Source organism: Podarcis bocagei (genome assembly GCF_964188305.1).
Source record: "Podarcis bocagei genome assembly, chromosome: 7".
NCBI classification, from domain to species: Eukaryota; Metazoa; Chordata; class Lepidosauria; order Squamata; family Lacertidae; genus Podarcis; species Podarcis bocagei.
In genome coordinates this window covers 59,881,503-59,953,591 of record NC_138132.1, presented here as the reverse complement: position 1 = coordinate 59,953,591, position 72,089 = coordinate 59,881,503, and the positions used below count along the sequence as shown (strand labels likewise).

Below are 72,089 nucleotides of genomic sequence, written 5' to 3'. Positions count from 1 at the left end.
GTGAACAGAGAGAGAGAGAGAGAGAGAGAGAGAGAGAGAGAGAGAGAGAGAAGGAGAAGTCCACCTGCCCACACATATGTAGATTTAAAACACACACAAAAACCTTTTAAAGTCCTTTAATCTCACGTCCTTAAAAGCAACGATGTAAAAATAGCTGTTCTGGGGTGAATGTAGAAAAACACGGTAACTTTGTGTGTGTTGTGGGGAGGAGTGTTTTCCATCAGAGGTATATTTGCCATTAGCCCATCAAACTTGCTGGAGGGAGTTAGAGGTGCTGTTTGGAGGTGCCCACGCTGATCCAAGTTCATTTAGCATATCCAGAGGGAGGGGGGAGGCAGAAAGAGAACCAAGCGACGAAATTTATTGTGCACAAAGGCAGATATTCATTAATCTCTTTTCAAACTGCACGTTAAGGTTGTTTAAAGAACTGTGGCCCTCTTCCAGGAAGGTCTGTTGAATATGTGACAGAAAAGGGCGACTTGCATAAATGCAGTGGGAGTCTCAACGGGCTCTGACATTTCTTTGTCTCCTCAGGGAAGCCGGTGTTTTAGATTAGTTTTGTTAGCCCTGCAGTTGCTGCATGCTGATTTACTAAACTCTGATGCAAGTACACCTCCCCCCCTTCCAAAATAATTAGCTTATCAAAGATCACTTTCTCCCATTGGCTTCTCTACCCACTTTTTAGCATTATTATTAACTGGCTACATATACGTAGCCATCTTACAAAAGACAATATCTTCATGCTTTCGCTTGTATGCAGAACTTGCTGAATTTAGGGTTGTGTCTGTGTCTGTGTGTGTGTGTGTGTGTGTGTGTGTGCGTGTGTGCGCGCGCGTGTGCATGTGTATGCAATCCCCTTCTTTTTTAAAAAAGAAGAAAACAGACAAGATTTTTAAGTTTTTCAGTTGCACCCACTTTCACCGTAGTACTTCCAGGTGTTGATATGATGGCTCTCAAAGGGTGTGGCTCAGCACATTGGTGTGGCAGGAGAGGATGGCAAGTTTGCAATCAGAAACAGTATCTTCTCTCCAAGAGCATTGGCTGGCCTTCCACAGTTCTCCACGATATATTGTTGTGAACAGGGATTTTCACCTCTGACAAATATGAAGGATCAGAAAAGAGAAAGCCTTCTTTGTGCTGATGAGGAGATGAGCGTTTGCTTGACTCAGATGATACCTAATATAAATGAGATTACCTGCCAAATGCAAGCTCACAACTCTCATTGAGTTTGTAGTTAAGGTACATATGCAAGAGGCTCGTTTATAATTATATTTTGGGAATGATTCGTATTCTTACGTAGTTGCCTTGTTCTATCATTTCTGGATGCCCCATGATATAATAAAGTAGTTGCGTTCTATCTTATAAATCAAGCACTGTTGGGAGTTGTTGTCCAACCCCCAAAGTATGTCTTATCGATAAAAAATTCGGTGTGGTGTGATCAGTTTTTTAGTCTGAAAGTGTGGCCCAGAGAACCACTGTATTATCAGAAACATGTCTGTGCAATTATCTTCAGGCTGCTACAGTACGAGGTGAAAGGTGTGCCTAGCTAACATATCACTCCCTGTAATTTTCGCACCTCAAGTCCCACCATACAGTTTTCACCATTATAATAACATTAAGAAGAGCCCTGCTGGATCAGGCCAACGGACCATCTAATCCAGCATCCTGTTCTCACTGTGTCCAACCAGATGTCTGTGGGGAACACACAAGCGGGAACTGAGCGCCACAGCACCCTCCCCTCCTGTCATTCCCAGAAACTGGTATTCAGAAGCATTGCTGCCTCCAACTGCAGAGGCAGAGCACTGCCATCATGGCTGGTAGCCGCCAACAGCCTTTTCCTCCAGGAATCTGCCCAATGCATTTGTAAAGCCACCTAAGATGGCCGCCATCACTGCCTCCTTCAGGTGCAAGTTCCACTTTGAATTATGCACTGTGTGAAAAAAGGTTGTTTCTATGCGCTGGATCTTCAAACGTATCTACTGTGGATCAACAGGAGATCTACCCAATCTACCTTATGCCCACCTTCATCATACAGGGACACTCCCCAGTGATTGCCAGCTGTATTATGTATATATTTATAAATACAGTGGTGCCCCGCAAGACGAATGCCTCGCAAGACGGAAAACTCGCTAGACGAAAGAGTTTTCCGTTTTGGAGGTGCTTCGCAAAACGAATCTCCTATGGGCTTGCTTCGCAAGACGACAATGTCTTGCGAGTTCCTGCTGGGTTTTTTTTCCTCCCCCCCCCCTTTTTCTAAGCCGCTAAGCCGCTTATCAGCTGATCCGATCAGCAGATAAGCCGCTAAAAGCCTCTAAAAGCCGCTAATAGCGCTAATCCTTCAATGGGCTTGCTTCGCAAGACGAAAAAAACCGCTAGACGAAGAGAATCACAGAACGGATTCTTTTCGTCTTGCGAGGCACCACTGTAAATAAAAATGGACTCAGCATCTGTGTAACTACTACATGCCAGCTGTCCTGATAATAACAACATGAACACACAGCTCCATATCACCCAGAACAAGGAAATGCATCACATGTCCAAAGTAAATCAGCAGTGGGAGGAGTTTGTCATACATGTGGAACCTGTCCATAAAATACAACACCTGTGCAACTTTCCTATTTTATTTTTTCCATTTCTTTTAATCTCCCAAAAGCATATGGAAATGAGATTTATTTCTAGTCTGATGCTCATATGGAAGGCAGGTCAACCTGCTCTTACCTTGCCAATGACAGGAATATCAACAGAACCCCAGGTATCGGCTCCCTAGGTGAGCCATGCCTGGAGCAAAATCAGCTGTAATAAATCCCAGGAACTGGAAACAAATATTTAAAAAGCGACATTGGCAGAGGAAGCGGATCCAGCACAGCCCCGGAGTTGCATCAAGCATTTATGCTTTGTAGCTAACAGGTTTTAAATTTATTTGGAAGATGCAGGGCAGGTAAAAGGAAGTTCTTCACACAGCACGTGGTTAAACTATGGAACTCACTGCCACAGGAGGCAAGGATGGCCACAGGCTTGGAGAACTTAAATAGAGGATTAGACATATTCACGGAGGACAGGGCTAGCAATGGCTACTAGCCAGGAGATAGTGTGTGCCTCAGCCGTTGGAGGCAGCAATCCTTCTCTAAATACCAGTTGCCAGAAATCACAGGAGGAAAGAGTGCTGTTGTGGTCGAATCCTGCTTGTGGTTTTCCATTTGGAGCATTTGGTCAGCCACTGTGAGAACAGGATGGTGGACTAGATGTGCCATTGGCCTAATCCAGCAGGCTATTCTTACGGCCTTCTGTTCTCGTTTTTTAAAAACACAAAACATTCGCTAATATCCAATTTAATTTTGTGTCTTTTTAAAAAAAAGTATTTATATTTCTATACTGGCTGTCACATAATCATATCCAAACAGTGTCCATGAATGAAAAAAAATACAACCATAAAAATTATACAGTATGAGTAAAAAAAAAAAAGTGCAATACAGCATAATGAACAATGAAAATAATAAAGGCTGGTGCCCAAAACCTTAGCAGCTGGCATCAGGAAGGGCCAAGCAGCAAGGCAAACAAAAATGTTCTCAACATGCACCAATACCAGCCAAAATAACCATCACCAAACACGGGAAAATAATAGATAACACGCTTAATGGAGGACATGTTAACTACTATGTTTATTTTTGTTAACAGTACAATCATACCTCAGGTTGAATTAGCTTCGGGATGAGTATTTTTGGGTTGCGCTCCGCAGTGACCCGGAAGTAATGGAGCGCGTTACTTCTGGGTTTCACCGCTCGCACATGTGCAGACGGTCAAAATGACGTCACGTGCATGCACAGAAGTGGCGAGTCGCGCAGACGCACAGAGATGGGTTGCGTTCGCTTCAGGATGCGAACAGGGCTCCGGAACGGATCCTGTTCACATCCAGAGGTACCACTGTACTGACTTTTCACAACTAGATGGAATAGCAACATCTGCCAGTGTAATTGATAGGCTCTCTTTGCTCCGGCAACCAAATCAAGCGATAATGAAGGTTTCAAGCTTGTCTGAGACAGTTTAGCAGAAAAGAAGTTGGAGAATTGGGGGGAGGGGGGAGCGGGACCAAGCCAAGTTTCTTTTCCTTCCTTTCCTTTCCTTTTCTTCAATGGGGTTCCTACTTCCGGCTAACAGTTTCAGTAGTAACACGTCTCCATAAGATCGTTTGCCTTTCTAATGAAAAGCTACAGGTTGCATCTCAGCTGGCGAAAGATCTTTTGTCAAAGCACAATGTGTTACACAAACCGAACCAAAGCACTGAGAAGTAAACACTGCTGAGTTCATTGGAGCTTATTCCCAAGAAAAACAGAGCATAGGATTGTGGTCGTGCAGATCCTAATAAATTGAGTATCATGCTACATACTGCTCTGTGTGTGTGTGTGTAGCTAATTAATAATGGAACAACACAATTGCCTGTATTTTTGTTCAGGATGAGCTCCTGCACTTCAAAATCTACTAGTATGCGCTCTTCACATTGGGGTGGGGAATCAACGTTATATACAATAAGGGAGTAAATCAGCAGGTGCTGACTCTGAATGAATTGGAATCCAGAGAACTAGGATGGGGTTTCTTTTCCCCCTTTCAGAAAGATTTAAGGCTAGTTGGCTTACTTAACCTTAATAAAGGGGACAGTTCAGCATTCTTCTAGTATTTTAAAGCTGCATTCTTCCTTATCACTCATCCCCCCCCCCCCGGCTTCTGTGTGGCCTGTATAGTTCCATATCTCAATTGAAATGCCTTGCAGAAATGCCTTTTTTCTTCTTGCGACGTAAGACACTGCCATTGTGCTGAGAGACTTGCCTTTTCCAAGAGAGCAAAAATCTCCGGAGAGCGAAGTTTCCAGATCTGAATGCTTAATTTCCTATTCTCTCTCTCAATGGGGAAGAGCATTTGACAATATTGGATCTGGGAGTTTTCCCTCTCTCTTTTTGGCAAATCGCGCTCGTCGATCTTGTAGCAGGCACTGTTACAAGTCAGTTCAATATCTTTAACATCTTGGGGGGGGGAGGGCAGGGGCAGGGAGTCGCTCCATCAGAAGAAGAAAAAGACACATTTTACTACTGGCATTAATGTTGCATTGGCCTAGCGTGACGCCGACTCTCCTGGTTATAAATAGAGTGCATTTGCACCTGTACTCTCAAACAAGGGCTCATTTGGCTTCGGCAGTAACTTCAGCCGAAAACTCACTTCTATGCTGTCCACTTTACCAGCTTAACTCCTTACTGAGTTGGAAGGTCAACCAGTGCAGAGCTTAAGTCAGGGACTGGGAACTTCAGGTCTCTCTACCGAGCCCTTGGGACTTGCCCCAGGCCACACCTCCTCTCGCCAGAACAGCCCTGCTTGATACCCCCTCCTTGAGTGTTTTTGCCTAGCTGGAATATGTCCTTGAACTCTTGTTTGTCTGTCTGTCTGTTTGTCTGTCTGTCTGTCTGGATGCTAGAGAGGGTTGGGTGTGGGTGCAGAAAATAACCTATTGTAAAAAGGCAAATTTTTACATTTGTTACCCTTCTAGCAACGGGACTGTCAGGGACTGGCTGGATGAGGAAGAGTGGTGGGTGCCGCCTGCCCTAGAGCCCCCCAGGGATGACACAGAAGACGACTTAGACCCTGGATCATGGTGGTGGGACACTGGAGAGTAGCCTGGGGGAGCAAGGAGCTGGGAGATGCTAGAAGCAGGAGGCTTGAGCGATCAAAGCATGTCAGGAGAAGGAGGCCCTTCCACGGCAGGGCTAGAGGCAGAGAGTCACAGTGTGAGCACAGACTCAGGCAGAGAGGAGTCAGAGGTTGCCCTTGCTACCAAGCAGCAGGACAGTCCCAGTCCTGCTGGCTCTCCTCCTGAGCTGACACCCCGCTCAAGGAGAGTCCTGTATGTTGATGATGAATGGAGCAGACAGGCCCAGAGGAGGAGCCCATTCCCTCAATATAGCCTTTGTCTGCTTGGGAAGGATCCAGTGGGAGGCTAGAGGGGAAGGGGGGAGCAACATCTCCAGCTGAAGAAGTTGAGCCTGAGTACAGTCATACCTCGGGATAAATATGTTTCAGGATAAGTATTTTTGGGTTGCACTCCGCAGCGACCTAAAAGTAACGGAATGCATTACTTCTGGGTTTCGTCTCTCGCGCATGCGCAGACGGTCAAAATGATGTCACGCGCATGCGCAGGAGCGGCAAAACATGACCCGCGCATGCACAGATGCGCTGTCGCATCTTACGTTCTATTCAGGATGTGAACGGGGCTCCGAAACAGATCCCATTCGCATCCCGAGGTACCACTGTAACTGTGTTGCGTTGTTACTTTCTGTGAATAGAAGCAAATTGCATTTCGTGCCTCACGTTCTTCCTGCCCTTTGGATGACCTGCACTTGCCTGACGGCTCCTTGACCACCACAAGCACACGGAAACCTGCCTAAAAGGGAATGCAGCCGTCCGACTGAAAACAGCTGCCCCACCCTGAACGGATAGCAGAGCCCTATGCAAAACTAGAGGCTACATTTTGTCAGATGTATTGTGCACTACTTTTTGCAATGGATGAATTGGAAACATTTATGCAAGCCACTTTGGAACGTATAATCTATAAAGGTGTCCATATGACATAATTGCAAAATAAATTATTAAAAATGCAAAACGCCTTTCCTTAAAAGATATAACTTTTTGCATAGAGTTCTAAATCCCACAGTAATGGATGCAGAGGTTAAAGGAGACAGAGGCTTGAGAAGTGTCCAGTGGTACAGTCCCATTTATGCAGAAGTGAGCTCCCTTATTTTTGGCAGGGCTTCAGCCCAGGTTAAGTCTGCATAGGCGGCAGCTTAAATGTCCTTTCTTGGAGAAACCGGGAAGGATGGAGCCTTCTGAAATGAATAATGCATCCTTTGTCATGGAACAGCAAGCTACTAAAAGTGGGCCATCTTAATTTCCAGGAGCATGAAATTTATTGTCACTTGCAGGCCAGCTGGGAATAATTTATGCATCTTCTATTAAGAAAATATTTTTAATTTGAATTTGCATAATTTAGCCATTAAGACTAACCTTGGCAAAGTCCTTTTTGGAGCGTGCCAGGCCCACAGGTATATGTGTAAGAAGTATCCAGCGAACACAGACACATTACTAAGTGAGCAATTAAATTCCATTGTGTTTTTTCTCCCCCAGCATGCTACCATATGCACAACAACTGTCCCAAGGACCAACCCTATTGGCTGGTACCTGTCTTGGCAGCTCCCATTGGCTTTGACTTTCAGAGATAAGGTAGCCAGTTATACATCTCCCCCCAACCAGGAAATGCATCTGCAGGGCAAGAAGATGGAAGACATGATATTTGCATATGCCAATTGACTGCATAGATGCAAATTCAGAAGCAACGACTGTGATTTCCCTATGAGTAATGGTTGCAGCATTTGGGGCATTTTCATTTAGAGAAACGGTGGGTTGACATGAAAGACATTTAGAAAATTAGGCATGGCATGGAGAAAGTGGTTGTAGATAAAAGTTCCTTTTCTCCTCTCTCATAGACTAGAATTTGGGGACATCCAGTGAAGCTGAATGTTGGGAGACTCCAGACAGGACAAAGCCAAGTACTGGAATTTGCTCCCACGGCAGGTAGCAGTGGCCACAAACCTGAGTGGCTTTAAAAGAGGATTAGACAAGATCATGGGACACGAGTGGCACTGTGGGTTAAACCACAGAGCCTAGGACTTGCCGATCAGAAAGTCGGCGGTTTAAATCCCTGCGAAGGGGTGAGCTCCCGTTGCTCAGTCCCTGCTCCTGCCAACCTAGCAGTTCGAAAGCACGTCAAAGTGCAAGTAGATAAATAGGTACCACTCCAGCAGGAAGGTAAACAGTGTTTCCGTGCACTGCTCTGGTTCGCCAGAAGCGGCTTAGTCATGCTGGCCACATGACCCGGAATCTGTACGCCGGCTCCCTCAGCCAATAAAGCAACGCCAGAGTCGGTCACGACTGGACCTAATGGTCAGGGGCCCCTTTACCTTTACCTTTACCTTTACCTTTATGCATTACCTTTACCTTAGACAAGATCATGGAGGAGAAGGCTAGTAGTGGCCACAGCTGGAGGCATTGGCCATGCTAGCTGAAGCTAATGGGGGATGTAGCCTGAAATTTCTGGAGGAAACCAGGTTGGGGAAGTCAGGTCAAGTGGCAGCAGCTCTCCAGGGATTTCAGAGAAAGGTCTTTGTCCGCCTTACCTTGATATGCCGGGGATTTAACCTGAGATCTTACCATTGCAATATGACTTGATGCCACTGAGATAAACCCCTTCCTGATTTATATATGTGCAATAGACACAAGAGACATGCATCACCACTCAGAATGAAGACGCTTGCTTTCTACAGATCTGGGGTAGTAGGTTGTGCTATAATAATTTTAAGGTCATATATATATAAAATGAAATGTTCATAACTATATATATAAACCACATGTCTGAAACCCCATAGAAAAGGTCGTGATCAAATTTACCTCAAATATTTCTCTGCAAGGTCAAAGTGAGAAACCTCCCCATTGTCTCTTTCCTCACAAATCCTGTATTAAGAGCACATTCAAGATATAAACGGGGTGTGAGCCTGTAACCTGTGACCTAGATTCAGGAATTAAGTACAGTGGTACCTCAGGTTAAGAACTTAATTCGTTCTGGAGGTCCATTCTTAACCTGAAACTGTTCTTAACCTGAGATACCACTTTAGCTAATGGGGCCTCCTGCTGCCGCTGTGCCGCCACCACACAATTTCTGTTCTCATCCTGAAGCAAAGTTCTTAACCCAAGGTACAGTAGTACCTCTGGTTAAGAACTTAATTCATTCTGGAGGTCCATTCTTAACCTGAAATTGTTCTTAACCTGAGGTACCACTTTAGCTAATGGGGCCTGCTGCTGCTGCGCTGCTGCCGCGCAATTTCTGTTCTCATCCTGAAGCAAAGTTCTTAACCCGAGGTACTATTTCTGGGTTAGCGGAGTCTGTAACCTGAAGCATCTGTAACCTGAAGCATATGTAACCCGAGGTACCACTGTACCTGTAATAACAAAAGAGTGGCCAAAATGCAGATGATGCAATCAGGTAACTTGCCAAACAGGAGATAAACAACGCATTCAGATTTCTGTTGTAGACAGTCTTTTCTGTGATGTAGGTATGATGTATCTGGGGGTGGTCTTGGACTCCAGGGTGGGCAATTTAAAATGTCAATATAAGGGCAGGCACACCTTTGTTCTGGGTCCTCCTCCTCTCTCCTGCGTGTGGCAGAGCACCCTGTTGCAACAGTTAATAAAGATCAGGCTTACTAGCTGCTTTGCTTCTCAATATTCTCTGGTTGGTCTCTGTTGTTTTCTCCTATCGATAGAGAACCTACAAAAGGACTCTCTATGGGCTCTTGGGTACCCCAAAACGGAAAAGGAGCAGGTTTTTTTTCTTATATCAGTTGAAGAATAGTAAATCGGGACAAGATACAAACAAACTTTTGCCAGTGTGAGGTAAATAAGGATGGTCCTAATGAAGTGAGATAGCTGGCGTATATACCGAATAAGGATGCTTTGTCTGAGAAGAGCAACTTCAAATATCTGGTGTGGGTGTTTTTCCCTTTGCATTTTCTCAACCAAGTTAAACTTGCTTTTAAAAAAGACCAAAAGAAAGACAAAAGAAAGCTCATGCCAATGCATGAAGTTAAACCAAATCAATGAAAGTGCATTAACTTAGAAGCCAAAAAGAATCCTTCACAATTACAGCACATGGGGGTCAAAATGAAAAAGAAAATGGCTTTTCTCTCCCAGGCCGTATAACATTTCTAATAACCTCGTTTCTCCCTCCATCATCTCTCATTACGACAGAATATGAAAACAAGGGGGAAGCCTCAGGAAAACGCACCTCGCTTGTCCTGGGGCTTTTGATGACAGGAATGGCAATTTTGTCAAATCCTGAGATCTAGACAAACAGAATCGACATTTCCAGATCGCGCTTTTTTTTATTAAATTCACAGCTAAAGTCCACGTTTAAACGTTTGCACTTCGAAAGGCATTCCAAAAGCACCGAGGCTCGGAAAGGACTAATAAAGAAAATCCAATCCATTCACAGGGTTTGGCCTCTCTGGCCCTGAGAGGCAGCAGAAGGTCTTCCCTGCAGGGCAGAGATTGGGGGGGGGGCGCGCGGTATTTTGACACTGTTTGCATTTAAAGGTAAACCCACATCATTTGCACTTCTAGAAACAACACACAAATCAAAACATGCCCCTTCACAATTTGTGCTTCTCCTAATTTTGCAGTGCAGGCAACAAATGCATCTACTGGTGTACATACACATATTCATGAAAATAACAATAAAAATGCCTCATGTTAGGGAAAACGGCTTTGCGAAAATATGTATATTGGTCAAAATTGCATGAAAAATATTAGGGGGGGAATTGCACTAAAATGCTGATGGAATTTTCATGAGGACCTCTTTTTAAAAAAGAAGAAGAAGCAAGGAGCCTATCTCTTTCTGCCACCTCCTAAAACATAATTTTACCCAGGCATTTTCTGACCCACGTTTTAGCTATGTTTTATCTTACACTTTTCTTGTTGTTGTCGTATATTGCTTAGTTATTTTTTAAAAAAAGCGGCCTAGAAATCAAATCAAATCAAATAAAATCAATAAATATTTTGGGACAAATCTCCAAAAACAGCTCAGTGAGGATTGAATATCCTTGGTGGACCAAGTGGTGTTTGGTGTGTGTTTGTAAGGTATGTGTGTGTGAGAGAGAGAGAGAATGAGAGAGAGACAAACAGACATAGGAACTTGCCCTTTACAGAGTCAGACTATTGGTCCATCTACCTCAGTACTGCCCACACTGACTGGCAGCAGCTCTCCAGGGTTTCGAACATGGAGGTCTCTACTAGCCCTGCATAGAACTGCTAGGGATTGAACCTAGGCCTTCTGCATGCAAAACAAGAGCTTTACCACTGAGCTATGTCCCTTGTCTTGTAAAAACAGGAGTGCAGGACACTGCCTTGTACCTGCTCAAGCCACTGGTCCATCCAGCGCAGTATTGTCTACCCTGACCGGCAATGTCTCTGCAGGATTTCAGAGAGGGGTCTTCCCAAGCCCTTTTTGGAGATCTCAGGGACTGAACCCGGCACCTTCTGTGCAAAAAGCAAATGATCTTCCACTCAGCTATGTACCTTCTCCATTTCCCCTGGAATGGAACTTGGGGAGCCTGGAGTGAGGAATTTGTTTCTGTTTTATTGCATTTGTTATCCCACCTTTTCCTCCAAGGATCTCAGGGTGGCATACATAGTTGTCCTCCTCATTAAACCCCCAGAACAAACCAGTGAGGTGGGTTCAGTTGGGAGGCAATGACTGGCTCAAGGTCACCCAGGGAGCTTCATGGCTGAGTGGGGATTTGAACCCTGACCTCCCAAGTCCTAGTCCAACGCTCTAACCGCTACACCACACAGGCATCCCTGAGAGCAGAAGCACTTGGCGCTGCAGCGTTTTGTTCCCGAGTCACACTTGCCGTTCCCTCTAGGAACAGACTTTGTGGTCCTGGCAAGTTCAAACCACAGTTTAGCAGACCCTCTCTATGGCTTCCGTTCCTCACCTACTTCCCAACATGTAGGCTGAATTTCAGCATGAAAGCCTTCCATCTCTTTATGTCCCTTGGCCTAGACCTGTAGCCAAGTTTACAGACTTGGGTGGACAGCTCCAGCCTCAGGATGCAGAGTTCTCCATTTCAAGAAGCTGGAAGGAAGAAAAAAACAACAACCCTATGTTTTACCTAGAAGTAAAAGCCCACTCCTGCCAACCTAGCAGTTCAAAAGCACGTCAAAGTACAAGTACCGGTAGATAAATAGGTACCACTCCGGCGGGAAGGTAAACGGCGTTTCCGTGCACTGCTCTGGTTCACCAGAAGCGGCTTAATCATGCTGGCCACATAACCTGGAAGCTGTATGCTGGCTCCCTCGGCCAGTAAAGTGAGATGAGCGCCGCAACCCCAGAGTCAGTCATGACTGGACCTAATGGTGAGGGGTCCCTTTACCTTTACCTAAAAGCCCACTCAGAGGAGCTGCGCAGCCATGGTCTACCCCAGCCTTTGCTTATGCCCCAAAGCACCACATAGTGCCAGTGGCCGGGTAGGGAAAACAGTTGTGCGACCGCTTCTCCAATACCACAAAGATAACATAACAAAGGAAGAGAAGACTCCCTGGAAAAGACCCTGATGTTGGGAAAGATGGAGGGCACAAGGAGAAGGGGACGACAGAGGATGAGATGGTTGGACAGTGTTCTCAAAGCTACTAACACGAGTTTGACCAAACTGCGGGAGGCAGTGGAAGACAGGAGTGCCTGGCGTGCTCTGGTCCATGGGGTCACGAAGAGTCGGACACGACTAAATGACTAAACAACAACAACATAACAAAGCCTCTTCCCCATACCGATTCACCATAGTGAATTATGATAGCAAGTTAGCAGATAGCCTCATCTCTGTCCTGCGAGTTTCACAGGAACTGTATCAATGGCAAGCCGTATGTATTTATATATAATAGATAAAGCCAAATTGTTGCCATCCACTTCTTTGCACTTCAAGGGAAATTTTATGTTTGCCCAGCCATCACCGGCACTTGCTGCTGTTCCAGTGCTGCATTTATATTTGATACTATTAAAAGAGGGGATGAAAAAGACTTTTAGAAGTGCTAGTGAAATATTTATAGAAAAGCACAGAGAACCCGTGTCAAGGGGAAGAGAGGAGAATAAGGGGGAAGGCTTCCATGTGTGTGAGAGAGATATAAAGAAAGAGATCACACACATGGCTATTTTAAACTAGATATAGATCTAGTTTAGATCTAGTATAGTCAGTGTGGTATAGTGGTTAGAGCATCAGATTAGGACCTGGGAGACAGCCGGGGTCAAATCCCCACTCCGCCATGAAGCTCACAAGGGGGGACCTTGGAGACCAGTCACTCACTCTCAGCCTAACCTACCTCACTGGGTTGTTGTGGGAATGGAGGGGAAGAACAATGTACATTACCCTGAGCTCCTTGGAGAAAAAGGTAGGCTAGAAAAGCAAGCCACTTACCACATGAGTAGGGATGGGGAAATCTGCCAATTTTAGTTTCTCTCTGTTTCTACTTTTTCCACTTTTAAGTCCAGTTCTCTACACTTCCGTATCAGTTTGTGATTTTTAAAAAGTCGTCCTGAAAATTCACCAGCATTTTAGTGCAAATTTCTTCTAACGGGCACATTATTTTTTGCATGCAATTTTGCCTAATATGTACATTTTTGCAAAGCCGGTGGTGGTGCAGTGGTCAGAGTGTCGGTCTAGGAGCCAGGAGACCAGGGTTCAAATCTTCACTTGGCCATGAAACTCGCAGGGTGACCTTGGGAGGTCAGTTGCTAACCTTCCTCACTGGGTTGTTGTGGGGATTAAATGAGGAGGGGGAACCACGTCTGCTACCTTGAGCTCCTTTGAGAAACAGTGGGATAGAAATGCAAATAAATAATAAAAATAATAAGTTAATGCATTATTGTATATTGTTTTTACTAATAGATGCATTTTATCCACACTTAACCCCAGTACATATGCTGTTTGTTCCCACTACCTGGAGAACTGCAAAATTCAGAGATGTGTGCATTTCAAAGGAAGACTGTTTTCTGGTTCAGGAAAGCTTATTTTGTGTTCTTGGTGGTGTTGGTCACATTCCCAGTTGCTGCCAGACAAAGTTCTCCACCTTCAGGCTCCAGAGTTCTGGGTTGGGCCTAATTCTCAAATGACCTCAGATGTTGCATTGAGGCTAGGAGCGAAAATTATACTTGTACTGTAATTAATACATCCAATATGCCTCACTCTCCCTCAGACCTTCTCTCTCTCTCTTACACACAGAGAGAATCCCATTCCAGAACTGTTCTTGCCCTTTCCAGAAATTCATTTGCCACAGTGAGTGGATGAGAAGTGGAAAGACCCATTAATGAACAGTCTGGACCAAGTCAAATCTTCCAGAAATAAAACACTGAATCCTAATTTGACCTCCACTTCTTACACAGGGGGACGGTGCATCTTTGCTGGGGTGGTGTGGGGGGAGCATGCAGGGCACTGAATCTGATTATCTCAGAAGTAGAACTCATGCAGATTGGGACGTTAATCTGCTACGCACACATTCAGTAGCAATCCTTGAATTTTTGAGCATCTCAGTTTACAGCTGGGCCTCCTCAACCTGTGACCTGCCGAGCCTAAAGCAACACACTAGCCATGCACAGCAGCCCACCGGGGGCTCGTTAAACCTCCAGTTTTTGCCGCTTGCTCCCAGAATCGCAGAAATGTGGTTGGTAAGCACCAAGTGAGCCCCTGCGCATGACTGGTGAACCACAGCCTCCTGCAGGCCTTGCAGGGTTTCTCCTGCAAGTTCCAAAGATCTCAGAAACCACAGTAACTCAGAACAGGGCTTTCAGTGTGGCTGACCCTGTTCCATGCAACAGCAGACCCTCCAAGTGTCCCTAATTTCCAGGGATGTCCCTGATTTAGAGAAGTTGTCCCAGTTTCTGGTTTGATCCTGGAATCTCCTGCTTTTCCTGAGGATGTCCCTTTTTTTAGTGCAGAAATGTTGGAGGGTATGGAGTTATGCGACTCCCCGAGCCAAGGAGATAAGTAAATAGAGAACCTTTAGATGACATCTGAAGGCAGCCCTGTATAGGGAAGCTTTTTAAATGTTTAATGTTTTATTATGTTTCTATATATGTTGGAAGCCACCCAGAGTGGCTGGGGCAACCCAGTCAGATGAGCGGGCTATAAATAAAATTAATAACAATGATGATGATGATGATGATGATGATGATGATGAAGAATAGGACATCCCTATTTTTGTCGGAGGAACGTTGGAGGGTATGTGTTTTTGTTCCGACAGCTTTTCATAGCTGGATAAATGGGTTTTACCACAAGTGGCCGCTTGTTATGGTTTTAGTCAGTGCTTTTTTTCTGGAGGGATGCAGGGGTATGCATACCCCTAAACATTTTGTGAATTTAAGGGGAGAAGAAACTTTTTTTTTTAAGGTTCTTGTCTAACATGGTGAATCGTCAGTTCTGTTGCTACCCCCAATGGTGGCCTCATTTCCTGTCAAGGTGTTTCCTGAGTCTCAGGCAGAAGCGAGTGTTTAATGTGTGAAGCAGTGTGGAATTTGGATGTGTGGTGCTTTACTGATGAACGTTTGGCCTCATTGAGGGGCAGTATTTCAATATGAGTAATGCATGTTCTTTATACTTTTGTCCATTTATGGTACATATTTATTTATCCTGATTTGAACTATAAAATGGTGATTTTCTTGATTCAAAATGAGAGTACCCCTAAACATTTTTTAGAAGAAAAAAAAGCACTGGTTATGGTGTTATTTTAAATGTATTGGTTTGGTTTTGTGATTTTTAACTGTTTTTAATTATCTTGTGTGTAAAACAAGAGTCCTTCCTGGGGAATAGGAAAGACTTACATCTGTCTGTGAGCCTAGGGAGCTTCTACCAGAACAGAGAATCCTGGGCTACTTGGACAAATAGTGTGGCCTGGTGGGTTCTCTCTGCTGGAATGTGTCCTTCAACTCTTGCCTCTTGCCTGTCTGGATGGAGGACAGAGAAGAGCATGTATAGAAACTAGCCTATTGCACAAAAGTAAAATTTGCCTTCATTGCTCCACCCACTTTAGCCTCTGGCCCCGCCCACCACTGGCATCTATTCCCCCCAGCACCCCCCCAAAAAAGTTGTTCTTGGGCTGAAAAAGGTTCTCAACCCCTAACCACATTTAGCCCCACCATAGCATCCCACAGCTATAGATATACAGAGAAGAGCCAGAGTGGTGTAGTGAGTAGAGTATTGGACCAGGACTGGGGAGACTAGGGTTCAAATCCCTGCTCAGCCATGAAGCTCAGTGAGTGCCACTGAGTCACTCACTCACTTCCGGCCTACCTCACAGGGCTGTTGAGTGGATAAAATAGGAATAACAACTTTGTACGCCACCTTGAACAACTTGGAGGGAAGGTGGGCTGCAAATGCACTAAACAAACAAATAAAGCAACAACAGCAACCAGCAGCAGCAGGGCCATAGCTGGGGGGGCGAGGTGGGCCCCCGCCAGGGGCGCAGGTGTGGGGTGGGCACAAAATCAGCTAAAAATATGTCCATAAATAAAAATATTGATTATTGCCTCATAAGAAAAGGTTTCTAATAGAGGGTGAATTGAATGAGTGGAGAAGGGGGTTGGAGGAGAGGCAGAAAGAAGAGTTCATTTGTCCATGGCTAGGGGGTGCAATCTGGACGGTTCTGCCAGGGGCGCAAGATCACCTAGCTGTGGCTCTGACCACCAGAACAATAAAGATAAATAGGTATGGATTAAATCATCCATAAGGTGCTGCAGGCAGCTCTCTGCTGGCCCAACATACCCAAATGATCTATGTGTAGAGAAATTAACTGAGAAGGGGAAGTCCAGATACCTTCTGTCTCTCTCTACTGCTGATTTTCTCATCACACAAGTCGCTGGCCTAAATGCCGTTGGGACAAGCTTGAGATGGACGGGAAATCTGGAGTTTGAAAACATAAGCTCAGCTTCCTGCAGTCTAAAGAGTACAGCAAGCCTATTACATGCCCTGCCTGCAGACTCTTAGGCATGTGCATATAAATACATGCTTTTTTATGGCAGTCTTGGTACAGCTAGCTAGAGCCGGCCGGTATTAAATAAGTCACCTGCCACATCCAGCCAGCATTTGCTCCCCTGGATGATTAAAATACGAGCCTTCCTCACTGAAGGGCTTCCTTATTCGAGCAGCACCTTCACTCTCCAACTCCTTCCTGGCTTGTTTATTTTGCTTAATGGCTTACCTGAGGCCGTATATTTGTTCTTCAATGTTTTAAACATCCACGGTGCTTGAAAGCTAAAGACAGCTTGCTCAAGCAACGCAAAACCCGGGGCTCTGCCATATGGCCTGTTTGTTGATCATCCATCCAGATTTGCTTGCACAAAGATCACATGGAGGTGAGACAATATATGGTCCTTCCTGAGCATTTGTCGTGATTTATTTGCACAGAGGTCGTAAGGCAATGAGCCTTTGTACAGATGTCATTGTTTGGGTGGTGTTTCCATCTCTTCTCATTGGCTATTAGCCATGTGGGCTGTGTTCCGCCTCCCCTGTTGGAGGCAGCAGGCCTCTCAGTGACACTAGCTGAGCATCACACGTGGAGAGAGCGTGCTGTTGAGCTTGGATCCTGTTTGACCACTGTATTTTAATACTTTGTTGGAAGCTGCCCAGAGTGGCTGGGGAAACCCAGCCAGATGGGCGGGGTATAAATAATAAATCATCATCATCATCATCACAGGTATCTGGTCAATGGCTGTGAGAGCAGGATGCCTGCACTAGATGGCTCTTTGTTCTGACCCACCAGGGCTTTTCTTATGTTCTAAAGTGAAAAAGAATTGGCCACTCATCCTATTTCATCCAAACTCAAGACACAGTGATCAGGCTAACAAGTTTTCCTATCCATTCATGCCTTGGACACACTTGCCAGGTGCCCCTGTTTCAGTTGCAGAGGCTAAAAATGCTGGTTCAAATTGTTCGGCCACCCAATCTCAACAAAAATGGAACCAGGTGCTGAAATTGCCAGTTGTTTTGCTTATTCATCCCATGCCCGAATCGGAAATCACCCCAGCAAACATAACCTGTATTCTCTGTTGTTGTTCCTTGCAGTCTGCAAATGATACATGCTTCGTTACCATCCCACCCTGTACCATTTGTCTTGCTTTTCCTTTGTATTGAAATGAGCAGGGTGGAAGAACACATAACATGACACGACCGTGCGATGACTAACATCAGGGGAGTGGGAGTGCAAGACAAACTGCAGTGGAACAGAAAGGGTGCTTTGTGTAGTACAGAAAGGAAAAGAATGCCTTCTTCTAACTCTAAACCCTGGGGTGCCTTCTGTGGAACCATGAGGTTGCATCCTTACACAGCCATACTTCCTCAATAGCTTGTCAGCTTCACTCTCATTGTCCCACAACTGGGGCTTTCAGGCATTTCGAGTCCTGCATGGAGATGTCTGGCACCTTATGCCTGCAAAGCAGATGTTCTACACAGGGCCGGCCCACTCACGCAGCGAGATGTAGTAGCCACTTCAGGCGCTGGAAGCCCCTGAGGCACTACCACCTACACTGCCTGCATGGGTGCCAGTGGCGTAGCGTGGGTTGTCAGCACCCGGGGCAAGGCAAGTAATTTGCGCCCCCTAACCCATGGATTTGCGCCCCCTAACCCTAACCCCCAGATATTGCGCCAGGTACGGCCGACCCCCCCTGCACCCCCCACGCTACGCCACTGCTCCCATCCTCTCATAGCTGGAGGTGCCGGCGACTCAACCTGGGGGCCTTTTGCAAGGAAAGCAGTGCTCTCCCATGCAGCCACGAACTGTAGTAGACCGGCTCTTTTGAGAAGCAAGGCGGCCTCGGCTGAGGGACGTGGCTGGTCTCTGCAGGGAAAGGAAAGGAAGAGACCGCGGGGTCTTTTTCTTCCAGGCATCCGTCCAAGAAGGAGCGCCTGCCTCTGGTTTAAACCTCGCTCACCAGAAGAGTTGCAGATCCAGCTGGGGCCGCGCGCACTTTCCTGAGCGGGAAAGCAAATGCGGGGGAAAGTCTCCTGAGAAGCGCCCTCCCTGCTCTCAGAATGGCGGGATGATGAGAGGCGCCCTCTAAGGGACAAGAGACCCGGGAAATCCACCTCCCACTGAACTGAGCTGGGGTGGGGGGGGGACTTAATTGGAAAGAGGATTGCAGCTTCCTCGAAGGGAGCCTTTGACCTTGAAGCTTGCTGCTGGCAGGGTGGCTTTTTGCGGTCGCCCCAATTTGGGGCGCAAATACCTGGCGGCTTCGCCCCCCAACCCCCGCGAAGATGCGGCTTGGGGGGCGCGCGCGCGTTTCCACCTGACTCTCTCCCTCGCCCCCTCCCCGGAGCGTTGCAGTGAGAAAGGGAGAGTCTCCCGCTCGGCTGCCGCTGTTTCTCTCCACGTGTCCGCCGCCAGAGGCAGCAGCGTCGGCGGCGGGCGGCCGTGCCTGTGCGAGCAAGTCTGGCGGTGGAATGGTGGCGAGGTGCTGCGGCTGCCGCCGGGCCCTGGCGGTGGTGCCTCCCGGCGCGCTCTGCCTGGGCGCGGCGCTCAGCGGGCTCTTCAGCTTCGGCTTCTTGGCCGCAGCCCTGGTGCTACAGCCTGCGCCCGAGGCTCTTCGGAGACTCCGGAGGCGGCGAGCGCGCCCCCCCAGATGTTGCGCCCGGTGCGGCCGGCACCCCCTGCACCCCCACGCTACGCCACTGATGGGTGCCAATTTCTGGTAAGATCATATGAGATTGTTCCAAAATCTCACAAGATCTCACGGAATGCAGGAGGTCTTATGAGATCTCACCAGAATTCTGCACAGATGATGCCAACAGTGAAGGCATTGTGGCAGCAGCGGCAGCATAGGTGGGCATTGTGGCAGTGGTGGCAGTTGTGGGTGGCACAGTAGCGGTGCCAACAGCAGAGGTGTCAAGGTGGGCAGAGCAGCAGAGCAGCACTTCTCATGTTGCCTCAAGTGTTGAAATGGGGCACAATGCCCCTGGCTTTGTTGTTGTTTAGTCTTGTCTGACTCTTCATGACCCCATGGACCAGAGCACGCCAGGCACTCCTGTCTTCCACTGCCTCCCGCAGTTTGGTCAAACTCATGTTGGTAGCTTCGAGAACACTGTCCAACCATCTCGTCCTCTGTCGTCCCCTTCTCCCTGTGCCCTCCATCTTTCCCAACATCAGGGTCCTTTCCAGGGAGTCTTCTCTTCTCATGAGGTGGCCAAAGTATCGGAGCCTCAGCTTCAGGATCTGTCCTTCCAGTGAGCACTCAGGGCTGATTTCCTTAAGAATGGATAGGTTTGATCTTCTTGCAGTCCATGGGACTCTCAAGAGTCTCACTGAGCAATGACCCTCCCCTAAATTCCCAGGGTTCCCTGAGATGAGGTATCAATTGTTAACCATTCTGAAAATTGTAGCTCTGTGAAGGGAATAGGGTTCCCCTAAGAACTCTTGGCATGCTTAACAAACTACAGTTCCCAGGATTCTTTGGGGGAAACCATGACTTTTCCAAGTGGCATGATGCTGTTTTAAATGCATAATGCGGGTGCGACCTAAGATTGGGAGAAGGGCAGTAGCAGAGCATCTGCCTTGAATGCAGAAGATCTCAAGTTCAACCTCTGGCATCTCCAGGAAGGTATGGGAGATACCCCTGCCTAAAATCCTGGTGAGCAGTTGCCACTCAGTGTAAACAATACTAAAATAGACTCGGGATAAGGCAGCTTCCTGTGTTCCTATGGTTAAGGCTCAATCCTAAGCATGGAAGTAAGTATGATAGTGGGAATATTTCTCCAAGAGATTGGAACATTTTGCATCTGCACTTACTCTTTTTAATAGAGAGAGGGAGAGAATGTGGGTTTGGAATGATGCTTTTTTTGTCTCTCTTCCCTTGATCTGCATTTTCAAAAAGGGTTGCAGTCAGAGCCTAAATCCTTTCAGCCATATGTTTTAAGTGGGGATGCTGAGACATAAGGGACGTGATTTAGGGAGGGAAATTACTTAGAAAACCACCAAACCCTAGCTGTGAAATAGATCTGAATCACACTGACCACAAGCTATCTATTCTACATTATTCCTGCTTCAATTTTTTGTTGCTTTATAAAGCCAAGCGGTTACTGCAATGAAATGAAACGTTACCGTGAGCAAACCATGGAACGTGTTCCAAAGGAGGGAATAGCCTAAATTGTCTGTATCCCACCCTTTCGCCCTGCACTATTAACAAATTAGAGGGTTTTCTGGTGGGCATTTTATCAGATATGAACTTCCTCTCTTCACTGCCCCCCCACCCTTTTCTCTCTTTCTCACCATCTCCCACTATATAAATTTATTGAACTCCCGAAAGAACATTGCCATTCAGCCCCATGTCCTTCTCTTTCATTTATCCACTTCCACAGCACCAATTTTCAAAAGAAACTTCCCAGCCAAAGGGAACAAAGTGGAAATCCTGAAAAGATTTCTGTGGATGCCCTCCTGCACAGAATTTTACCCCTCTCCTCTCTTTTTTGCTCTGCCCTCTCTACCAACTGGCCATGAGACCCTGGCATCCCTACAGGAAGCCTCCTTTATGGACGACTCCTCAGGTCCTAAAAAATTGAAACAAAAGGGGGCAAACTTTGCAAGCTTTTCAGGGGAAAGCGCAATGGCTCGGCTGCCAAATCCAACTGCAAAAGGGAAGACCAGCCTCACCTGGAAAAAAACAGGTTATTTGACAAGAGAGTTTGATACAACACATTTTGAAGTTGTGCAAATGCATGCTTCCTGTGGGTGGAGGGAAAATACTGCTATGTTCCCACTTTCACAAGAAACTATCTAATTTGCACTTCTCGAACCAACATACAAACTGAAAAGCAGCTGTCTTTCCAAACTTGCACATCTCTGAATTTTACAATGCAGTCCTACGATAAAACAAGGTGTACAAAAATACATTCCATTGGGGTGGGGTGTAAATGTGCATTAGCAAACATATATAATCACAAAAATCAAATACATAATTGCATTCTAGCACAGAAAATTGCCTGCAAAAACGTGTATATTAGTCAAAACTGCATAGAAAAAGGTGTTTAGGATAAAAATCACACTAAGATGTTGGTGGATTTTCATGAGGATTTTTTTATTTAAAATAATAATCACAAATTGCTGTAGAATTGTCGAGACCTGAATTTAAGACTTGGAAAAATGAGACTTTCTGAGAACCAAAACTGATGGATTCATTCATCTCCAATACATGCTAGATCTTATGTAGTCTTATGTAGTAAGTGCACAAGTAACCTTTTATATTAACAATATATGCATGAGAAAATAGTTTCCCCATGTCCTGGGGGTGAAAGGACCCGTCATACCAGTGCTTTTTTTCTGGGGGTACTCAAGCGTATAGAGTACCAACACCTCTATTTTTCTAGAAGAAAAAGCATTGATCATATCCCAGGTGTTGTTGTTTAATCGTTTAGTCATGTCCGCCTCTTCGTGACCCCCTGGACCAGAGCACGCCAGGCACTCCTGTCTTCCACTGCCTCCCGCAGTTTGGTCAGACTCATGTTTGTGGCTTCGAGAACACTGTCCCTCATTTTTGCCCACATCCAACTTACCCAGGTTCATGGTTCTTACATTCCAAGTTCCTATGCAATATTTTTCTTTACAGCACTGGACTTTCCTTTCGCTTCAAGGCATATCCGCAACTGAGCGTCCTTTCGGCTTTGGCCCAGCCGCTTCATCAGCTCTGAATCTACTTGTACTTGTCCTCCGCTCTTCCTCAGTAGCATGTTGGACGCCTTCCGACCTGAGGGACTCATCTTCCAGGTAGATCCACTGAAATCATTGATTTTAGTGGGTCTACTTAGTTGGATACCACGTAGTCAGATACCACCCCTAGAGATTTACTTTATGAGAAGGAGAAAGTGAGATGGTGTAGCCAGTTGGATCATTGCTATGGGTGCATTTCTAAATGCTTTATGTTCAACTGTGCCAGAGTATTTTGCAGCGGCATAAGAGCACAGCACAACTTTCACTGTATGAGATGGATGGGCAATTCAAATACGCAATTCAATCTAAGGGTTTCAGGATTGGCAAGAGAATGTACTCTTCAGTTCACAGGGCAGGTGTTGGAGCGCTGTAACAAATCAGCACACTCTAACAAATGAAGACATACGCCAAGTGACATTGTGTACAATACCCAGTCGGACATATATTCTGTAAAATTAATGACGCCGTGTCAAATCTGCACAGTGCCTGAATTTAAATTAAATCATATGCAGCCCCCACCCCTCAAACAGGAGTTTTATTTTCTGAGATTCTAATTCTATATGCCATAAAGAAAAGAGACCCATCTGAATATGGGTTTTCTGTTTGGTTTGGTGTGTTGTGGGCTGAGAACAATGTATAGAACCTTGATATGTATGCATTTTGGTACTTTGAGTAAAATATTATTTTTAAATGCCATACAGCACAAGATACCAATGTATAAAATCTCATACTTTAAGACAATTGGGAGCAATGCATCAAAAAATAACATTCATTGGGGTATTGGGACATATTTATCCAACATCTGATGAATAAAAATAAGCTAAATACTAAAGTTTGCCTATTTCTTTGACAATTGATCAAAATTTGTTTTGGTTTAAATTGGTGGTTCCCAGGCGTCTTGGGGCCACCACTCCCTTGGTTCCATAAACACCCCCAGTGCCCCCTGCCCTATCCTATAAGTGTCATTTTTCAGCATAGCAGTTTGCACAATCCAATAAGGAAAACAATAGCACAATAAAATTCAAAACAGGAGCAATTAAGAGCACAGCATTGCACAATCCCACTAAAACCTTTTAGCTGAATTAATTCAACTAAATGAATTAACTTGATCTAGTGATACCAGATTTCCAAAGTCTGATAGTCATTTACACCTCCTGCCACCCCTTTGCCTCTTAGTGCCTCCCTCGGTAATCCCAATGCTCACTTTGGGAACCACTGGTTTAAATGGTGGGGTCAAGAGGGATGGGTATGCTTTGAGGAAGAAAGGGAGGTGTTAAGGGGCCCACTGACACCCTGTGGCTAGAAACCTGAAGCCAGCCCTGAATAGGCAACTGGTCCATCAAGCTCATCGTCTATCCCAGACATTCCCAACTTGGTGACCTCCACATGTTTTGGAATATGACTATTGTCATCTCTGACCATTGGCCATTCTGGATGAGGTTGATGGGAATTGGAGTCTAAGAACATCTGGAAGGGAATCAAATTGGAGAAGGCTGGTCTGGGCGGACCAGCAGTGGTTCTGCAGGGTGTCAGAGAGGGGTCTCTCTCAGCCCCACATAAAGATGCCAGGGGTTGAGCCTGGGACCCGTTGAATGCAAAGCAAGTGATCAACCACTGAGCTGCAACCCCTTTCCGTTTGCTGTGGAGGCTGGGTGTAAATATACCTCTCTCAAGCTTTGCAGAAATCCTCAAAATACATGGAAAGTCTCCAGAGCTGGACTGCACCATCTCTTAGGGCAGGGGTGGTTAAACTGTGGTGAACATTCAGATGTTGTTATAAAGCCAATTATCCCTGACCATTGTCCATGCTGGCCAATCTGGGGGGCCCAGCAAATGTGGCTGATTGGAGTTGTAGGCCAAAACATCTGGAGAGCTGCCCCTGCCTTAATGTTTGTGGGCAACAGGAAATTGCTAGTTTTGATCCCAAAACTTAAACTGGGCAAAAAAACGGAACAGCTGTAAAAAAAGGGCCAATTTTTCAGTGTGGCCATTGACGTTAATTTGGAGAGGGCATGAGAAACTCTTGCAAAGAATAATAGCCAGAGATCTTTGGGGGGGAGGGGGGGACTCTGCCTTCAACGGTCAGATTTCCATAATATGAACTGCTTGACAGTCCCTTTCCCTTTAAATTATTTTTTAACCATACAGGCAGTCATAGCTGATTCGAGACCCTTTTTCTCCCTTCCTTTCCCTTTTCCTTTCAATTACTTCCGTCCTTAATACGAACAATAAGAGGACTTCATCTCATGTCCTCTGTGGGACTCCGAGAACTTAGACGGTCTATAGACAGGTGCATAGATAAGGATTCAAAGTCTTTGTTCCACTGTCCAGACAGAACATGTTTAATCTTTTCTCTCACTCCTTTTTCTATGCCATTTAAACTTTAACCTAGTAGTAACTTTTACTGGTGTGAATTCGCAATTCAAAGGTTTAAAGATGAAAAAGTCCTTGCCTTGGAACATAGCTTGAAAACTTCATTCTTAGTCTCCGCTTCTTTTGAACTTCTTCTCACAGAGCTTTCTCTCTCTCTCTCTTTGTCTTTATTTTGCTGGGGCTCCGGCGTTTCTTTATGGCACAGGACTTTCCAGACCTAGCAGCAGGAGCTGTTCAAAGGGAGAGGAAGGGGGGTGGGGGGGAGAGAAACTAGAGTAAAAGTCCAAAGCGCCAACTCACCTTAATGGAAGATATTTAAATTGTTGATGGGGCGGCTGCATTCTTCTTGATTTGGAGGGTAGGTAAGAACTTTTCTTCCCTCTGTATCATTAAACAGTTGAACTCCATCTTAAGAGACTCCAACATTTCAGACCTCAAAAGGAGGGCCCTCTCGTGTGGACAAATACCCCCTCTTCTTATAGCCAAGAGTAAGAAGATGAATTCTGCCACAGTCCCATCTGCCCCATATGTTTAAAGAAGTATTATGCCACTTAAACGTTGTGGCTTCCCCCATAGAATCCTGGAAACTGTCGTCTGTTAAGGGCTCTGAGAGTTGTTAGGAGACCCCGTTCCCTTCCCAGAGCTGCAATTCCCAGATTTCCATAGAGAAGGGGATTGATTGCCAAACTGGGAACTGTAGCTCTGTGAAGAGAACACAGTGGTACCTCGGGTTAAGAACTTAATTCGTTCTGGAGGTCCGTTCTTAACCTGAAACTGTTCTTAACCTGAGGTACCACTTTAGCTAATGGGGCCCCCTCCTGCCACTGTGCGATTTCTGTTCTCATCCTGAAGCAAAGTTCTTAACCCGAGGTACTATTTCTGGGTTAGCGGAGTCTGTAACCTGAAGCGTCGGTAACCCGAGGTACCACTGTAGAGGTGTCCTGATGAGAAGTCACTGTTTCCAGAATTCTTTGGGAGAAGCCAGGATAACACTGCTTTCAATGTATAGTGCAGACGGGGTCCAAGTCAGACCGTTGGTACACCTAACTCAGTGTACCGTGGGAGTGTTTTGGGTGTAAGGGGGAGTTGCACAGGAGGAGTGGGGGGCATGGGCAGGGGAGGGAAGGGAAGGTGAAAATTGGTGCTATGTGGGGTTGTAGAGCAGGAAAGTGCTTTCAGAAATGGAGGTGGAAGTGTGAAAAGCAAGTTGCCTGGGGTAGGAAGGGGAAGCTCTAGTGAGTTAATGGGGGGGTGGAGGGAGGGGTTGGCGAGTGGAACAAGCAGGAGCACAGCCCCACAGAAGAACTTAAGGAGAGCCTGCTGGATCAGGCCAATGGCCTATCTAGTCCAGCACCCTGATCTCAGAGTGGACAACCAGGTGGCTCTGGGAAGCCTTCAAGCAGGATCTGAGCACGGCAGTATTCTCCCCTCCTACAGTTTCCAGAAACTGGTATTTATTTATTTATTTTAATCCCGACCCGAATTCACTGCACAACCCCCCCCCTCTCCCACCCCCTCCTCCCACCTCCAGAAACTGGTATTCAGATGCAGTGGAGGCAGAACACAACCATCATGGCTAGAAGTCATTGACGGTCTTATCTAACCTCCATGAATTTGTCTAAGCTTCTTTTAAAGCCAACCAAGTTGGTGACCACCACTGTCTCTTGTGGCAGTGAGTTCCATAGTTTAACTATGCGCTGTGCCTGAATAAGTCCTCCCTTTTCTTTGTCAGCTTCATTGGATGTCCCAAGAGTTCTCGTGTTATGAGAGAGGGGGTGGGGACTTTTCTCTATCCACTTTCTCCACAGTGTACATACTAGCAATAATAATAATTAGATGTATTCCCAGCAATGCCCCAGAAAGAAAAATGGGGGCAATGATGTATCTAGGGCAGTTCCCAGAAAATCAGGGCTCTCCATAGTAAACAGAGTCTACTGAAGCCCATGAGATAGAAACAAGAAAAGAGGTGGGGGGAGATAGCAGGTCCAACCGTAGGCAATCTACTTGCTTTATCCGTCTCACTTTGACATTATTGGCATCTGAAGCTCTGTTACACCATCATCACCTCAGCTGGGTCCAAGGATGGGCTGCTAGCTCAAATTATTGTTTAGGACATGGGGCTGGATTTTCAGGGCAGCTCAGTGGGACCCATGTGAGAACAATTATCAAAAGAGCTCAAATCCCATTTACACAGCATGCTGGGATCTTCTGAATGGGAGCTGCTGCCAGCCATCCGCTCAGTGCTTTGCAGAACCTGGTCTTTATCCAATTCACAAAGGAAGCTAGCAAAGCCGTTCAGAAGAGAGAGAGAGAGAAATCACCCAGATTTTGTGATTCTGGAGAGTTTGGAATTTGGACTATAGCGCAGCTAAGCAAAAGGGCAAGACCTCCATTTTGCAGAATGTGCCTAACCCGCTGGGCAGGAGCCCCCACTGCCTTCTCCTGCTCTTCTCTGCCTATCCCTCATCCAAAAAAATATTCTTGCTGGGTTTTTAGCTGCAGCTAGCTCTGAGCAAAAAGCATCAGTGGCGATTTCCATGTTACCCATAGGAACATAGCTGACTTCTACCAAATCAGACCTATTGGTCCATCTAGTTCAGTGCTGTCTACACTGACTGGCAAAGGCACTGTAGAGTTTCAAACAGGGAAAGTACCCTTTGTAGACTTACAAAGCTGCCTTTTACTGAGCCAGGCCATTGCCCCATCTAGCTCAGTGTTGCTTGCACTGACTGGCAGCAGCTCTCCAGGGTTTCAGGCAGGGGTCTCTCCCAGGCCTAACCTGGGGATGCTGGGGATTGAACCCAGGACCTTCTGCATATAAGGCAAGCATTCTGCCACTGAGCTACAGCCCTTGCCAGCAATAACTTGGCACTGGATATTGCAGTACTGGCTAGCCAAGTGCCTGACACGGCCGGATGCTGGCATTCATTATTGTCATTGACCATTCAAGGTAATTTTTTTCCTTTCCTCCAACGTTTAAGCAATTACCACATGTAAAGATCAGGTTTTGTCAGGTGGGAAATTCAGCACATACTGAAGTTGGCAACATGGCAAACCTGTTACCTGGTTAACGATTTAGGTTGATTTTTCAGTCTACAAAGTATTTATCAACTCCATGAAAGCTGGAAAAGCAAAATGGCGGCACTTTGGTCATGCAACAACATTTCTGCTTGACAGGGATTTCTAATGCTAAAAAATGGTGCCATAATGCTCCGTTAGAAAACCTGCTTTGCAGACACTTCTTAACATCTTTTTTTATTTTTAAACTGTATGCACAGGGCCCTCCTAGAATTGTTTTTCTCTACCCGGAGTTGCTTTTCACTCCAGCATTCAGCCATTAGGCTCTACCTAAACTGTTTCCGGTCAGGACACACTATTGCATATGTGACACTGGCCTCACTGATAATGGTTTTTTACAGAATTTTTACCTCAGAGGCATCTGGTTCTTCAGTCTCAGGGGAAGGTGTCCATGAGGATCTGGGCTGTGGCCCCCTAGGCCTTGTTGATCTGGCAGATCCCTCTGGGAGCTCCTGTCCAACCGCCGCAGGTCTCCCTATCTTCTGCAGTCAGATCTGACCCATCTCACCAAACGGTGTCCCTGAAGTCTGATTCCATATTCAGTTCACTGACAGGTTCAGGGGTCATGACACAAGTATACCCTACCTATTGTGACCTTTGGCTGCACCCACCCTTAGCTCCACTGCAGGCATCCCCAAACTCAGACCTCCAGATGTTTTGGGACTACAACTCCCATCATCCCTGACTACTGGTCCTGTTAGCTAGGGATGATGGGAGTTGTAGTCCCAAAACATCTGGAGGGCCGAGTTTGGGGATGCCTGCTCCACTGGCTGTCAGCCGCCCTGCACTCTACCCTGTCCTTTGCCGCCACCACCTATCCCTGGTTTTCAGCAGTCACCGCTGAAGTTAATAAACCTCTGATTAAGTTTCTGCGGAGTTTTCGTGACATTTACCAATTTAACTTGTTGTCTGTGTAAGAGGCAGTTTCCATATACCACTTAGAACGCAATTATAAATAATACCGACAGTGACTTTTCTGAAGATACATCAATTTGCAGATAAATTCCAGGATTGGATATGAGTGCTTTAAGGACAGCAGTTCTTTGAAGAAGGGAAATGCAGCTCCTCAAGTCCAGGGTGAAGAATGGTTGCAGGGGAGAAGCAAACATTTGGGGTCTGGTCTAATCAGACGCATGTACCCAGTTTTCAAACTGAGAGCCACATTCCACTCTGGGCAACCTTTGGAGGGCTGCATTCTAGTGGTGGGCAGAGCTAGAGGCAAAAGTAGACAAAGGGCAGAATTCCAAGTCCTGTGCAAATCGACTCAGAAGTAAGCTCCACTGGGTTGATAGGGCTACTCTCATTTAGTATACAGAGGATTTTAAAATTTATTTTTCATGCAACAAATTTTGGGTTTGTAGCACTACATTAAAGTCACTTAACCGCATACTTGTTCCGCCAGCAAACTGTTTTGCCCCAGTGGGACATTGTCACACAATAGAATACATAAACAGGTTGCCAATAGATTTGTCATAAATAGATGCTGCAAACCATTGCGCCTCAAGTTTCTACTAGTGCAGTTGTGTTGAGTTTCTCTGTTGCACAAAGTTAAAACACACCCATCTGCTAGGAGCCCTTGAGCTCGCAAATGGAAAAGGTTGGATACAAACATCCAAAACTGTTCCAGAAAGCAAATGAAAGCGACTCCTTTCTGACTTTAGTGTGCTTCACATGCACTTCGCAGAAGCCGACCAGACAGCAGGAGAAAACCTTTCTTTTCCCCAGGGATATGGAAATGGCAGGGGTGGGGTTTTTTCTTACAAAATAAAACATTTCCCCTTCTAATTGTTCTGAAACTACATAGCAACAGGGAGAGAAATCCTTTTAAAAACTGGGGTGAGGGTGTGGATTCAGATGAAATAAGTAGGAAGGATGAAACTCTGATGGGATGGAAGGTGGTTTATTATTAATTTAGAGAATTTGTCCCCCACACTTCAGCCAAGTGAATGGGGCTGAATGGGGCAGCTTCAGGAGGCATCAAAGGCCACCCTACCAAACACCATTTAATTCACTGAATATCTTCTCTATTTGAGCCAATGATCCTGATTATTTCTGGCACATGTTTTAGGAGTTTTCTGCCCCTCCATGCGGATCAATAACCCTCTCCCTTGTTCCCAAATATGGGTGATAGCCAGTGCTAGTCCTACTCATAGTAGATCCACCGGGGCTTATTGACATGGCCAATTTAGGCTCATTAATTTCAATGGACCTACTCTGAGTAGGACTTCAGTGGCTCCAAGCTTATGTTTTAGAAGGGGCTGGCAACGGAATTCTCAAGCATCTCTCCACCACAGCTTGCACAGGCATCATGCACCCACCAACATCATAAGGCAGGAGAAATGTTGAAGAAAACCATTCGCATTCTATGAATGTTCCCAAGCCAAGCCTGGAGGTGAAATCTGGGGGCTTAAAAAACAAACAAACCAGCTCACTTCAAATGAGAGGTTAATTTTTAAAGCCCCCAAATCCTTCTCCAGCTCGGAGCAAAATCTGAGTCATAGAAGAATGCCTCATTTCCCACTCCTGCCCATCTCCACCATTCTGAAAATCTCCAAAATCTGATAGGGTTGATCAATAGGGGCAGCTTCCGGAGGCATGAAGAAATGAGGTTGGGGACTGCATATGTGTCACCCAGGCTGCAGGCCACCCACTTCCGCTTTGAATGCATCTTGAGCAGAGGAAAATGTACCCTGAAAAGAGCAATGGAGTTGAAAACTTTTAAGAGAGCTCACAACATAAAATAATCAGAGATGAGAGGAGGGCGAAAGAATTAATTTCTGCAAGGGAGAAAAAATTACATTGCAAAAGATTAGACAAAGATAACCAAGAAAGGCTAACAGATCAAACACCAAGACAAATTTCATGAAAAGACATTCTGGGTAAAGAAAAGAAACATTGGGATGTACAGATGAGGTTGTAAGTGCCTTTTAAAGGGCTGTGTTTCAAGTTGAAGGGGAAGATTTCCACATCTTAGGTGGCCCCTTTTATGTCCTCCCTCCATTCTTGCGTGTCATCAAGAGAAATGTCGCCAAAGGTAATTCTTCTGTTACCTGAAAAGTTAATCCCGCACAGTGCCAACCTCTCTTTCTCAACTTTAGATTCCTTTCATGCAAACTTTAAAACAAAATGCAAACTCTTTTCAGAAAGGCCTGTACATCATCAGGTGGTAAGAAGGGAAAGGGGGAGGGCATAATTAAAACGTCTGATTTCTTGTACAAAAGGAGATTGTCTGGGCACATCAATTTATGTTGTTGGGCTATATAACAAAGATCTCTACCTGCCCCCCTGGCATCTTTTTATGGCCCCCAGGACTCTTCCCAGGCCCCACCTCCAGACCACATCCCCCACTGGCCTGCTAAAGTGATTTTCACTGAGTTGGAATGTGTCCTTGAGTTGTGATAATATCTCCTGCTTACCCAGGGATGGAAGATGGACAGTGTCATCTGTCTGTCCACACCCCATTTTTCTGCTAAACCAACCATTGGCATGTGCCCCCACAAAGGTCACCCACAAAGGATTGTTGCCCATGAGGTGGGGTGTTTAGCAAAAGTTGCTCAAACCCCAAAGTATCAGAATTTGAAAATCTGCTGTCACTGGATCAAGTCTGAATAATGTTTCCTGTAGGATAGAGCAAGGAGCACTGGGGATGAGTTTCTGGAAGCAAAGGGATAGTGGTCTTTACATGCATAGTATGTATGAAGGAAAGAGGTAAGCTAGGATATGTGTCAAGACAAGACTCCAGCTAGAACCCAACCTTTTCAATGTTTTCTATGCACAGATACTTTTTTTTGTATCATGGGAGCACAGGAAACTGAGTCCGGCCACTGGCCCATCTAGCTCATGATTGGAGTAACTCTCCAGGGTTTCAGACTCAGGAGTTTCTCCTAGCTCTACCCAGAGATGCCAGAGTTTGAATTTGGGACATTCCATGTGGGATTCCACTGCTGAGCCACCACCTTTCCTGGAAGTGGTACAGCCCAGGCAGATGCATCACACTGAGAAGGAACTTGGAAAATAGGTGCTACATTGCACAGGTCCATCCAGTATTTCTCCCCAGCCCCACAACAGTGATTGGGTGCAACAACCTTGCAACTGGCAGGGGATCATCAGGTCTGCAGAGCCACAAAGGTCCGATTTCCAGAGAACCAGAGTGGTGTAGTGGTTAAGAGCAGTGAACTCGTAATCTGGTGAACCGGGTTCGATTCCTTGCTCCTCCACATGCAGCTGCTGGGTGACCTTGGGCCAGTCACACTTCTCTGAAGTCTCTCAGCCCCACTCACCTCACAGAGTGTTTGTTGTGGGGGAGAAAGGGAAAGGAGAATGTTAGCCGCTTTGAGACTCCTTCGGGTAGTGATAAAGCAGGATATCAAATCCAAACTCTTCTTCTACTACTACTACTACTTCTTCTTCCACATTTAGTGTTGTTAGGCCCTCTCTAACTGCCCTTCAAGACTATGCCTCCACCTCAGTCACACCCCTGTCCCCAAGCCATGCCCCTCGGCAGCCCTACTTTGCACCTTCCTTGCTTTTGACTGGCTGGGATGTTCCCCTGAATTCTGATAAAATGCTTCTTGCTCAGAGGAGAAGCGTGAGTCTGTGTTGGAACCAACCTACTGTCTAAAGGTAGAATTTACATTTATTGCTCCTCCCACTTTTGCTTCTGGCCCCACCCACCAATGGCATGTCACTCTCGGGAGGTTGCCCTGAATTGATTCTTAGGCAGGAAGAGATTCCTCACCTCTGCATTAAGGTCAAATATCCTTGCCAGGAAGGGATGCAGGTGGCACTGTGGGTTAAACCACAGAGCCTAGGACTTGCCGATCAGAAGATCAGAAGGTTCGAATCCCCGCAGTGGGGTGAGCTCCCGTTGCTCGGTCCCTGCTCCTGCCAACCTAGCAGTTTGAAAGCACGTCAAAGTGCAAGTAGATAAATAGGTACCGCTCCGGCAGGAAGGTAAATGGCGTTTCCGTGCGCTGCTCTGGTTCGCCAGAAGCGGCTTAGTCATGCTGGCCACATGACCCAGAAGCTGTATGCCAGCTCCCTCAGCCAATAAAGCGAGATGAGCGCCGCAACCCCAGAGTTGGTCACGACTGGACCTAATGGTCAGGGGTCCCTTTACCTTTACCTATCCTTGCCAGGAAAGTGGTTTGCCAAGTACGGCTGATTATTCCCTCCATGGATTCAAAGCACAGGAGGAAAAGCTCAAAATATTCTCCCAAATTAAAAACCACTGTCATATTTAGCCTCGCAACAACCTGGATAGGTAGGTCATTATCATTCCCATTTTACTGACAGGAGATTGGGAAAATTTGCATAAACATGCATAGGCAAAGATGCAATTCTACTTCCAAGCCAAATTCTTTCTCCTGCCTTCGTTGTTCTGTTCTTCTCCTTTGGTATATTTTAACAACTGCCTGTATTAACTTAATTTCAGTGCTCCCCCCCCTTTAAAGATCCTTGGGTGCTTCTTTTAAAATTGCCTTCTTCTTTTTTGCTGCTGCTCTGCTTCTAGATATCTTAGCACCTTCGTAGATATTTATCTTTGACAGATTTTTTTTTTTGGTTCCGTCAGGCATACACCACATATAAATGAACCAAGAAGAAGAAGAAGAATGCGGGAGTTGGGGTGGGGAGGAGAGCCCATTTTCAAAAGGGACTTAAAACCACAAGCAGCAACAGAAAATCTGAATGTTCAAGTTTCAAAGTGTCTCGCAGCCAGGAGCAAACACCTCGCCATTGACTGAGCCAGAGAGGACACAAAAAGCTGTACTGCAGAGGGAGAGGAAGGGGGCAGTTCATAATTGGGTCCAGCTGATTCCACAAGACAGTGTATGAACATCCAGACTTTCAGCATGATCGCCACGGGAAACGCCCGCCACAAAGCCAGATCTGTGGACTCAAGCGCCACAAAAGTCTATGGCTCTTTTCTGCTCCGTGACACACTGTGAGATTAAGATGAAGGGAGAGGGAGAGATGTTTCCTCTTAAAACAGTCCTTTAAACAAAATCCTGGATCCGGAACGATGGGCCGCCTTCTTGGGCACACATTGTCATTTTACGCAAGATCAAGTAATAAAAAGAGGGGGCAGGAATGTTTCCTATTTCAGCCATATGCAGAATGGACAGAGAACCGTTTATAAAAACTGGAGGGGGTGTGTGAGTGTGAGTGGGGGGGGGAGTTTGCCTAGTTCAGACTTTCTTTTGCACAACAATGGAATGTGTAGGAAGGTCGCTGCCAACACCCTTTGTGCATTTAGCCAAGGGTACAACCTATGCAAGCACATGACTGAACGAGCATTTGGGGACCCAACTGCCAACCCAAGATGATGATGCATCGTAACCCATAGCAAGGGGGACGGGTCAGGCAGGCTTCGAAGCAATTTTCTTCACACCGTAGTAATGAAACATCAGTCGTAAATTATGATAGAAATAAGGCATTGGTTTTCCTCTAGAGGCAGCTCCATTTCCGACTGGTCATCTGCAGGGCAAGGGAGAGCCTGCTGGTGCAACCTGGGTATTCTTTTCGTCAATAATTCAATAATTGAATTATTGGCAACAATTGTCGATAATTTCACTCATTCAGGGACAAGCATTCCCTGGAACTGAGCATTTCACTCTATTGCTTTCAGTGGCGTTTTTTTAAAACAAGCTGTTTGGTTTGATTTGTTATGCTTTGTGTCATAATTCATTGGGTTTTTTAAAATAATAATAAAAATAATAATAATACAGTGGTACATTGGAAGCTGAACGGAATCCATTCCGGAAGTCCGTTTGACTTCCAAAACATTTGGAAACCAAGGTGTGGCTTCCCACTGGCTACAGGAAGCTCCTGCAGCCAATTGGAAGCCGCGTCGGACGTTCAGGTTCCAAAAGAACGTTTGCAAACCGAAACACTCACTTCCCATCCTCCCATCCATCTGGTCTAAGAAAACCCCCACTAGTGGATTTATCTCAGTCTTATCTGGTTTGAGCTTCAGTAAACATCAATATGAATAACAGTTCCAGAAGAAAGAAAAATAATAGGATGGGATGTAACAGAAATGTATCTGTGGATTAAAAAAACAAACAAACTACAGGAAGGGTTTTTTTTTTTTATTCTATTCCCCTCTCTCTTTTTGGGAGGGGACACATTTTTTAAAAAGATAACTCTTAACCTCAAACTCCAACCAGTGTACTTTTGAGGATAGAGGTCTTTTTTTATTTAAGTCTTCAAAAAAAAATTTTTAGTAAAGCTGTTGGAAATGGTTTTAAGAAAATGCCTTGACGAGATCAGTAGGGGATGCTCTATAGCTAACAAGAAAATGCTGGCAAGCTGGAGAGGTAGATCAGGTCAAAAATGCCAAATATGATGGAAAAACTGTATGATGTGACAAGAGAAGCCCTGGAGACAAGAGACAAAGGCAGCAAAGGAGAGAAAGGAGCAGCACTCAAGATACGGTGCTGGGAGAGAGAGAAAGGCAGGTTTTTTCCTAGTGGAGTGGGGTGATAAAACCTGAGGACCCAGAGTGAGCCAGCATCGAAGAACCAAAACTGTTTTGCCAATTGCACTTAATTATTCGATCACACAGAGTAACAGACCTGGAATCGAGGCAGAAAAGGGGGTGGCGGAAAGATGGGAATAGTCAAAACAGATCCGAGTGTAACTTGGATTCTTTATTTTATTTTATTTAAAAAAAGAAGAGTCATTGCAAAAGCTGTTTTTAAAGAAAGGTGATCACCATGTGCAGCTGAATTCATGTGAAGGATGAAAAGATGAGGGAAAGCAAGTCTTCTGAGCCTGCTGGTGCCAGCCAGACAATGAACCTGGGGGAAAACAGTGGCCGGGGGGGGGGGGGTGGAGAGCAAGCAAGGGAGGGAGGAATACTAAACCCCAAAGAAAGGGGTAAAAGAAAAGAAAAACCCACCTAAGTATGTGCAGAATCAAAGCAGATATTCTAAAGAAAGGTCAGAAGCAGAGAAAATGTTCTTGTGTGTGTGAATAATCTGTGCAGCCGAAAAGGGGGAAAGCGGAAGGGGGGGGGAGAGGTGAATAATAAACCAGCGGCTTGAAAGTTATTACACCACGCAAAAGGGAAACTGTTCTGCCAAAAAGAAAAAAGTGCAAAGTGAAACAGATGTTCCTAACAACACTGACTGATGGTGAGGTGAGGAGTTAGCCCCAGCAGCAGCAACTAGAACAAGGCCCATGAAAACATCGAGCCAAGGACTCCTGACCAAGACAATGCTAGCAGGTCGAATGGACTGAAAAGCGAGACAGAGAATGGCCCTTGTGCGTGTCAAAGGCTCATCTTCCAAACAAAACCGGGGGGGGCTTTAAATTGTTCACAATTTACTCTAGGAAGTGGGAGGTATAAGGAGGCGAAAGGGCAGACTTCGAGGAGATCCATAGCCCTATGTGGGAGTTGCAGTTTCCCATGTTGATGAGCAGGGGAGCAAGGAGCGGGGCCACACTGAGGAGTCAGCCCCACTGGCTTTGCTCTCCTCCCTCTCTTGATATCTGCATGCATAGCACCAACATCCACAGAAGGAGATGTATATTTAAGAATATAAGGAGGTCAGGGTAGCCCGAGGGATCAGGCGGGTGGCCCCTTCCAATGCCATCTCAACTAGAAGCCACCACATCTAGTGGCAGCAAATCCCATTGTTATGTACTGAGTTGAATAGGATCCAAACTGCAGCAGTCTGATTGGTCCTAGAACAATAGGATCCAAATTGCAGCAGTCTGATTGGTCCTAGAACAATAGGATTCAGAATGCAGCAGTCTGATTGGTCCAAGAACAATGCAGCAGTATGATTGGTTGGCAGGAACCACCCAATCATGCTCCAGATATAAGCGAATCCACAACCTGATTGGCTTACAGTAGAATTCCAGAATTAACCAATCATGTGCAGCCCATTGTGTAAATAATGTATATAAAGCAGATACTGTGAGGGGACTTTCATTCATTCCTCCTCACCACTATGAGCTGAATAAAGAGCATGAAATCACTTTGCGACTCTGAGTATATTTCACTGGCGACGAAGGTGGGATCCCGCTGAGCTGACTGCCACACACAGCACCGCAGCACCGCCACCTGCCGCACCGCTGCCTCGCACCGTGTATCCAGGCTTCAGCTCCGGGACACAAGGAACTCAGAATGGCAACCGACAGCAGCTTCTCGCCATTCAACCCAGCATCTGGAGACTGGGAAGCATACGCCTCCCGTTTCACCTTCCTTCTAGAAGCCAAAGGGGTCACCGATGAAGAAGACGCCAAGAAGAGGGCGATATTCTTCAGCATCTGCGGAGAGGAGACATTTGAAATCGCCCGGGCTCTCCTTGCACCTGAAGACGTCGCTACTGTTCCATACAAAACAATAATGGAACAGCTGAAGGGGCACTTTTCGCCGCAGCCCTCAGTGGTGGCTCATCGAAATGCCTTCTACGCAAAGCAGCAGGCCCCTGGGGAAACCATAACTGGGTTTGTGACCACTCTCCGCCAAGCTGCCCGGTTCTGCAACTTCTCAGAGCTGGAGAACATGCTTCGTGACCGCCTCGTCGGTGGCCTGAAGGATGAGAAGCTGCAACGATGCCTCTACGCCAAGAAGGACCTAACGTTCCAGGTCGCTCTGGAGGAGGCCCTGGCAACGGAAGCTGCCGAGAGGTCGACGCAAGAGGCACGGCCGAGCCTGCCACCCCAACCGAGGGTCCACCATGAAGACCTCACCGACGACTCAGGATCTGACAGGGAGGAGGTGCACCGAGTACAGCAGCACACTCAAGCAGCCCACATACCACAGCTGCCTCGACGAGAAGGAGGGAACTGCGCAAGCTGCGGGGAAAGTCACGAGAGGAGGACCTGCCGTTTCCGCAACGCAGAGTGCAGGCAGTGCAGAAAATTGGGACACATTGCCCGGGTGTGTCGAGCTCGGCCCACCCGACGCCAGGCATCAGATGACCAATCCAAGAGCCCCAGGTCCCGGGGCCCAACGCACCAAGGCAACTCTACAGAGCTCACGGACTTCCAGGTATACCAGTTGCCCCACCCCCACGTAGAGAAAATTTATGTAGAGGTACAGATAGAGGGGGCCCCATGCCGCATGGAGCTTGACACGGGCTCAACTCTATCCATAATCTCGGCAAGGACCTTAAGGAAACTGTGTCCTACTGGGGGTCCCAAACTCAGGCCGGCCCCATTCACCCTCCGGGACTTCCAGAAACGTAAGGTCCCCACAATGGGGGTGGGGACCTTCAGGGTGCAATACCGAGGGCAGACGCGGCAACTGGACTTGCTCGTGGTCAAGGGCCCCTACATTAGCTTACTGGGATTGGCATGGTTTGGACCACTGGGGCTAGCCATCACCGGGGTGAACCACACTACCTTACAAGTGGACGTGGACGCCATCTGCAAGGAATTTCCAGGGGTTTTCGATGGGAAATTGGGACAGTATACGGGCCCCCCCCATTGCTCTACAGCTTGACCCCGCAGTACGACCGGTAAGGCTCAAGGCCCGCCGGGTCCCGTTCGCCCTGAAACCCCGTATTGACGAGGAATTGGACCGGCTCGTGGAGCAAGGAGTGCTGGAGCCGGTGCCTAATGCCCCCTGGGAAACCCCAATTGTCACACCCGTCAAGCCTAATGGTTCGGTCCGCATCTGCGCAGACTACAAATGTACCATAAACAAGGCCCTCACGGCCCATGCATACCCAGTGCCAGTGGTCAGCCATGTCCTTGCCACCCTGGCTGGGTCGAAAATTTTTGGCAAGCTGGACTTGGCCCAAGCATATCAACAGCTGCCAGTAGATGAGGCCACAGCAGAGGCACAGACAATTGTGACACACAGAGGAGCGTTCAGGGTAAAGCGGCTGCAATTCGGTGTCAGTGTGGCACCAGGCATATTCCAGAATCTAATGGACTCGCTCCTTAAAGGGATTCCTGGCGTCACCCCCTTCTTCGATGATGTGTTGATTGCCAGGCCCACGCCAGAGGAGTTTGAGGACCGCCTCCGCACCGTTCTGCACCGTTTCCAAACGGCGGGTCTCAAGGTGAAGCGGGAAAAATGTCTACTAGGAGTGCCTCAGGTAGACTTTCTGGGATTTATGGTGGACGCAGAAGGGGTCCACCCGGCTGGGGACAAGGTACAGGCCATTTGTGATGCCCCAGCACCCAAGATCAAGACTGAACTTCAGGCCTTCTTGGGACTATTGAACTTTTACCATTCCTTCCTTCCCCACAAGGCGGCGGTAGCAGAGCCCCTACACAGACTCCTGGACAAGCAGGCCCCTTGGGTGTGGGGCCAGCGCCAGGAGGCCGCATTCCAGGCAGTCAAGGACTTGCTGGTCTCAAACTCGGTCTTGGCACACTTTGACGAGAGGCTGCCAGTGGTGCTACCATGCGACGCCTCACCCTATGGCATTGGCGCTATCCTGGGACACCAACTCCCGGATGGAAGAGAGGTACCAGTGGCATACTTTTCCCAGACACTCAATGCAACCGAGCGGAACTACTCGCAAATAGACAAGGAGGGTCTGGCAATCGTGAAGGGAGTAAAAAAAATCCATGATTTCTTGTACGGGCGGCCCTTCACCGTGGTGACTGACCACAAGCCGTTGCTTGGCTTGTTTGCCCCCGAAAAGCAGACCCCCCAAGTGCTGTCTCCTCGCGTCCTCAGGTGGTCAATTTTCCTTGCCAGCTACCAGTATGCACTGATTCACCGCCCGGGGAAGGCAATGGGCCATGCGGAGGCCCTCAGCAGGCTACCACTACCGGAAACAGGCCCCGACCCAGCACCTGCACAAGAGGTTATGAGCCTGGAGCTGCTTCCTGACCGCCCCATTCAGGCACAAGAAGTGGCACACCATTCCAAGAAAGATAGGGTCATCTCCCGGGTCCTGGACTGGGTGTGGAGGGGATGGCCCAGCAGCAGCCCTGGGCCAGAATTCGCTGGCTACACAACCCGCAAACATGAACTGTCGGCCCACAAGGGGTGCCTGTTATGGGGAAGCAGGGTCGTTGTTCCCCAGCCCCTCCACAAAAGGGTCCTCACAGCCCTACACGAGACACACCCAGGGGTAGTAAGAATGAAGGCCCTTGCCAGGAGTTATGTGTGGTGGCCAGGGATCGACGGAGAGATAGAGGCCTGGGTCAAACACTTCCAGGCCTGCCAAGAATCCCGCCCAGATCCCCCAAGGGCCCCAGTCCAGTCCTGGGAGTCCGCCCAAGCACCATGGTCACGCCTGCATGTGGACTTCGCTGGCCCCTTTCAGGGGAAAACATTCTTCATAGTGGTGGACTCCTACACCAAATGGCTGGAAGTCGCACTGGTACCGTCCACTTCTACATCCGCAGCCATCCGGGTACTACGCAGGCTGTTTGCAACCCACGGGCTCCCTGACACTCTCGTCTCAGACAACGGGACTGCATTTACATCAGGAGAATTCCAAACCTTCACAGCGCAGAACGCCATCCGCCACATCCGTTCGGCGCCATTCCACCCTGCCACCAATGGCCAAGCAGAACGCATGGTGCGGACCACCAAGGACACCCTTCGCCGCATGACCCAAGGGGATTGGGAGTACCGCCTTGCCACATTCCTCCTAGCACAGCACAGCACCCCCAGCTCAACGACTGGCCGGAGCCCCGCTGAACTACTAATGGGTCGGCGCCTGGCAATCAGATTGGACCGCCTTCACCCCGATAGAGCTCAGGATGAGGTAGTGGTGGGGGAAGGCAGGAACCCCCGGACCTTCGAGGCCCAGGACCCAGTGTACGCAAAGAATTTTGGGGCAGGCCCAGCATGGGTACCCGCCACAGTCACCAGGGTCACTGGCCCCGTGTCGTACGAGGTGCTAACGGATGGGGGGCAATGCTGGCGTCGCCACTGCGACCAGATACGGCGACGATTCCTGGGAGAAAACCAGGAGGAGGAAAGGTCAGAGGAGTCCCAAGGGAACAGAGGGGCAGTGAGGCCCATAGAGCAGGAGGGGCCAGCAGGAGAGGCAGAATCAGTAAATACAGAGAGGACCCGCGAGGCCGAAAGGACACCGGAACAAGAACCACGACTGAGCGAGCCGGTTGCGCCAGACCAAACAGGCCCATCACAGCCAGCATCCTTGGAACACGAGCCAGAACCTGAACTCCGGACCAGGGAACACCACAGGCTGCAACGCACACGTAGGCAGCCGGCGTACCTCGAGGACTATGAATGCGACCTCCCGGGCAGGACTGGAACTTGGAGGGGAGGGGTGTTATGTACTGAGTTGAATAGGATCCAAACTGCAGCAGTCTGATTGGTCCTAGAACAATAGGATCCAAATTGCAGCAGTCTGATTGGTCCTAGAACAATAGGATTCAGAATGCAGCAGTCTGATTGGTCCAAGAACAATGCAGCAGTATGATTGGTTGGCAGGAACCACCCAATCATGCTCCAGATATAAGCGAATCCACAACCTGATTGGCTTACAGTAGAATTCCAGAATTAACCAATCATGTGCAGCCCATTGTGTAAATAATGTATATAAAGCAGATACTTTGAGGGGACTTTCATTCATTCCTCCTCACCACTATGAGCTGAATAAAGAGCATGAAATCACTTTGCGACTCTGAGTATATTTCACCCATTTTTCAAGCAGAAGAAAGAGTCGTGAAAATAACTGCTTTCTTTTGTTTCAATCTGCCTCCGCCACAGAATTAAAGGTGGAAATGCAGGGTCGTGCTGCCTATTACAGGTCACCTGTGATTTAATTGCCCTGCTGAATCAGGCCAAGGGCCCATCTAGTCCAGCACTCTGTTGCCACAGCCCAAAGGCAGGACTGGAGAGAGCAACTGCCCTCTCCCCACCAGTGATTCTCAGACACTGGCATTCAGAGGCATATATTGCCTCCAACAGTGCAGGCAGGATATAACCATCATGGCTAATAGCTTGTGCTTGTGGTTTGCAGTGCATTGTTATTAATAATAGTAAATTGGATTTCTAGCCGACCCTTCACTGTAAGGTCCTAGGGCAGGCTGAAATGATGTAAAAATACAATATTAAAACTGGCTAAAAACAATCTACAATGAGAAGATTAGGCTGAGTCCTAAAGGTGTATATCACAAGAGATGCACCCAGACTTTGGAACCCACCTTCTGACCTGGGAAGTTTCCCTTGCTGTCTCTTTCTAATGCCTTTTGCAAAAATGCTGTTTTTTTGTTTTGTTTTTAAAGAAGGGATTTTATTCATTGTTCAAAGCTGCAATCCTATACTCACTTTACTTGGAAGCATGCTTTGTTTGACTCCATGGGACATGGGTAGAAATGTGCAGGATTAGGAACGGAGGAAACCGTGTCAGACCATTAGTCCTTCTAGCTCAAAAATGCCGGGGAATAAAACCACTCCCCCCACCCTAGAAATATAGAGATGGAAGGGTTCTTCCATCAATGCCTTGCAATGCAGGAATATATAGCTGTTCCATACAGGGATCAAACCTGCAACCTTGGCATTATCAGCACCATGCTCTAACCAACTGAGCTGTCCAGGCACTGTTCAACTGCACTGCTAAAGCTGTTGAAAGCTGTTTTCAGGGTGCAATTCATGGGAAGGTCATAGGATTCTATTGTCAATTAAATCTCTCCATTCAGCGCAACACCACAATGGAGATGACTGGCTACTGCTGCTTTCGTGCTTGCCATGCTTGTCTAGCAGCAATGCCGCCATTACAAAATGGAGCGGGGGGCTGGCAGGTCACTCAGAGAGGCTTGGTGGGTGAGTTTTGGGTGAGCTTGCAGTTCCCACCTCTGCTGTACATTTTCAATCTCTTTCCGAGGGTTTAAAAAGAAGTTTTTTAACAGATTTTAAGTTTAGTGCTTCATGTTAAGCACCAAACACATCGCTACAGAATTATATCCAATTTGTTCTGCATAAAGCATGTCGAGCGCAGGATCAGGATGTTACAGAAAATTGTTGTTCTCCCTCTCCTTTTATCGATGAAGCTTTCCAATGCTGGAATCCTGAGCAGGTGTCTCAGTAACTGACTTGTTCCCAGCATAGCTGTGTACTGGGCGGCAAAGAAAATTAGGAAAATGCAGCTGGACTGTGAAAGAGAAGGAACATTTAAAGTAATTGTGGCCCTCTTCAACCTAAACCATATGCTGGAGGGTAGACTGTGAGTTGAATAGGCCTAAAATCAAAAGTTATTTTCCTTTCATTGACCTTCTGTTCCCTTCCTGCACATGAATCAAGTTTGGATTTATAGGTGAAATGGTCCACTTGTTAAGAATGCCTAAAAATTAAATAAGTGCATTAGTTATTGTTATGTACTCCCGAGCCAGTGAATGCTTGTAGGGTAATAAATACCTTGCTCCTTTTAACCTTCTGCCGCACTGTATTTATAGAAGGCCAGCTTTTGGAACAAAGAAGAAGAAAACTTGAAACTCTGAGCAATGTATTTCAAAGGTTCTCCTGGGAGACTGACAGTGCAATGAACAACGCTGCCTTATCCTGAAGCAGACCACTGGCTCACCGACCCCTAAACAAGAAGAGTCTGCTGGATCAGGCCAGTGGCTCATCTAGTCCAGCATCCCATTCTCACAGACGCCTGTGGGAAACCCAAGAGCAGGATCCAACCACAAGAGCACTCTACCCTCATGCTCTTTCCAGCAACTGGTATTCAGAAGCATTGTACTTCCAACTGTGGAGGCAGAACGTAGCCACATCATGGCTAGCAGCCATTGAGAGCCCTCTCCTCCTGATTCTTGTTAGCTGGGAAAACAAATGATTACAGAGTCCATATTGTTAGGGTCAGCTCACCCCTATTTTTTCTAGAGGCAAATCGCATACACATACAAATTCAAATTACCATTGCGTTTTCTGAAGCCATGGACACAATACGATTCAGTCCGAAGCCCAGAGACAGCCAGCGGCTCAAGATTCATTAACAATGTTTTGTTTGGTTCGGTTTTGCTACTCTAAAGAAGTACATCAAGCTTTTCCCCCCTCGCCCCTCCCCCCAGCAAAATGGACATAGATTTAGTTGTGAAACTCCCATTAAAACTAATGGGAATCACGCAGCTCAGTTCATGCACATTGTACCAAAAATATGCCCCCTAATGTGTTATCGTAAAATGACCTTTGCAATGTAAAATGCCCGTTGTTTTCCCCTCTCTTCTCTCCCCTCACCCCTTTTTTTAATAGAAAAAACGAAAACAAATGTTAACTGTTTAGCTGTCCAGGCTCCAAGATCTATTTGTATCACAGGGATCAAAGATGCTGTTTGTCCTGAATTATAAATTAACACAGAAGTACGCGAGCTAAAGGAGAAAAAGACATTTCCTTTTTCAAACCTTTATTAATGCAGTAATATTCTGATTGGGGGGGGGAGGTATGTGGTTTCTGCGCTTCAAGAAGCAATGCTGTTGAAAGAAATCATGGGTCTAAGAGGCTATTTGACTGTGCCCATCCCAGTGGGCCAACTGTCATGGTGTCAAATGGGGTTGAGACGGAATGCCAGCATCTGTCAGAAGAGGATTCCAAGATGGGAATAGGAGGCAACCCAAGCAGTGACGCTGCCCTGAGACTGCTGGGCATCCCAAAATGGGAGGGGGATGCAGCTGAGCCAGTCTCTCCTCCTCCTCCCAAGAGGGAGGTTCCCACAGTAACTGATGAGACAGGCGGCCAGTTGGCAGAACCAGTTAGATTGAAGGTGCATGGAGTGCCAAAGCATTGGACAGGTGACTCGGCCTCCCTTTAGAAATGGTCACTTGCAAGCACAGTCGTCAGTGGAAATGACTGGCCTCACTCTGCTCCTTTACAAGTGGAGGGGGGGCATGTAAGGTTTGGGGAGAATATCTTTGCTTATAACATCTAGCCCTTGTGCCCTGTATCTTGAGCAGATGCAGACATCATGTGATGAGTGAGGTCATCACTTGTCATTTGGCTAGGACCTCAGAGTCCTAGCAAGAAGCAAAAGTGGGTCCTGCAGTCCTGCAATCTGCATGTATCTTGTTTGGCAAAGGTCCAGGGCTCGCAAGGAACAGGGCCTCGCTGATTTCAGAAAAGGCTTATTAAGCAGAGCCTTGGCAAACGAGATCCTGCCTGGCAAAGGGCAGTAGCAGGGTCTCATTTGATAGAGGCATCACAAGCAAAGACAAACCCAGTAAGGTGCTAACTGGGGAACCAAAGGACAGAACCGGCCCTCAATGGCTCCCTAAGTGGCCCCTGTGACTCTGCCCAGGCCACGCCTCTTACTGGCTCTGTTTTGCACCCTCCATGATGGTTTTTGCTGGCTGGGATGTGTCATTGACCTCGGATAATGCCTCTTTCCTTGCCTGGATGGAGGAGAGAGGGGTATGTGTATGTGCGTGTGTAGAAACCAGCCTAACTGTACAAGGGTAAAACTTCACACTAATTGCTCCTCTGGCCCTACTCATCACTGTCATGTGGCCCCTGGAACCTTACCCAAAATGGAATGTGGCCCTTGTACTCAAAAAGACATGCGAGCGCGCGCACACACACACTGCAGAAAGGTTACAGTAAGTAGAGCCATGCCACGTAACAGTCAGGTTCAGGGAACTGTAGCATAGCACATTCAGGTTCTGGCAAATTATATCAGTACCCCAGACAGCTCTCAGTGAACTTAGACTGCCTGGAAATCCCCCCTTGACTGGAAGTTAATAGGGGCCTGTTGTCTCAGCAAAGGCAGGCATCTATAAAGGCAGGCAAGGCTTGATCTGCATTAGACCCCACTCGGTATATTAGCAGCAGAGCATCTGCTTTTCATGCAGAAGGTCCGAGGTTCAGTCCCCAGCATCTCCAGGTAGGACTGGGAATATCTCCTGCCAAGAACGCTGGAGAGCCACTGCCAGTCAGTATAGACAATACAGGGGTAGATGGACCAATGGTCTGATTCGTACACCACATTAACTTTAAAAAAGGAAAAGTTAAAAAAGTAAATATGCTTTAACCTGGGTTATATGGCTTGCTATACAATATTTATTGTGATACTCCTTCTTTTATTATGTGTTGAATTTTACTGTTAGCTACCTTAGGCATTTTTTAATGGAAACGATAAGTATAACAGTATCAAATAAATAATACATGTGGAGTTCTTAATGTTACTGGAGATTTGCCCAAGCAGATGCCCCCGCAAAACCCCAAGTAACCCAGAGGAGCTAACATGTTTTAAAATAATATCAACAGTATTTTAGTCCATGCACACTTGCTGCCCCCAAATAAACCTTCCCTCTTTTCACTGTTGGTCTGTTGCAAAATCTGAGCATGCTTCAAGGGTATGAAAAGAAGAGCTGCATTTAATGACTGAATCCTCCAACCTGCTTTGCTGTCTTTTCTGTTTTTCTGTAAAACCTGGTGGATTGAGAGCCCTTCAGAGATCCTGCATGCAGCATATACGTGCTGTCTTAAGGCAGGCAAGAGTTCATCTGTGCATGTGCAGCTGGAATAATTTTTGGAAAGAATGCAAATGGAAGGAGCAGGTTGGCTCCTTTTATCTTCCAGATTTTGTGGGAACTTCAAAAATGAGCAGAACATTTAGAATCAAGACAATGGAACTCAGATATTTAACTTTCCATTTTAATTATTCCTTTGCCTTCCCTTCCATCCTTGATGGACTTGCAGGCTTCCCTCATCTCAACCCAAAGCATTTCGAAGCACATGCAAATCCACAGGACATTTCTTTTGTCCTTTCAAGTTCAGTTGCTCTCAGGTACCCATATGTCACCGGCAATCCCATATTTTCACAGCTAGACAGTTTCGGGTCACATCTCACCTACTGAAAAACGATGCCTTAAATCCCAAAGTCGAAGAAGGAAAGCCCTTCATTAAAGTCAATGCAAGATTTATGAATTCACAAGTTTGTTTGTTTATTTAAAAGAAAAGAGTTTGAACACAGTCCAGGCAAAGCGGAGCGGTTTGAGGAAAGAGCACATTCATTTCCCTGGGAGAAATTTAAACATGGGGTTTCATGAACATGACAAGATTGCATTGAGAATATTACACTTCCTGTAAAGAGCAAAAGCAACAAGGGAGCCTGACAGTTTCCCATTGGCTCTAGTAACCCCTCTCCTATCATGTCATCAGGTAATTGAGCACATTGACTGTAGCCTAAGTCCTTCACTTTGGCTGAAATGTGTCCATTGTTTTAAATTGATAGGCAGTTCAGAGAAGGTAAATATTATCTCACGGGTCATGTTACTTTCAGGAGACAGTGACCAATGGGTACGCACATCAAAGCAAACTCTACCATTGAGCTATGGCTCTCCCCTGACAGTGCATGTGCACTAGAAAGATGCATCTACTCCCTTCATTCAGAGATTAAAATATTAGAGAGTTATCTGAGCTGGGCTACAGCCAGAAGTATAGTGGTCATGGGAGTTGAAGCCCTTTTACTATTTCCCCAGCGGGGTCCCTGTCTCTAGTGTCCTACAGCCACCCAAACAGCATGAAAGGGGAGCTTTTTAGCCACTGAGAATAAACCTTCTTACCTTTTGTGCTTATTGGAGCCAACCAGAGTCAAAGGAGGTGAATCAGCCAGCAAGGATTGGCTCCTAGGGTCACTCTGGAGAAGGCGTGGCAGGAATAACCCTGGGGATTTGTTCTGTGTGCTCCGAAGCAAGCATTTAGGAACAATGAAAACATAAGGTGATTCACTGTCAAGAAAATGGTTGAAAGTTTCACTACGTACAACAGAACTTCAAGGGAAGTGCAACTTAAGTCAATCCAAAAGAAGACATTGGAAGATTCCAAAATATTTTATGTGTATGCACAGAAAATAGTGGATCTAGCTGAAAGGCAACACATGGAGATTTGTATTGGTCAAATTAACAACAACAGCAGCAACAACAACAACTTATGGAACAGACGCTGAACTTCTTAATTTGCCACCACGCTAAGGCCAGAACTGAGGTGAGCCAGGAACCAGGAGGTTGAGACATACCAGTAGTATGGACTAAAGAGTAAGAAGTGGAGGACAAATCATGGGGGTGGGGCCCACAAGCCTGTCAGAACGGAAGAACAAGTCAGAACTTAATGATAAGCCAGGAGACAGGATCAAAGGATAACCAATGGATACAGGAACACACCACTCCTCAGGAAGCTGATGATGCTCAAGCAAGGTCCAGTTGGAACAGGAAGAGTTGCTGTACTACTTCCTGTCCAGGAATATCTGGATGGGCAGATACTGAGAAGCTGCCAACTGTACTTTGGTGGCTCCCCACATGGAACAGCTAGCCACAGTCCCCAGTAGCTCATGACTCCAGCAGAGGGAGTTGAACTCCAAAGAATAGCAGCTCTGGGAGCCCTATTTTTTTAAAGGACATCCCTTCAAACAATATAATTAGCGACAGTAAATTCACCAGAAACATGCATCAGAATGTAAAGACTTTCCCTGATAAATAGGGAAAGCTGAAGCATATATTAACAATTGGTGACTCTGCCAAAAAGAAGATAATTTTCTATAAACGTGAGGCACATTTCACAGGCCTGAACCTTCCTTCTTTGATAAGAACAGAGCAATCTTGTGGGATGAGGCTCTACATGTGCACTGGAGCATTTATGGAGCTCTGGGCTCGAGGCTTTGCTTGGGGTGCAAACATCCAAGCAGAACCGCAATCCTTTAAAACGTGACTCAATGGGGTTCCATCTGTGGTCACAAAGCAGTAGCGACCACCAGGGAGCCCCTGGGGAAGATATTAAAAGGTCTTACTCTAAGGTAGGGCACAACCTGGCCTCTGATCATATGCCCCGTTCTTCTTAAATGGACAAACCACAATGTAAGGTAAGCATTTCTGTTTCCATGACACCCAGCAAGAAAATAAACATTCCTCTCCCTGGAAAATGACACACATGATAGCAAAACGTTTTAGCAAGTCTAATGACAAAACGCAGAGCCGTCATAACAGATTACAGGCGACACAGCGAAAAGACTTATTTTGATAGCTTGGAATGAAAAAGAATATTGTCAACGTTTTGCATACAGAAGGAAGGAGGCTATTTTCAGGTCACTGTTCTTTGTTCTAAAAGTGACATAAATGGATTGTATGTTGCTGTTTTTTACAGGTATTTTTCAGAGGATTATATTTGTGTATCTGAACAGAGAGCAATACAAAAGAGGGTGGATAACAAACTCTCTAGGTATTTCTTACAAACCTCCCCAGCTGCACATCAGGTTAGATTTGAAAAAGCAAAAAGAAAAATATCTGGCCAGGAACACACAATGTTACAGTTTCACCTCTGAAAATAAAAGGCCTTGGCGATTTAGGAAAGGGAATATATATTTTTAATGGGGGTGGGGATATGATTTGAATGTATGTTTTATCTTTTAATGAGAGTGGTAATATGCTGTGCAAATGCACCAATGAAATCCTATGCCAAGACAAAAAATGCTAAAATGCTACATTATGCAAATGAATACTAAATTATGCAATTTTATGTCATTGACCATTGTTTAGCTTTCATAAAAACAGCCAAGGTTAAGAGAGCTATATATTTTAAATTCATGTTTAAAACATTGCACTTAGACATTAAGAGCATTAAGGTGATGGTTTTATTCACAACATAACAGATTTCACAAGAGGGAGCGTGACGTTTTGCACTGAAACAGGGAGTATTTATGCGTTCGAGAAATTCAAATTCTGCACTTGGAACAAACAGCGCAAATCTATATATGCAAAACAAATGTGCATATTCTCATTCTACAGACTGTATTTTGAATTAAGTAGATAGAAGGAATTAGGTGTGTTTAGCCTGGGGAAGACTGAGAGGCAATGATAGCCATCTTCAAATATATGAAGGGCTGTCACATGGAAAATGGAGCAAGCATGTCCCCTGCTATTCCAGAGGGTAGGATCTGAACCAATGGATCCAAATTGCAAGAAAGGAGATCCCAACCAAACTTTCTGATGGTAAGAGCCATTTGGCAGTGGAATGGACGACCATACAGAAGGTGATGGACTCTCCAGCAGGGGTGAATGGAGAGATAGCACCAGCTCTGCATCCTCAGCCATCCTGCTCACACCTGCCAGGATGAAAGGAGGATGGCTCATTTCATTAGACTTAGTAGTCACTTGTCACCTGAAGGACCCCAAGCGACTTAAAGCAAAAAATTAAAAAAGATATGCAATACATATTACCATGGATGGTGGTGCTTACATCCCATGTTCTGCTGGGCTCCGCAGAGGGCCTTCTCGGTGGTGGCACCCACCCTGTGGAACACCCTCCCATCAGATGTCAAGGAAATAAACAACTATCTGACTTTTAGAAGACATCTGAAGGCAGCCCAGTAGGGTGCCATTGCAGCTGTCTCCCCACCCCCATCCCCCGCCCCCAGGACTCGCACCAGCCCTGCCCCCACCTGCTCTCCACCTCCCTGTGCCAGAGCATGAAGCTCCGCCACTGTACGGGATCAGACCACTGGTCCATCAATCCCAGGGTCTCCAGGGTCCCAGACACAGCCGATCTTTCTCATCCCCTGAGACCAGATCATTTTAGCTGGAGAAACCATGGATTGAATCCAGGACCTCCTGAGTGCAAAGCACATGTTCTGCCAATGAACTATGACCCCTTCCCTCTCCAGTGTCAGGGGTGTAGCTAGCTGCTCCGGCACCCGGAGCGGCAGGGGCGGGGTGAGTTGTGCACGGGAGCACTGCACAGGGGTGCCACAGCGATCCGCACCCTGGGGGGCAGCGCAGCCCATGGAGTCCGCCTGACAGACACAAGCCCCATTTCAGGCAGCGCAGGGCCCCGAGCCACCGCGTCACTCCCAGGAGAGACGCGTGGCTTGGACGTGCTGCAGGCCAGGCCCCGCGGTAAGTGCCGAGCCCCGCGGTGTGCCATTTTGTCACCCCGCTCAAGGATCACACCCAGGACGGACTGCACCCCCTGCACACACCCTTCCTATACACCTGTCCAGTGTCTCTCACAATTATTATAATATATATTTATACCCCGCCTTTCTCCCAAGTTGGTATTCAGGGCGGCTTCCAACATTTAAAACTATCATTATAAAATGCAAAGTGATAAAACCAATTTAGTTCAAGTACTCAAAACACATTTAGAACCAGCAATTAAAATACATACAGTATGTCCTGACAGCAACCCAGCGACCAGCATCACCTGCATCTTAATTTTCAAGGACCCATCCAAACAGGAAGGTCTTATACAGTGCCAAAAGGATATCAGAGAGGGAGCCAGTCTAACCTCTCTTGAGAGAGAATTCCACTATCTGGGAACGGTCACAGAAAAGGCTCTCTCTCTCCTGTCACCATCAAACATGCCTCTAATATTAATAGAACTGAGAGATGATGCTCACCTGAGGATCATAGCACCAGGGCAGGCTTGTATTTTTCAGGTAGCCTAGGCCCAAGGCTCTCCGTGTTCCTTTAACTGGAAGAGCTGAACCTGGCATCTTACACAGGCAGAACATATGTTGTACTACCTCTGAGCTGTGGCCCACCATCGGCCAATGATGTCATCATCCAGTGACCACCTCACAGTGATCCCTACAAGGCCCAGTCCCTACCTGACCTATTTTGACCTTGCCTGGGAAAGTGGGTTCTTGGCTGACCTCCAGCTACAGAGGCTGCTTCTGTTGGTCAGGATACCTAGAGGCTACCAGGCTAAGGCTATCAGATAGGGGTTGTTGCCAGGGTTGATATTATCTGGATTATGGTTCTTGAACTGCTATTGTTAGACCTTATTGCTATCGGTGGATTGTCTAGCGTATATTTAGTAATATATATTAGTTTGTTTGTGTGTCTATATATGCATAGTGTGCATGTGCTAGTGTATTGGCTATATGCACAGTATGTATTTCATTACCAAATTTCATTAATTGTTTGTGAATTATCTTATGTAAACTTTTTGATGTCATGAGCCACTTTGAGCATGAACTATCACAGATAATCCACTATCTCCCCCAGTCACTATTCTGTAGGGACAAATGAAGGAGTGTGAAATTGAACTCTGGCATAGCTCAGGGCTGGAGGAGCATGTGCTTTGAAGGCAAAACGTCCTGGGTTCAATCCCCAGCATCTCTGGGTAGGGCTGGGAGAGACACCTGCCTGAAACCTTATACCAAGCAGCATGAGGCCAGCTCGAGGAAAGCTGGGGGGAAAATTTAAACAAACAAACAAACCCTTCAGGGAAGTTCAGACAATCGCTTATTACAAGGAAGGCCTCTTGTGAATTCCTCCCCAACCATCTCTCAGGGTGAGCTCACACAATGCAGCACAGCTAAGAATGTTTCTCCACAGGGATGCCAGTGTTCACCCTAATTCTCCTCCTCCTCCTCGTCTCCTCTGTTTCTAAGCTTTAAGACAATCCCACCGTTCTCCATAATTCTCCATATCCTGATCTAAACGTTAATCCATTGGCTTAAAATGTAAAAGAGGCGAATATGATTTTTTTTTACTGCCTTCTCGTCCGAAGCCGTCCTTATGTAGACAAAAGGCTGAGCAGCAAAGAGGCTGTTTTAATGAGTCCCTCCATTTCACCATAGTGGCCTTATTTTCTGGATTCATCAGGAAGGGAGAGGCGAGAAGGAAGCCACCTCTCTCCCCCTGGTGAATCTTAAAGCCTTAAATTGAGACAGTGAGATTCATATTTCAGCAAGCCGGGGAACCAAGTTTAGACTGCCATTTTGACATTCTCTTTGGGGAATCGGTGGAGTAAACACCCATACTTGATTCACATCCATGGTCTCTTGCTTGCTTAGAGTTATGCCCATCTGTTCAGATGGCATCCTGCCCACCAAGGCTGCCCTTGGGAACGCAGGCTGCCCGGCAATTGGCTTCAGTATGCATTTCTCAAACTGGGCCAGCCAGTATCAGCCTTCTTTTGGGAAAGGCCCGGGAGAAAAAGAAATACATTTCATTGGCACTGTTAATTCCACACACACACACACACACACACACACCTACCTTTCCCTCTGTCATTGTCGGGGAAGTTTTAAGGGATTGTTTCAATGTAATGTAATGCAGCAGAACCACCCGCCATCCAGTTGAATGTTCAAGGATTCCACTGCTTGATTCCCTGCAAAGGGAGCGAATGAGGACAATTAATGAGGTATCCTATCCATTAGGGAAGGACAAAATTGTCTATTTCAGTTTCTCATCATTCCAGGGTTATATTCTACCCATCACATTTTTGCATCAGTTTTGCAATTTCTTAAAAATCCTCATTTAAAAATTCAGCAGTTCGGTGTACATTTCTCCCGATTATACACATCTTTGTATTAAATGTTGCCTAACTCACACATTTTTTTTTGCAAGCAAATTTCCTTCGTATACTGCATTTTCCATGCTAATATATACATTCTTATGCACACATTACCTGGAAAGAGAACCACATCACAAAATGCAGGTGCAAAAGTGAAGATTTTTTAAAGAATGGCTTTGTTTCAGTTCGCACATTGTTCTGGAAAGTGTGAATTAGGTAGGTTCTCATTAAAATTCAAGCCGAACTGAATTTCTCTCCCATCCTTAGTATCCATTACACCTGATGGGTTTCTCCAGCCTTCAGGAGTCCTCTTTGCAAATTCCTCCACATTAGGAAAAGGAATCTGGTGCTCAAGTAGAAAGATTTTGCTATTCAGAAATCTTGCAGTTGGCACTGCCCTACCTGAAAGAAAACAACCCTGCCTTGTGGTTGAAACATCGGCCCAATTACGCTAATTGCTCTTCTCCAAAGGTGCCAAGAAAATGACATTCATGGCGGCTGGCTGAATTGGGAGGGAAAGGCAAAGGGAGCAGCATTAACAGCCCTGAAATATAAGTGAGTCAGGGAAGCCCCAATGCAGAAACGCAGCGCACAGACAGGTTCTTAATAGACTGGTTTGAAATATTTCACGTCCCTTTTCATATTTCCAGTTTTTATTCATGGCATCAATGGTCTCAAGGAGGGACAATGTGGTCACTGTTAGTAGCCAGAGCAAATCCTCTACGGCAAAGGGTAGACTCAGGGGTAGAGCACATGCTATATGTGCCAATTTTATTCATGTGTTTTATTTATTGACACAATTTATATACTGCTTATAGCCACAGCAGCCTCCAAGCAGTTTGCAAAAGTACAGCAAAAAGGGGAAAAAACATCAGTTGAAACTACAAAATCAGGCTTCAGTTAAAATGCCTGCTGGAAGAAGAAGAAGAAGAAGAAGAAGAAGAAGAAGAAGAAGAAGAAGAAGAAGAAGAAGAAGAAGAAGTCGTCTTCAGTAGGGAATTTCAGTAGGACAGAGCCTGTCTGACTTCAACAGGAAGGGAGTGTCATAAAACTGGACCCACAATACTAAATGCACAGCTCACAGTGGATACAGGTTGTGCACCCAAGCCATGGGGGACCCCTAACAGTGAACCCCCTGAATACCTCGGGGATTGGGCAGAGATCTAAGAGATTAGGCAGTCCTTAAAGTATCCTGGAGCCAAGTCAGTAAGGGCCTTGTAAATTAATACAAGAACCTTGAACCCGGCCTGATAGCATATGGGCAGCCAGAGCAGGCTTTTGAGCACCAGAGTCATGTGCTAGCAATAGTGTGTCCCAATTGGTTCACAATGTCAAGCAATACAGGTCATGCTGAGCTAGATGGACCAATGGTCTGACTTGGTTCAAAGGCAGTTTATTCTTTTCCTCTCACTATTGATTTGGGAACCTCTTCTCATGAATATATCACAGATTTCACAAGAACAAGGCCTCTAATATATAGAGATAGAAATAGATATTTAAAATTGGATGTGCCTGAAGAGCAAAGAGCCCGGGTCTATAGGACCAAAGTGTCATAGCCAGACATATGAGCACTTTGCAGAAGTGTCTGAATTCCAGCAGTCAGGATAGTCCAGAGTCAAATCCAAAGCACAGTTCTCTAGAGGTCCAGGGGTATCCAAGTCACAGTCCATCAACAAGGGCAGTTGAGCTTGCTGGAATAGAGCATGTGCTCTACCTCCGTGTCACAGCCTTTGGCAAGGAGAATGCAGAGGATTTGCTCTGGCCACTGAACAGTGACTGCATTCTCCCTCCTTGAGCTTGATTGGAAAAATATAACAAAACAAAACCTTCAAAGAGGCTTAAATATATATATATATTAGATGCTTTCATTGTTTTATTGTTTGTGTGTTTGCCGTCTCAGACTCCTCTGGAAGGGCAGGCTATAAATGAAATGAAATAATACTATACCCACTGGGTTAGAGAACAGTTTCCCATGGAATTCATTCTAGAACTTTTCCCATTAGGAAAATATGAGAGACTTTATAATGTAGCAGCAGAGTTATTGTCTATTGCAGTGGTGTGGTTGGTGTTCCAGCAGGGTGAGATGATGGACCTCTCTCTCTCTGCCCTGTCTTCATTAAATGAGTAGTGGTATTTTATGATAATCTTTTCCCTAAGGGGAAAAAATGTTGTTTAACATGGGGTGGGGGAGAGAGGAGGAGGGGAAATAATCCTGCTCCTTTTCATTCAGGAGACAAAAGCCTTCTCGATGCAGCATCCACACTCTGTGACTCCGCTGTTCTGACACTGTGTCAAGGTGCCTCCACTCGGCTCCTTGTCTCTGATCACAGTTGGAGTGTCTTGATAGAGTCGGGAATCAGTTGTGTCAGCAAGTCTTGGCAGAAAGTCAAAGAGGGAGCGTCAGAAATAACCATGCCCCCCTTTGCTAAAGCAGAGGATGCTGGGAGATGTTCCCCCACTTCTATCTCCAATTTAGTGTTTTAAAAAAAAGAAATTAATGTTCATTTTAATGCTCCATAAAGCATTCTTATGGTGCTCATGCATCAAATGGTCTAGAAGAGGGGAGGGCAATTCGCAGCTGAAAGTCTAGCTTCAGCCCCAGGGGCAATGTGAACTGCCCCCCTGGTGACCACTACGGATGGGTGAATTTATCAATTTCAGCTTCTCTCAGTTTCTCATTTTTCCAGTCTTAAGTACAGTTCTTCATATTTACACACCAGCTTGCTTGCTTGCTTGCTTATTCATTTATTTTATTTATTTAAAGTCCTTGTGAAAATTCATCAGCATTTTAGTGTGAATTTCTCCCAGTATACACATTTTTGTATGCAATTTTCCCCAATATAATTACAAAGCAATTTTCCCTAGCACAATGTATTTCTGTATATTATTTTCCGTAATCTGTGCTCTTATTTTTTGCATACTTTACCCTAGGATTTGTATTTTTGCATGCATTGCTCGACTAGAGAACAAAATTGCAAAAATCAGAAGAGTGTGAATTTCAAAAGATGTCTGTGTTTCAGCTTGTATACTGTCACAGAAAGGGCGAATTAGGCAAGTCCACCTTTAAATGTGAACCGAATCTAATTTCTCCCCCATCTCTAGATGGTTCTGAACATTAGGGCCAGACCATCTTTTTTTCTGCCTGAAGGGAAGGGGAAGATGGTGCCACCTTTTCCAGTTACAGAAGCTGACAGCAGAAGCGGCTGAACACTAGTCATGAAGTGACAAATTCAGAAGTGCATGGTCTCTTCATGACAGTCACAACCCCACTTCCCTTCTAAGAGCATGCAATAATCTTATAGTTATACAATAATAATTAGGAATGCATTTCAACAATCAGTGCAGATCTCCACGTGTTGCCTTCTAGCTACAACGATGTTTCCTAAACTTGGGTCCACAGATGTTTTCGGACTACAATTCCCATCATCCCTAACCACTGGTCTTGCTAGCTAGGGATGATGGGAGTTGTAGTCCAAAAACAGCTGGAGACCCAAGTTTGGGAAACACTGAGCTAAAGCTACTATTTTCTGTGCATGAGCAAATGATTCAGGGTGCTCCAATATGTTATTTCAGAGTTGCTTAAGCTGTGTTTTCCTTGAAGTTCCATTGTATGTAACAGAATTTGCACACCAATTTCTTAAAACAGAAGCAAGCACCTTGTGCTTTCAATGTTCCTAAATGCTTAGCTTTGGAGCATACACAATAACTCCTCCTTGGTGTTCTTCCTGCATCCCTTTCCACAGCTGCTAACTCGCTTCCTTTGACTCTGATTGGCTTCAATCAGCACAAAGGGAGAGAATTGGCTTTTCCACAGTGGCTTAAGAAGCTCCCTTTCCATGCTGTTGGGCAGCTCTAGGCCTCTGGAGACAGGGGCAGAAGTAGTAACAGGTCTTTGACCCTCCACAACCTTGGAGCACTACACCTCTGCATAATGATGATGTCAGGACAGCATCCTCCAGAAGACATGAAGGCAGAAAACCAGCTGATGGGATACTGGATAGGCTTTGCCGGACATAACACACAGAAACAGGCAGGAGTCTTGGGAAGAATGGCTCAGGTTGCTGCAGTTGCTGCTGCTGCTACCCACTGCACACCCCTCCAGCACCCACCACCTAAAGATGCTGCCTCACTCTGCCTAATGGTTGGTTGCCTCTCTGTGATAGTGTTTATTTTTCAGTTGCCTCATTTTGGCTGTTGTTCTCTCTCCACTGTATGTTAGGTCTGACATTATTGTTTTTAGTGATCCGAAATCTGGTTTGCCGCCTTGGAAATTGCATGGGGAAGTCAAAGCACAGAAATGTGGCAAATAAATAGAAAGGTCCTGAATACGCACACTTGCTTAGGAATGTAAGATGTCCCTTGCTGGTAAGGCCAACTCCAACCTTGAGAGAGCTGTGGGCAAACACACCCTCTGGTGGCTGCATTCTGATGTCTGTGTTACCTTGGTGGTCCTACCTGGCAACAACCCACAGAGCACCCAAGTAGTGCCAGGTTGCTGCATCCAGCCGTTACTTTAGTTTTGCACAATACTGCTGATGTGGAGTCGCCCCAAGGGATTGTGGGAAATTAAAACGGCACACTTGGCATTCTTGAGTTGCTCAAAGTACCATGCTAGACTCTGTGGTGGTGGCAGGGAGTTTATAAGGAAGCGGGTCCAATGCAAGTATCAACAGAGGGCTCTTTCATGGCCCTGGCAGCTGCCCAAAAGTGCCTTGTGACAACAGATGATGGATCAGATCAAAGTCCACCTACTCCAGCATCCTCTGCAAGAGTCTCAGCAATCAGCAGGTGCTTGAAAGCCCACCAGAAACTAGACTGTGGTCCATCAGAGGGCTTCATCCTTTTCCCCCACTCCTGGTCCAGTGGCTAGCTAGTAGCATTATGGGTTGTGCAACCAGCTTTCAGATCTTTGGCGAAAGGTGCTTATTATTAAGACGTGTGGTTTGCCCCAAGACGGAGGTCCGCTCATGGCTAGCACACTTAATGCCGCACGCTGAGCTGAAAGCTGAGCCCTCCATTCTCCTGCTTTCCATTCCATCCTGCTCTGCCCCAAATTTTCCACTGGAGGCTTGTCACACACTTCTTGCAACTTGCCTAAAGAACAGCTTCCCCACTTTTAGAGGGAGCCTTTTTGACAGCATGCAGCTCAACTGGCAGTTATCCCCCATGCCCTCCTCTGGCTAGTGAGCAGCGTGGAAGAGAGGGGAGTTTAAGAACACAACAGCCAAGGCAGAAATTAAAAGACACACACACACATACACACCAATCTTTATATGGAGAAAGCAGAGAGGGAGAGAGGTTCAAAAAATAGCATGAATTGTACACTGGAACACTTAAGACTTCATTCGGCATGGGGTCTGAATACTGCTTTCTCCTTTGCTCTTTATTACATGGTTAGAAGGCCAGCAGTGTGAAACTTACAGCTTGACTTTTGAAACACCTATAGCGGCGTAGTTTGAGAACTTCAGTGTTTGTCACCGACAGCTCCCTGCAGTGCAACATACCGGTTTCTCAATAGAGCCGTATATATGATTTCCCTAAGTGCTTACAGTTCCGCCGTCCTACATAGGCTGCTTTCAGAAGTGACACTTAAATTGGTATTTTTGCATTTCCCCCATGGGTGGGGGGACGGGACGACATTGGCTAAAATGCACACGCTCTTAAACTCCATCCCAGGACACTGATATGGCGAGGGGGCTACCTCTATAGGGGAACCTTCTTCAAATCTACTGGTTTCTCATGGAGGACTCGCTTAACACTGTCCCCCCTCCTCCCTGCAGACCTCCCTTCCAACCACAACAAAGTCCAAGGGCCAGCTCATACATCATCACATAGCCCTGCTGGGAAAAGTTTCACCTACTACATTTTTATTTTGGAGGGTTTTTTTGTTTTTAATAACAGGAATTATACCAACAAATGCAACCGCTTTCAAAAAAGAAAGAAACTCAACATAGAGAGGGAATCTAAAACAAGATGGGGAGTGGGGGGATAAAAAGCAAGAAAGAGAAAATAAAATAGAGGGGTAGGGAATGTAACCGGAGGGGGAGTGTAGGAAACAAAGAGGTTGAAATACAGTAATGTAAGTCGTATTCATGGATGAGGTTCAAAGCTACTCTTCTGCGTGTGGAAAGTATTTTCAAGCTGATGGAAGGACTGCCGAACATCTCATGCTGGATTGTTGCAACAATGTCAACAGCCAAAAGGTGGAACTAAATTTAGCAGTATTCTTTGTCTTGTGGAGCCTCAATATGATACAGAAAAAGCTGCTATAATTAAACAATGGAATTTTCTCCCACAAAACATAGTGGTGGCCACCAACTTGGATTAGACAAATTCATGGAGGACAATCGTAGGAGCACAGGCAGCTGCTTTATAGCGAGTCAGACCTTGTGCTCATCTTGCTCAGTATAATCTACACTGACCGGCATCACACATCCAGGGTTTCACATGGGCCTCTCAAGCCCCACCTGGAGATGCTGGGGATTGAACCTGGGACCTTTGGCATGCAAAGCAGATGCTGTACCACTGTGCTACAGCACCCCCACCAATGATGGCTGTGTACTGCAGGCGATAGGTGTCTCTGAATACCAGTTGCTCAGATTCAGCAGCAGAGAGAGGGATGTTGTAGATTTCTGACAGGCATCTGGGTGGCTATTGTGAGAACATGATGCTGGACTAGGTGGACCATTGATCCAGCAGGGTTCTTCTTATGTTCTTAACCATTACAGCACCGTGCACACACTTAAGAGAAGCAGAATGACACAGGTTCCTGGACGTTTTCTTTTCACTCACTCTTTGATGCAGATAATGAATGATGAATGACCAAGATAGAAGTAAAAAATTCCTTCCAGTAGCACCTTAAAGACCAACTAAGTTAGTTCTTGGTATGAGCTTTCGTGTGCATGCACACTTCTTCAGATTCAGTGTGTATCTGAAGAAGTGTGCATGCACACGAAAGCTCATACCAAGAACTAACTTAGTTGGTCTTTAAGGTGCTACTGGAAGGAATTTTTTATTTTGACTATGGCAGACCAACACGGCTACCTATCTGTAACAAGATAGAAGTGCTGTTCTTCTAATCACAGCTATCTGCAAATGTTTATGTAGATGAGGAAAGGTCCATAGGCTCAATGGCAGGGCACGCCCTTTGCATGCAGGAGGTCTTGGGTATTTGTTTATTATTTATTCACAGCATTTTTTACTCTGCTCTTCAGCCACAAAGGCTCTCAGAGCAGCTTAAGGTCAATAGAAAACAAGACTGTCCCTGCCCTCTGGTTTCAATCTGAAGGACACAAGATGAAAAGAAAAAGGGATGAGGAGAGAAGAGGAAAGCAAGTAAACTCAGGCACCAGTTCTTAAAGTTCTTATGAGCAGCAGTTGGAATGAGCCAGTCTCTCAGCAGAGCCAATGGCACACCCCTGCTGCCCAGCTTTCCCACTGCTTCAGCCAAGAATGGTGCTCTCCTGTCCCCCCCCCCCAATGTCTCTTCTGTGTCACATGCTCTCAAATAGCAAAGTTGGGCAGGGTGTCCTTCCTATCTGATACAGAAGTAAAAATGTGTCATAAATCAGTTGGCAGACCTCCTTGGCAGTGGTGGCTGGTGCCCAATGGGATTGGTAGGGTAGAAGGCAGGGAAACCAACAGTAGGTGGAGCAAGAGAGCCAATCACATGCAGAGCTAACTAATTCTGGTTTTGTCCATATCCTCCTCCCTGCTGAGTCATCCCAGGGAAACGCAAACTGAGAAGGAGTTTGCTCACAGGCAGTGCCACCTCCTGGACTGGATGTAAGCAGGAAGGTAGGGACTGCCTGAAGGTAGAGTGAGGTTGGTGGAGCAGTGCCCCATTTCCCCTAATGGACCCCTTTTGCCCTAATGGACCTAAGGGTCCTAATGGACCCTAATGTGCCTTGGATGTCACAGACTGGCTGGATGCAGAGGACTGGTGGGAGGCACCGGCTGGGGAACCCCCAGGGGAAGAAGACTCAGAGCCAGGGGATTGATGGTGGGATGGTGATGAGTGGTCAGAGGGAGAAGGTAGTGTCAGAAGCTGAAGATGCAACAGAGTTTAGGAAGCAGGAAGAAGCTGGGGCATAGAGCAGTCCTGATTCAGAGGCTGGAGAGGAGGGGGGCAAGGAGAACGAGAGGAGCCTGGTTGCTGAAGAGTCCAGGGAGTTTCCTCCTCCAGCTGCAACCAGCTCCCCTACTCTCTGGTCTCCCAGAACAGGCAGAGAAATGAAAAGAGCAGAGGAGAGGTTTGTTGCATGCAGGCGCAGTCTCCGATTGCTTGGGGAAAACCTGGAGAGGAGGGGAGTTAGGCAGTTGTGGGAAGGTGGGTACCTTCAGTCCTTGCAACTGCCTCATTGGGGGCAAGACCTACTGAGAAGAGTCATTAGGATCACTAGGCCTGCACTATTTTGGTTTCTTTGAAGAAAGAGTCAACTTCATTGACACTGGTGGCATTTTTAAAATGCTGACCTTCACCTTGCTCTGGCTTTTAACATTAGGTAATGAGGGGCTTGGCTTTCTGCAGCACCCAGGGGACGCAACACACTGAATAAAAAGGAGCTCTCTTTAGGGGGTAATGCTAAGTGCTTTGAAATGTGGTAAGCCAAGCATTTGAGGGCCTTGCTGCTCCAAAGTCATGCCCTGACGGCACCACTACTCATAACAGCACACAGGATGAAACTCACAAACAGGGTTTTGTTTTCACACACAAAAAGCTCCCCCTCTTCTTCTTCTTCTTCTTCGCACTTCTCAAAGAAACTGTCTGTGCAAATTAATGTCAGAATTTTAAAATGAAATTAGTTCTGATTCCACATTAAGAACATTCTCAGGCAGTTAAGTTGCCATTCATTAACAGAGTCAGCCAAGGCTCACATTTTGTTAAGAATCTGGTAGCTGACAAGGTAATTATCTGGCTCTTGGCATTCCTAATCCCTCATTTTCCCCCTATGCTTTTCTTTTTAAGCATTCTGCTTTCCTTCCAGACGTGGATTTTCAGAAAGACTTTGCCTGTGAAAAACCAATGGTTTCCTAAACAGGAGCTAAGGAGAGAGCAGACACCAAAGCTCTATTGGGTCCTATGATAGACGTCAACGAAATGTGGAGTCGCAGCTCAGTGGTAGAGTATTTGCCTTGCATGCAGAAGGTCCCAAGTTCAATTCCCTGCATCTCCATGCAGGCTGGGAATGTCTCCTTGCCTATAGCCCCAAAGAGCCACTGCCAGTCAGTGTGGACACTACTGAGCTATGTGGACCAATGATCTTCCTAGGATCCCTGTGAGATACTTCTGGGATGACCAGAAGCAAGGGATGAAGGCAAAAGCCTTCCCCCCACAATGGGTGTTCAGGGGCATGCATAGAACTTTGAGAAGTTTACAAGGGGGACCTTCAACAAAGCTGTTTATCCTTCAATCCATCCTTCAAATTATGAATGAATAGGAAGCAGCCCCATTCTATCCATGTCCTGAACCCTTTCCTACCTGGCAACAGGGTCAATCCAAGAATAAAGTCCAGCAGTTAGGATACAATCCAGAGTCCAGCAGTCAGGATACAGTCTGTAGAGGTCCAGAAACATCCAAGTCAAGGTCCATCAACGTGGGCAGCTGAGCAGCTACAGCACCTCTGCTCTACTTCTCTTTTGTACTTTGCCTGCTGATTGCAGCATCTAGACTTGATGAGGCGTGTGACCTCCACCTGTTCCAAGCCTACTCCAGCTAAGGAATCACATCCCTCCTTCTGCAGCTAGCGACCCTCACCTGGCCAGCTAGGGAGCTGGGCTGTGGGCCCTTGCCTGCCTCAGCTTCCTAGAGTGCCCCTCCAGCTGCTCCCTACGCCTCTGAGACCCCTGTGTTCATGGGGACATAACCCCTCTGGCTCTGGTAATGGGTCCTGCTTCTCTGGTTCCTGTGCAGTGACCTCCATCCCCTTGCCATCATCCACCACCCTGTGAGAACTTCCTTCCCCATCCTCTGCTTGCCCCAGTGTGTCCCAGTCCTGGCTACACCCCTCGCTGGGATCCTCTTCCTCCTCTTCGCCATCCTGCCATTTCATGACAATCCATTCCCATGGGGAGAAATTCCCTCTATTTTTGCAAGTGGAATGAACTGTAAATTAGTGTAAATCGGTTCAACTTTTCACTCCTATCCTTGGCATAGACTGCATACCCACCTTGAATTTAAAGCAACACCCCCCCCTCAAATAATCCTAGGAACTGTAGTCTGTTAAGGGGACTGAGAATTCATTTGAGGGATATGCTACAGTTCCATTATTCTTTGGGAGGGCAGGAGGGGTTGATTTCAATGTATGGTCCTTATTCATCCATAGTCTGAATTTTTTCTTACCAGGATTTGCAGTGTTCGTATACATAGGATTCTCAACACCCCCTTCTCTCACTCACCCCAGCAAAAGCAATCATGTGATTTCTCATGGCGAAGCATTTAAATTTTTCATCTTAAAACATGGGAAAATACAGCAATGTCTGAAGCCCTGTTCTATGAAGTCAAAACAGAACCCTATAAAAATTGACAGTACAAAAATGACTTCTGAAGTTGTCTAATGATATCTTATAATTATCCCTCTGGGCACTTATAATTGTTCTCATGACATGTAATTATGTAGATAAATTTAAGTGTAAAAAACCATTAACAGTGCTGGTGTTTAACATGTGTGAGAGGGCTGGTAGTGCAGCTCTCACTTTGCAGAAATCAAAGCTTATATAAATGTCATCATATGGAAATATATTTTTCTATAAGATTATTATACACATGTTGCTTAGAATTTGAAATCAATAGTGGGAGGGCTGATCTCTAGAAAGGGATTTAGGGCTGCAATCCAGTACACTTCTTCCTGGGGGTAAGCATCATGGAACTGAATGGAACTTACTTCCAAGTAGACAAAGATAGGCTTGCGCTCTAGAATGTCTAGAACTCTCATGCCAGATTTTGAAACACCACAGTATTTTTGATTATCTAGAAAAAAGATATAAACTGCTGCTGAAGAAGAAGAATTCTAAACAATGTACATAAAATATAATACAGAATAACAATCAGCAATACACAGATAAAATTAGCAATATTTTAAAAACAAGTATGCAACACTTAATTATATGCCCATGCAGCTGAAAATAGTTTATTATTAAAGAATAGTTTATTAAACTTGCTGAAGTAAGAAAGTTATTTCCTATGTACTGTTAATAGGCTAGGCATTTCAGACTACAGGTGCTGCCACACAGGATTGCATCTGGGTCTAACTCACAATATACTTTTGGAATGTATGTTATCTAAACTACCATCTTAATCATTGCAGTGACCAACCTGTAAGGGAGATCGGTTCAGATGGGAAGCTGAGACTGCAATTCTGCATGCACTTACCTAGGAGTAAGCCCCACTGAACTCTAAGGTAGCTACTTCTGAGTAGATAGTGAGTGTTAGTGAGATGATGGCAGAGATGGGATTTGAACTGGGGGCATAATGGTTTTAATGACCTTTTGGTCTCTTAATTACTACTCTCTGTTGGCTCTCTTATTGTTGATAGGTGTTTTCAGCAATGTGTGTCAGTATCTGAATGTAGAAGTGAGTTCAGCTGAAGGAAGGCACAGCACTGGGGTGGGGGGCATTTGCATGGGGGGAAACAGTAGGCGTGGAAGAGTTAAAATAGCATCCAGTCCCATCAACTCTCAGGAGATCAGACCAGATGCTCACCCAGTTTAGAATCCTGTTTCATGCTGGGACCAACAAGTGCCTCCTATCCTGAAAGTAGCATGTAACCATCATGGTCACTAAGAGCCTTATCTTTCATGAATTTATCAAATCCCCTTTTTAAACCATGGAAGTTGGGGGCCATCAGCACAACAGGTGGTACCAAACTTCACAGCTGAACGATGCCTGGCAGTAAGACATGCAGTCTGTTCTGGGTGGGATTATACTCCCCTTGAAGGGATAGGTACATTCCGTGTGTGTGTGTGTTTCGGTGGGGTGTCTCCTGGGTCCAGCATTATCACTAGAGGTTCCAGCTGAAATGACTGGCACAGAGTGCCTTTTTCCACCTTTGGATGATTTGCCAACTACCATAATTTCTGAACATGGATGGATCATCCCTGCCACAGTGATTTATGGTAACCTCCCAATTGGCTTACTGGAATGTGTTGTATGCAGTGGGTCTGGTAGGATGGAAGGCAGGGAGATCAACACTAGGTGGTGCCAGAGCCAATGAGAGGCAGCGCCAGTGATTCTACTTTTTCCTTTCCTCCTTCTCCCATTGGCTCTATATGGGGTTCCCCTTGAAAGTGACTTGGGAGCTTCAATTAGTGCAGAATGCAGCTGCCAGACTGTTAAATTAGTTCAGGTGGGCGCATAGATTCTAAAAGAATTATATTAGCTTCCTGTTTGCTCTGATTTGAAGGGAAGGTGCTGGTGCTTACCTTGGAAAGCCTAAACAGCTCAGGACTCAGATGCCTGGAGGTGCACCTCTCATTAGACCAGGGCTGCTCATGTCCAGAGATCCTCGAAGGCGGCTTTTCTCCATATTCCCACATTGTGTGAAGCTTACTGTGAGATGACGTGGGATTCAAAGACTTCTCTGTGGTGATGACTCATCAGTACAATGCCCGTCCTTTGCAGATAGTTAAGACATATTTGCCTGCCTGGCCAGCTTACGTTTTGCCCAATGGTGTATTTTAAGTATGTATATTTGCTTATTCTATGATTCAGCTGGTTGATTTTTATTTGGTGTTCTATAACCTTCCCCGGTATTGACGGAGGGTGGATAATAAATACTTTAAATAACCATGTGATATCTTGCCACACCCATGTTCTTGCTTTTTGGGCTAACACAGATTTAGGAACATTCAGCCAAGATGCAAGGTCCATTTTTAGCAGAATCAGTGTTTTCAAAAAAGGGAATGTGGGAGTCTCAAGTGATGCTGAGAACATAAGCAGAGCCTGCTGGAACAATTAGTAGTCACCTAGTCCAGCATCCTTTTCCAATAGTGGACAATGAGGTGCATATGGGAAGCACACAAGCAGCACCTGAATACTCTTCCCTTCCATGGTTTGCAGCAGCTGGTTTTCAGAAGCATTTCTGCCTCTGACCATTCCTTCAACTGTTCTCCTGCACAGCAGTAAACCAGGCAGTGTTGCGTTGAGTGTCATGCTTTTCAACTGTCAGGTGCAAGCTGCAAATGTTCCTACCTACTACATATGGTGAGCGTAAGGCCATTTTTCAAGATTTAGCCGTTTTTTCTCCAATTCATGTTTACCACTGATCAGATACTAATTTTTTTTTTTTTTTAAGAAAACCACCTTGCTCCAGTTCTTTATTGGTTACATTAAGCGAAGCTCCCTGAATGACTCTGCACCTTGGATCCTTGGCCCTCACCCCTTCCCGGTTGCCTCTTAGATTAGGAGTAGAACAAAAGTTAGATTGGGATCTATTGGTAAAGCTCTAGGAGATTTGCAGTAGGTCATCGAGGGTTTCTGACTTCCATCTGAGCAATAGCAACTGCTGGACAATAGTAAGAGGAAAAGGCATCACCTTCACCCCACAGAAAGCAAATAAAGTTGCTGAAACAATTATTGTGAAGTGGAGAATCAGGAGTAGATTTCATGTATGAAAAGACTATGAGAAAGTGAATTGCCGGGCTCAGCATTCTCAGAGGTGCCCTGCTTCTTAAATCAGGTATGCACTGAGCCAGTATTTATAAAACTGCTGCTTTAATACTGTTAAAAATATTTGATAAAAATTATTTTTTAAAAAAAATCTAGGGTATGATCATGGTTGGAATACTGTGTACTGTTCTGGATACCTCATCTCAAAAAGGGTATTGTAGAGTTGGAAAAGGTTCAGAAAAGGGCAGCCTGTAACCAAGATGATCAAGGGGATAGAACAACTCCCCAATGAAGAAAGGTTGTGGTGTTTGGGACTAGAACACAACGCAGAATGTATAAATTGAGTGGGTGCAACCAGCATTATTCAGGCTGACCACATTGCACTGAAAATACAAGTTCTTGGGTGTTAGCCCTCAAAACAAGAGTTTATGACACTCTCATTGATCGTCATAGAACTACATGGACTGTAAAGCCAGCTGCTTTCACAGAGTTAACTCTTATAAGGAAGCTATTCATTGATTAGTTAGTTCAAGTAATATTTGGATTATTTGAACTTGGGTCAATTCTCTCAATTGTTCTTGCAATTTATTTATTTTTGTTTGTTTCTAATAATACTTTCAACTATTTTCCATCACAAAGATAGGCGCAGCCAGCAATTCACAGATCCAAACACTCTCTGTATTCCATTGGGTTTTGTCCAGCCTTTTATACTACATCAAGATTTGGTATTGACCTTCTTATAAATTTCACCATGGAAGTTATTTTCATTATGTGGTCAATGTCTCAGATTTTAATTAGCCACTGATGCATAGGTAGTGCTCACTTTCTCTGTTGAACAGGGTTGTGTGGGAATAGGTCACCTTCATCATGAATAGCTGAAACATAAAAATAACAGGAACTTCGGGTTTGAAGTGCAGCTTATTTTGTTTATTTATTGTGAAAGACCAATGGCAAAGGGAGGTATCACAAACCTGGAGCCTGCAAAGACTTTCACTGGTGTGCCTGGGCAGCGGCCCAAGACTGAGCGTTCCTCAAAAAGAAGAAAATCTTTAGTCCTCCTAGAAAAAAAGTTACGGGGAATATGTGCAGGCGATCTCTGTGAAATGAGAGTGTGGTGTGGCCACCTTGTATATTTTTCCTAGTACTGAGGTATACTCCCTGCTTCTTTTGACAGCAAAAAAATCTGTGTGTATGCGCACAAAATCAATACTGTGCAATCTCCATATAGTCAAGCCCAGCAGGGCATAGCTGACTTCCATGGCATGCATAATGTTGATGAGGGTAGCTGTCTCTCTAATTTCCCATGGCAGCCATTTTGTGTTATGTGATGCCCCACCTCATAGCGCTTGCTTTTGTGGCAGTACCCCCAACATTATCAACATCTGGAACATTCCCACTGGTTCCAAAAAGGTTGGCGAGCCCAGGGCTACAGGAAGACTCTAGTTCCAGATTACTATTGCAGTTAAGTCTTTGAGGTGGAGAACTTACTAAATCAGGAGAAATGAGAACTTACTTAGGGCCTATCCATTTATTCCAATATGTGGCTTATCCTGTCTAATAGATTTGATAGGATTTGGGGAAGCGAGTGAGCAAGGAAGCAGTGAATTTACATGCCCAAGCTTTTCAGAGAAATATCCACTCAGCAGCAAGAGATGTGCTTAATGCAGTGGCACCAAATGTTTCCATAAACATTGAATGACTGAAGCCAAAATATTGCTTACTGATGGGCTTACTATTAACAATGGTTTTGGCCTATATGAAGGCTCACTAGTGTCATGGCTAAAATGGCCACTGTTTCTTTAATGCGAATAAAGCTGGGTCAGCATGACTCAGCCGTTTGCACCAGGTTGTATATATATATAGTGAGAAATGTTAGTCTGAGACTGAGGCTGGTGTCTGGAGGTTGGGTTGGTTGGTTAGTGCTGGTGTGTATAGTTATTCGGTAGTGTTTTGCACAAGGACCTTTAAGAATAAAACTCTGCAAGGATATTCTCGTGGACTCTTTTATGCAGACAAGGGTCCGAGGACCAGGCTGAAGAGACAAAGGGAGGTCAGAACCCTTTCCTTCTTTTTTTGCTTTTTACAAACACTGACAACTAGATGTAACAGTGAACGTATGGTATGTCCCTCCTCCTAAAATAGATTTTGCTATCTTAAAGCTTTTCCAAGTAGATCTCAGCTACAGCTAGTCCTAGGAGCCACAAATTCATGTGTTACCACCAGTACACATGGAACAACATTATATGCTGGGAGAACACTTGGAAACTGAGGTCTAGCTCAGAGGAGTTCGTTCTGATGGTTGCCTCCTAGTGAGAAGTGAGGTTGCTGGCAACTGGGCTGAGGGCCTTTTCAGTAGTGGCACCCGCCAGGTGGAACACTCTCCCATCAAATGTCAAAGAGATAAATAATTATACGTACAACCTTCCATAGACATCTGAAGGCAGCTCTGTATTGGGAAGCTTTTAATGTGTGATGTTCTGTTGTGGTTGTGTATATTATGTTGGAAGCCACACACAGTGGCTGGGACAACCCAGTCAGATGGGCAGAGTACAAAAAATAAATTATTATTCTATTATTATTATTATTATTATTATTATTATTATTATTATTATTGCTATTATTATTATCACACAGGCCTTCAGAAATTAACGCCCGCTGTGTCCTGTAAAGAGTTGTCCATAGAATAAATAAAAGATGGATAGCTCAGAATTCACTCATAAACCCATTCTGTCCTATTCATGCATCAATCTTTGATGCACATTTTATCTCAAAATATGTATCGTCTCAGTGTGTGCATTTCTAAACTTGTATTATCCTAAACTATGAATTTTGGTGCACTTTTGAGCCATGAACTGTATTGCAAAATCGAAAAAATGAGAAATCCAAAGCACAATGAATTACTCTGTGGTCCATGCAGGAAGACCAAATGAAATTCTCTTCCATCCCTAGAAAGAGTGTATAATACAGTATATGTCAGGATACACAGTGTTCCTGATTCACTAGTTAGATATTAACGTTTAGAATGGGTTTCATGTACATCTAAAGCACATGACAGACTCCTATTGGAATTTGGATGGCAGGGGCTATTCCTACAAACCATTCCCATATATAACACAAGGGATTAGAATCTCAGAGTTAGGTGTGCCAACTCTGCAAGATAATGAGTTTCCAGAGGCTTAAGTCATGTTCCACAGAATTGTATGACCAAAGAGCCAGGAGACCTTTTCTAATTCATCTTACCTGGCTTCCCTCATTACAAATTCTTATGGGCAAGAGATTAGCATAGACCTAACGGTCAGGGGTCCCTTTACCATTTTAGGGTTAAGAGACATATCCCATCTGATAAGTTACATTGCATGCAGACATTTGCCTCCACCAAACTTCACACACAGCAGCAGTACATGGACTTCAAGACTCCAACACTCATCCAATGTATTCCCTTTATTGAACTGTATTAGTTAAATGCAATCAGATTAAGTCACATTTATAAAGCAGACCATCCAGTTGCACTGAAACCGATGATATTCATTACATAGGGTATTATTTTTTTTAATCACTGTCCGGTGAACTGGCAAATCCAATCAAAGCATTAGTCTTCAATTGTTTAAAAAAAAATAAACCCAAAAAAGTGTAAAAAAAAAATTCAGACAATAGCCAAGCCATCACATCACGACGCACAATTACCTAAAATCGCAATTAAAAAGCAGTTAAACGGGGGAGAAAAAACTAAAGGAAAGGGGAAGAGGGGGAAAAAAACCACTCCTAAAATCTTGGACTATCCGTATAATACAAGAAGCAACAAAGGGCAAGAGCATCAAAGCAGATTCCTATCTAGCAACTATAAATTCAGTCAGAAGCAGAAGCTTTAAAGTACACTAAGCTCAAGCAGGACAATAAAAAATACTGCGCATGGAATACTTTTAATCTCTTCCATTAATATTCATTTCCAGCTGCTTATAATAGCAGCGCCTCATGGCCAAATCATTAGAGTTTTACATCTGGGTTGCAAATGACACTTTGATTGGATGTAATGTTCAAATGGTCCTCCCCACTGAGCTTCCGTCAAGTCTTCTGCAGAGAGGTGTCCTGTAGTGCCAGGGGCTCACGGAGCGTGCTGGCTCAACGTGTGGTTCTGGAAAAAGATGGGGGAAAGGAGACATGCGTGAGGGGCAGAATAATAGAAAGCAAGCCCGTACCCTCCTACTCAGTCGCATTTATGCGGAACTCAACATAAAAGCTTTGCAATTATTACAGAACAAAATGCAATAAAGAGGAAGGGGGGGAGAAGGAAAGAGAGAGAAAGAGAGAATGCTCCTAAGTAACAGCTGCCAATGTGACACATTTGCTTTGTACTGATAGATCTGTTAATGCTGGCATGAACTTAAGGAAGAAAATAAGGGGGGAGAGAGAGAGGAAGAAAGAAACACACAACGAAATGGATTGCAGTTAGCCAAGTAGCACCGTGAGGATTTCGCTGCATTTAGGCAAAGTGGTAACGCTCTGCAAGGGGTGCCTGCCTTCTGGGACTTCCTTAACTGTAACAATTAAACAATATTCTCTGTTGCACAGGGACACACATACACACAGGCTGCTGCTGCCGACGCCGCCTTTGCCATATCTCCATTTGCTGTTCTCACTTGGTGCAGATAAGACAGTCTTGGCAGAAAGGGACGCCAGATTGCAACTCACAACACTTCGACAGTTGGAGAAATAACTTCGGCAAGAGAAGCGCACCAGTTGCTGCGCTCTGGCCCATCCTGAACCTGGCACGGGGAAGGTGCGCACAGGCCTCCCGAGCTTCATGGCATGACGGAGAGGGTCAGTGCGCCTCCCCTGTGGCACATCCAGCTACACCTGGCTCCCGCCATTAAGGAGTCCCAGGTGCACAGTAAAGGGAACTTGCACAGGGAACCCAAAGGGGCATTGAACGCTCCCAACCTTTACAAACAGGGTCGTAGCCAGCGATTGGGCTTTACTCAGAGCAGACCCACTGAACTTAATGGATCTAAGTTAGTCAGTAGCTCTACTCTGAGGCTGACTAGTGCTGTTGACAGTGGAGTATTCTGGCGGGTATCCATTTCATGGCAGAAAGGGGTTAACTGCGAGGGTGGAGGAAGGTGGTTGTGGTGTTGTTCAGTGGTTCGAACTTGGTGAAAGGATGGCATTTACCACACACCTCTGCAATCAGCTTCCATCCCTTCATAAAGGGAGCTGCAACTTCCCCTCTAGGGAGACATTAGTGTTCAGACATCCTGTCTGTCATTTGCCAGCAGGCTAAATAAATCCTAATGCTGTGCAGTAGTTGCATATCCAATCTAATGCAAACGGAAGTCGTGTCTCAGAGTTACAAGCACCTCAGGGACGGCGTCTGGAATCTCCAGCTCCAGGAAGCACTGGAAAGATCTCCTGGCCACTCTCTCTCATCAAAACACTCTGCAACCAGGTTTACAACTCCTCCAAACACAGTTCTTTTCTCAAAGATCTGCTGAAAGACATGATCTCATGCTGATCTGGTGG

At 45.9% G+C, this 72,089-nt stretch overlaps 1 protein-coding gene and 1 long non-coding RNA gene across 4 annotated transcripts in view; both read right to left on the bottom strand.

Annotated features, from left to right (window-relative positions):
* Window positions 1-24,603: 24,603 nt before the first annotated feature.
* LOC308590949 lies at window positions 24,604-51,182 on the bottom strand. The gene is made up of 3 exons (XR_014009962.1): window positions 51,060-51,182; window positions 47,236-47,400; window positions 24,604-24,932 (listed from the first exon to the last, which is right to left on the bottom strand). It is a non-coding gene; the product is annotated as an uncharacterized lncRNA (long non-coding RNA).
* An 18,812-nt stretch (window positions 51,183-69,994) lies between these two features.
* Window positions 69,995-72,089, bottom strand: part of ZNF423 (zinc finger protein 423) — a 339,629-nt gene continuing 337,534 nt past the window's right edge. For all 3 annotated transcript variants that reach the window (XM_081201114.1, XM_081201113.1, XM_081201115.1), the window contains one exon: window positions 69,995-70,704. In XM_081201114.1, the coding sequence (XP_081057240.1) occupies window positions 70,675-70,704 (30 nt within the window). In that variant the 3' untranslated portion in view covers window positions 69,995-70,674. The remainder of the gene's footprint in view (window positions 70,705-72,089) is intronic.